We start from the raw sequence: 72,089 nt of genomic DNA, 5'->3' as shown, positions 1-72,089 counted from the left end.
GATTTAGGATCTGATTGTTGGATGACTTGAAAGACCCAGCCATATGAAGAAGTGGATGTATGTCACTGACACAAAGAACTAAAGCTTGTTTCATGTATTTTTTTTTCCCGTCGTACCAAGTTATTATTTATTGGTCAAGTGAGATTTTGTACTTGGCAATCAAAGACTTATTTGATTTAATGGAAATTGTGGTATTTTATTGTTATAATTATTTTGAGGTACCATATATATGCTTTTTGTTGGATTATTAAATGGTGCAAAAACAAAACAAATATAATAATGAATTTAAAAAATACAAAAAAAAAAACCTTTTAGTAGCGGCCAAGTCGTGGCGAGATGTATATTCAATTTTAATGTTTCATAGCTTTTGCTGTTTTGCTGTGGAGGGGCTGTGACAAAAAGAGAATTACTTTTTGAAAAAATAAGAATATCGTTCAAATGGAAAATACATTTTGCAGCGAGAAGTCCGCAGCAAGAAGTGGAACATTTAGCAGTGGGCACTTTAGCCGTAGCAAAAAGGAACTTGCCACACCATATACTGCCACGGTGGTGGCAAAAGGTTTTTCCGCTGCAAAAGGCTTCTTGCCACGAAATTGGGGCTTTTAGCCACGGGGCCTGGCCGCGGCAAAATGTCATATTTTTAGTAGTGCTTATGAACAGAGAGTGACTCTCAAGTACAAATCGGACCAAATAGTCACTCTTAACACCACATTTTTTTAGCCACTCACAAAGACCGGGTAGAGGAAAGGTCAAGTATACCCTTGACGCGAAATAAAAAACGACTCATATAGATGAAAAAGTCAAGTATACCCCTAATGCAATATAATAAACGACCCAGCCCAACCGAAGCGACCTGGTATATATAATATGAGCAATCACTGTTCATACCTCAACATAATATATGATCAATATAATAATTAAGAACACCTATTGGAGTATGAACAACCACTGTTCATATATCAATAATGTTTATACCTCAACATGAGCTATGAACAATCAATGTTCGTATAAACATACCTCAACATGAGCTATATATGAACAATCACTGTTTGTATGAATATTTATTGTTCATACCTCAACATATATACTATATGATTAGTAAGAACACCTATTGGAGTATTAACAATTATTGTTCATACATATTTGGGGTATGAACAATCCATCAACATAGTGTATGAGGTATGTTCACTTATTTGGGTATGAGCAATCACCAAATTTCTTTGCTTTATAAACATAACATAGAGGGGTAATAAAAATTTATATGTTTTATATCTTTAATATATAACACGGAGGGGTAAAACTAGTAAAAAAAAAGGTCGGGCCAACTTATTTTGTCCTTAAGTGTTACTAAAATTGAAATTATAGGTTTGTGGTAATGTTTAGAAAACCGGACTGGTGGTTGAACCGGGGTCCGACCGGAACCAATAAATTTTCGGTTTGGGTTAGGCAAAATTGGGACTTTTGGTTGCGGTCTAAGCTAAACCGAGGTTGAACAGGCCAAATTATAATTTGTTTTTGAAAAATTGGGGAGTTGTACCTAATACCTAAACAAAGTAGTCCAGACTCCAAACCAACATGCTATTATGTATTTTTTGTAGAATACTTCTATTTTTATTTATAATACTAATTAATATTGAATTGAAACATGTATTTATTCATTTCAGTTTTGTAATTATATTATTTATTAAATTTTTTGCTAAATAAGCATTAATACTCTATCCGACCACGTTGAACCATGGTTAAACCATTTCAACAAAAAATTAGTTCGGTTTTCAAAACATTGGTTCATGGGCTATTAATGCTAGAATTTGTCCTTGTGAGTACATGACTAAAAAAAACGGTGTCCTCTAGAATTGTTTTGGCCCGAAATTGGTCATTTGGAGTAATTTCTTGCTTATGAAGGTCCTTTTTGGGGAACATTAAACAAAATTTCAACCCAGAGTCCCAAACATTAATTCACCTCGATTGAAGACAAATCTCAATCACCACTAATTGTTACAATAACTATGCAAGTATGGTTGTAACTAGGGCTGTCAATGGGCCGGGACAAGCCCGAAGCCCGATTGAATCTGAACCGATAAGATAAGGACTTAGACTTTAAATTTAGCCCGATAAGATTATTGGGCCAGGTCTGGACATACCTATGTCTGATCCGATAATCGCTCGGTCCGAAATTTATAATAGTTTATGTGTTTTGTATTTAATATTATTAATATATCTATTATATTTACTGAAAGTTGACATAGAAAATTGGAAGCCATATTGGTTAGTATTGTGTCTGCCACACAAGAGTTGTGGGTTTGATTTTTGCCACTTACAAATTTGATTAAATTTTAGACAAAAATAACAGTTTCCATGTATTGCTAACGGACCTAGGCCTCGCCCGAATCCGAACTTGCCCAATAGGACTTAGGCCGGGCTTGGACTCAAAATATCAAATATGATTTGGGCTGGGCCCAGACCTAGGTGTGTCCTATTCAGGTCCGGCTCGTTGACAGCCCTAGTTGTAACTAGGCAAGTATAGTTGTGTTAGTTTCATATTCGTTGAAATTTGTATAACTTTTTCTGGTTATAATTTGAACTCAAGTAGTGTAGTAATCGATACACGTACGTTTTAGGTGTTTCAGCTACCAAAATCCTTATATCTCCAACTGCTGGTATATATGGCAAGCATGCACATTGGGTAACAGAGAGTGACTCTCAAGGACAAAACAAAAGTAAAAATCGCTCTCAATTAAAACAACATTTTTTTTAATCACTCACAAGGACCGGATAGATAAAAAGTCAAATATACCCTTGATGCGAAATAAAAAACGTCTCGGATAGATGTAAGGTCAATTATACCCCTTATGCAAAATAATAAACGACCCGATGTATACATATTTGAGGTATGAACAATCACTGTTTATATATCAATATTGTTCATATCTTAACATGAGTTATGAACAATCATTGTTCATACAGATTGTTCATACCTCAACATAATGTATGAACAGTAAGAACACCTATTGCAGTATGATACATCAACACAAGGTATGAACGTTCATACCAAAACGACATAAAAGATAAAATTGGAAAATATTTATTTCAAATATAGACTATTTGGTTTTATAGGTTATTTTCACCCGAAAATTGATCTTGTGAGTGATTTTGAAAACAGATTGTTCTATAGAGTGATTTCGGCTCAAAATTGGTCCTATGGACTATTTTCTTGTATTGGGTAATTGATTTGACTATTTCCAAATCCAATTAGAAACATCAAACAAGCACAGCCCAGGTATGTTGTTTGGTTTTAGGAAACCATTTGATATATGTTTCACACAAATTTGTTTAAAAGTTGGAATTGGTATCATAAACTGATTGTATCCCATACGTCCTTGACATGGGTGATGGGTCTATATATACCCCACTGTGAGAGCTACTTAGTGAATTTCAATTTTGTAGCGAAATTTTATGAGTTCAATTGCGTGATTTTTTCTAGGCCTATTGGTGAGTGATTGTATATTCTATTTGGTTTTTGTCTTGATTTGTAAACTTCTCCATTTTTTACTTGGTAGATTAGGCTAAGGCCGGATCATCGCGTCTCTACTAAGAGTACTAGCAATGGTGTGCATACGTCAAGCAACAATAGACGATGTACTAGGAATGCAATCTACTCTGCTTACCCGAAAACTACCCAATGAAAGACTATTTCGACATCATACTCTCATGGCCCCAACTTTCTTACGTAGCAGAAGATTACGGCAGGAAATTAAGAAAAAATTCATCGTCAAATGTATTTACAACTACTATGAACATTGGTTGTTCATAATGTTTCAATAATTTAACAATTATTGTTCATTATTGTTCATATTAACAAATAATGCATTTAACAATAATTGTTCATAAAGAAAAATCAAAACCTAAAGTTCAATTAAGAAAAGTACATAAAACAAATAAGTTTTCCAAAACAAACATGATATAAAAACTATATCATTACTATAAACAAATTATATCTCAAAATCACAGATCTGATCTAAAATATGAACAAACAAAACATGATATAAAAACTATCATTTTTAGACATTATTACAACACATAATATCATTGCTATAAACAATAGATGATTTCAAAACAAAATCAAATGAAGATTTCAAAATACTATAAACATATAGGTTTTAAATACAAAGTTTGAATAAGAACATTTTTAGATGGCAAGAAGAAGAAGCTATATGGATTGAAACCCTCAACCCACTCGATTTTCAATTGAGACAGAAGAAGTAATCAATTGAAACCAGAGCGCGTTGTTTATTTCTAATTTTGAAAACATCTTCGATTTATATATTAACACACAAAAGGGTAAAAAGGGTATTTAATAAAATTATAATAGACTGGGCCAACTCAATTTGTCCTTGAAGGTTATTAAAATAGAAAAACTGGTCCGTGAGTTGTTTGGATGAGGAAAATGGGTTTGAGAGTGATTATCACAAAACGCTCCTCTAGAGTTGTTTTGAATTGAAATTGGACCTTATACAGAGTGTACACTACTTCTTTCTTGCATTGCGAAGTCAAGTTTATTGAATCTGAAGGTTGGTTCCACTTTTACCTAAAAATTAGGTTGGTTCAACTTACGAATAGTCAAGACTGATGGCCTTGTGTAGAGATTAAATTTTTTCATCTTCTAGTTACATCAAGTTGGAAAAGCCAAGTTCATCACATCTGTATAAATTGGATAAGCCATATAGTAGATTGTTGATGACACGAAGTTTCAAACTTGATCTGGTCAACAAACGCCGACGGTGTGCTCTGGTCACGCACTCTATATATATTGCCATTCATTTAGACCAATACTTGCATCATTCGTATAGCTAAACACTGGCATTGTAAGTAAGAGAATACAACAAGAAAAGAAAAGAGATGGCATCAGAATGTGGAGGTAAGTACTAGTTTTAGACGAAAAAACAGATTCGTACATACCCTTATAGAAATTAAAGTGTTAAGTTCGATTTAGTTAACACCAAAATTCAAACGTTTTTATTTGTTTATTTGTTTGAATTGACATAAGAAACTAAGAAACAATCTTTGAGCTACTGGCTCAGCCAACCTACTTTATAGTGTTACTAAGATGTTGGCATGCTAATGTAGGTGTAGGTAAAAAAGCTTGGCCAGAGCTGCTTGGGGTTCGAGAACAAAGGGCAGTGCAAACAATTGAAACAGAGAACCGCAACGTCAGGGCTGTGATTATCCCCCAAGGATCCGTAATAACTCCAGATATTCGTTGTGACCGGGTTCGAGTGTTTGTTCATCAAGGGCGGGTTATAGAGGTGCCTGTTGTTGGTTAAGATTTATGTATGCTAGCGTACGTTACATTTATTTGGTATGTATTCGCACCTAGTGCCCCATGAAACTGTACGTTCTCTGTGTTTGTACAAATAACTAAATAAGAGTGGCTTTTAATAACAAGGAGTTTCTTACGTATTGTACATTTGTACTACACTCTAGTAGCTCATTGAAAAGGTTCAAGGCCTCAACCATCTAGTTTCCCTCTTGCTTTCTTCATTTTTAAAACTGGCCGTGGAGTTTCAACCAGTGGACGATGCACTCATGGTTTCATGTGTTGGAACTATTGTCAGTAATTTAAACTAAAGATAGATTAAATCTATTTTCAGTAACGTCTTAAGCATACTTACGTCCAAATGGTTTTGACAAAACAGAATACGAGAACTTCCACATGATGAGCAGTGGAGGCATTAAGTTAAAAAAAAGGAAAGAAAAAGAAAACAAAGTTTCGATGAATTCAATGGCATATATGCAAGCAACACTACAGTGTGGCAATCCCTTTACAGTTTATAGTTTGTATTGAGAGTATCACTAATGCAAGCAACACTAGTTCATTAATGGAAAACAAGTTAAAATGAAAAGTGGGAACAAACGTAACGTTGTCAAGACGCAATAGAGGAGAGAGAATAACACTACCAACATGAGTAATTAAATGGTCCGCTCCATCCGGAAGTTTAAAGAGTAGAATCGTTAAACAAGTATGATAATGAGAAAAACAGATGTAAGGATGAACATACATGATTGGTAGCACCGTAGGTCAATGATTCATATGGATTTAGAAAAACACGATAGAAAATATCGCCGCCTTTGCTTGTGAAGTGGTGCTACCCGGAATCAAGCAAACCCGAAGAAGGTTGTATTGTTCGTGGAGAAAACAGAGAATTAGAGTTCAGTAAACCGAATTGGCTTAAGCGGGCTTAGGGGGATAACCGTGCGGTTTGTAATATGTACCAATATGATGTCCAACGCGGTTCTGATTGATTGCGGAATGGACAATCACGTCGCGGCGCCTCTGTTGCCACCAGATTATCGCGCGCGAGGGTCAGCGAACCCGTGTTGTGCTACAGGTTACCGAGGTTTAGACGGGCCTAATTTCGAGAAAGAAGCCCAAATTGGTCTTTTGAAAGTGGGTACTTCGGCAGCGTCGTCAGGCGGCGGAAGGAAGAGAGAGTGCATCAATCTCTTTGTTGCTTCTCTTCCGTCCGGATTAAATAATAAATCTTGGATATCTGAAAAAAAAAGATCCATTAAGAGAATTTGACTGTGAATGGATTGAAAACGAGCATCTAGGCCTTCCATGAATTTCATAGAACGACTGTCTTCAACCTCTTTGGCAAAAATAGATGCATAACTACAAGTATAAGCAAGCATAATAGACAAAGAACTTAATTCATCCCATAAATATTTAAACAAAGTGAAGTAAACAGATACCAGACGATTGTCTTGTTTGAGAAGAGTGACAGAATCCTTCAGTTGAAAGACTATATACCCATACAACGGTTCCTAGTGGGTCATATCCATATCCTTCAGTTTGCAGGATTCTATACTGTCAATGTATCATTGAGTTGACAGTACAGAATCCTGCAAACTGAAGGATTCTGTATTGTCAATGTACTGTCAAGGATATGGAAAGATTGCTATCATATGGAGTGGAAAGATATGGATATGACCCACTAGGAACAGATGCAAACAGATACCTTCAGTTTCTAAACAATTTTCAAAAGATATACTTCAGTATGTAACCGGAATCGGACTCTAAGGTAACACGGTCTTCCACTCCATATCCTATGACTTTCTATGTTTCTGACACTAATTTTTTTAGTTGTCATAAAGTTTTTTTTATCTAAAGTGTCTTCTTCAGTTGTTCCTACATCTTTTTCTCAAGCTGTAAAAATCCCAGAATGGAGAGCTGCTATGGCTGCTGAAATTACAGCTTTGGAACATAATAACACATGGACTTTTGTTCCGTTATCCCCTCATCTTAAGCCTATTGGTTGTAAATGGGTTTTCAAGATTAAATATCATGCAGACGGCTTTATTGAGCGTTACAAAGCTCGTCTTGTTGCCAAGGGTTACAATCAGATTGAAGGACAAAACTATCATGACACTTTTACACTTGTTGCTAAATTAGTCACTATTCGATTACTTCTCTCCATTGCTGCTATCAGATATTGGTCCCTTCATCAGTTGGATGTCCACAATGCCTTTCTCCAAGGCGATTTGGATGAAACTGTCTACATGACCTTACCTCTTGGCTTCACCAAACAGGGGGAGCACAGGACCTGTCGGCTCAATAAGTCCTTATATAGACTCAAGCAGGCTTCTCGGCAATGGTTTGCCAAACTATCTACCACTCTTGTCAATGTCGGCTTCACTCAGTCTAAGTGTTATTATTCTTTGTTCACTCATATTTGTGGTTCTAATTCTACATTTGTTCTTGTTTACGTGGACGACATTCTAATCACAGGGAACAATCCATCTCTCATTCAGAACTTGAAGCAATTTTTAGAAGCAAAGTTTTATATCAAGGACTTGGGACGTCTTAAATATTTTTTGGGTATTGAGGTAGCTCGGTCCAAAAAAGGATTATTTCTTACACAGCTCAAATGTCTTTTGGACGTTCTGTCTGATTGTGGTACCACTGGTGGTCGTATTTCTGAGTTCCCTATGGAACAAAACATCAACCTCAATACCAACGATGGCACATTACTTCAGGATCCTACTGTCTATTGTCGCTTGATTGGGCGTCTCCTATATCTCATAGTTACACGACCAGAAATCACTTATTATGTTAATTATCTCACCGCTTTTATGCGTCTCCACGGACTTAGCTCCACATCTCGATGCCGCTTCATCGTTATACTCGCTACCTTAAAGGTTCGATCAATAAAGGGATTCTCTTATCCGCTACTAATTCTTTACACATCTCCGCTTCGTGACTCTAATTGGGTTGGTGTCCCGTCACTCGTCCGCTTCTACTAGTGGTTATTGCACTTTTCTTGGTTCTAGTCCTATCTCCTAGAGAACAAAGAAATAGAGCACTGTATCCCGTTCTTCTGCTGAAGCCGAATATCGATCCATGGCTACCCTTGCGTGTGAACTTCAATGGTTGAAGTATCTTGTGCATGACTTAGGCATCTCTCACCCCTCTCCGATGGCCATTTTCTGTGACAATCAAGTCGCACTCCACATCTCTTAGAATCCAGTTTTCCATGAACGAACGAAGCACATCGAATTGGACTGTCATTTCTTATGCGACAAGATACAGGCCAAGTTATTATCTCCTACGTTCGTTCCATCCTCAGATCAAGTAGCAAGGACACCTTTCTAAGATTAATTTGCAAGTTGGGAGTTTTTGACATTCACTCTCCAACTTGAGAGGGAGTATTAGAAGACAGGGCGCGCACACGCTCTGACATAGAACAATTGGAGCGTGCACGCGCATTCCATTCCAGTATCACAGCCTGTACCGTTTGTTTCCTATTTGTTTTAGGATTTCTATTAACGTAGATAGAAACTATGTGTATGTATTAGGACTTGTAATCTCTATATAAACAATTGTGTAAACAGTAGAAATCAATCAAGTAAATATTTCTCAAATCAATCTCTCTCTCTCTCTCTCTCTCTCTCTAATTTATCACTATATGCCCTTGAAACTTGAAAGGGTGTGTACTTATTGAAAAAAATATGAAAGGTGTCTACTTACTTTCGAAGACTGCAAGGCATGTTACAAAATCATGCAACCAACAAGGTGTGGCGCTAATCCCGGCATACTTGTTGGTCAACAACTTAGCTACCTAGTTAGCTTCTATTACATTCTTTGTTTAACCATTAGAATTTAACTATCACTGAAGGATAGTTCTCATAATATTCTTTCATAGTGATCTTGAGCCTGTTATAGACCTCTTTAGAGTCCCACGTAAGGGTACTTTCTCCTGCTGCCAGAGTCTTCATGAGCCTTTGATTATCTCCTAGTATCACCATGTTCAGAATATGTAGTTTCTGTGTCAGTATTATCGCAAGTTCGATCTACACTTCTGCATTCTGCTTGCATGGCATTTTGACATTTAAACTTGTTGTATATTGCTCCAATTTGCTTCCCATCCCCATCGCTTTTTACATATTGTCACTTTGCTCTCTTCTTCCTGTGTCTTTCTCATAAGCACCATCACCATAGATATGTGCCAATTTTCATGTTTCATTTGTTCAGCTTTTGCAAACTCAAACATAGTATTTGATATCTCAATCCTCCTGTGAGTGTCTGTATCCTTCTTATATGCTTCAGTGACTTGCTCTGTGCGAGTCTACACATGCTTGTAGATATCCTGAATCCTTGTTTCCTTTCTTTCAAACTTAACTTTGTTTCAGCAAGCCCATATTTATGATAGCAGACAAATTGCATATGTTTTTGCATATTTACCTTCAGAGTCTTGTTTCTGCATACCCCAATTCAGAAGTGAATCGAGTGCAATTTTAGCATCTTTATCTTTATTCTACATCATTCTTTGCCCAAATATAGATTCCATCCACAATCTTCTAGACCATTCACAACCAAAAAACACATGGTAATCTGTTTCTATCTCCTTCCAGCAGAAAGCACAGCTCACATTTTCTTTGAATTTTCTTCTCAACAGAACATCCCCAGGGCTAAACCTCCCATATACAATTTCCACAAGAATAATTGAGCACTAGCATCAAGTTCTAAACTCCATTTTTTTTTATAGAGTTATAATTGCATTTTGAGCTTTCTCCTCTCTCAGTTTCTCTTGTGAGCATCTTGTAAGCTTATTTTACTTGAGATTTCCTTTACTATCTCTCCACCAAATAATTTGATCCCGAGTATCCGCCTCACCGATTTGAGTTTGCTCTTAAATGGCTCACCTTTGATTTATATTTTCCCGGTCTCGTGCAAGGAGACCCTTATCACCTCATCTTTTCATATATACTAGTAACAAAAGCACTGTGCGGATTCTTGGGAAAAGCGAAGAGGAAAAAAAGTTAAGTGGATTCAAGATAAGGAAAAACTCTCCCCGCAATCAACCATTTATATGTTGACGACGATTGTATTCAACAAGGCTAGTTTTTGAAGAAGCAAGTAATATGAAGAAGTTACTAATGCAGTACTGCAATGCCACATGTCAGGAGGTTAGTTGGAATAAATCTAGTGCATTTTTTAGTCAAAATGTACATCACAGGCATCAAAAGATCTTGCTTAAGAAGTGGAAAGTAAGAAATTTCTTGGACAAGGAGAAGTACTTGGGAGTGCCCATATTGTTGAGTAAAAAGGAGAAGATTTTGAATATTTAGTTGATAATCTGTAGAAAAAAGTTACAGGTTAGAAGGCCAAGATACTCTCACAAGCAAGTAGAACTACATTGGTAAAATCAATAGGTCAGATAGTCCCAATATATACCATAGGAGTCTATCATTTAATTACTAGTAAACACATGTGAGAAGTTAGATCAAATAAATATGGATTTTTGTTGGAATGGGAGTGAAAATTCCAATGCATGGTACACTCTCAATTGGGACAAACTGTGTAGAGCAAAGATACATGGAGGATTAGGCTTCAAAAAGGCTAGAGATATGAACATGGCAATGCTTGCCAAACACAGCTGGAGATTGATACAAGATCTTTGAGTCGAGATGGGCAAGAACATTCAAAAGTTTGTACAAGTGGGACTGTTTTGCTCCAAAGACAACTTCGGAAGAAAAAGAACCTAGATCTTATTTCTGGAAGGTGTCAAGAACAGCTTGGAAGCTGTAAGGGAAGGCTTACTGTGGTCATTGGGAAATGGCAGCAACATAAAAACTTTTAGTGAACCTTGGATGGTACTAAACAACAAGCCAGTGATACTCTCAAACCATGTTAAAGCAAATTTCTCTTTCTCGTGATGGACAAGAGTGGATATGTAAGAGCATCAACGCGTTGTTATTTTGCGTTGTGACACATCAGCTCATTTGGCAGCGAAAAATTTGTAAAAGCAAATGAAGAAACATCGCTGTTTAGGCAAATTTTTGTAAAAAAATTTGAACGGGTCAAGTTGTCCCGTGTGAATCCAATTTTTTTTAAAACGGGAATAGTTGTCCCGTGCACCCTATTGACCCATGTTATTTAAAAACGTGCGGACAAGGTTCCAGTAACATTTTCCCCACAAGAACTCACCAAGATAACTCAAAACCCAAACCTTCAATCACCCATTAAAAATTCGATTTTCAACCAAATTTGTTTCTGTTTTTTGCAATGGATCAATGTCGTCGAGCTGGACGTAATAAGACTATTATGCGTGGCTCGGGGAGTTCAAATCCTCTGGAAAATGAGAGTAAACTCGTACCGAAAAATGATTTCAATTTTCCACGGAGATTAAGTATTGTTGATCATTCGACGTTGGCTCCCGATCCAGACATGCATGTTTCGTGTTTATATAACACTGACGGAGTAAGTATGAGTTTATGAATGTTGTTCAATTGATTTTGATTTAAAACCGTGTTTAGAATTTAACGTATACTAACTGTTTGATTAAATGCCTCAACGTGTAGAAAATGAGTTCGACAAGATGGAGATGCGCAATGCCGAGTATTAAAGACTTCTGGAGTCATCTAGTGGAAAGAGGGGAGGAAATGGAGCACGTAAGAACTTGAATTTTGGGAACACCTTTTGGTCCATTGATATCGTGTACGAGCATTCGGACTGATCGTCCACTGATATTTGCATTGGCGGAACGATGGTGGCACACCACGCACACTTTTCACCTTCCATGTGGTGAGATTGGTATCACACCACTGACTTTACAATGCTAACGGGTTTAAGTGTGGGCGAGAAGAAGCTAGTTTTGTTTGATTCAAGTATCGAAGATGATTTTGAAAGGTTGAAGACTCTACTGCCTTCGTTGTTTGATTTTGAAGGTAGACTTGTTCCAGGGAATATGGATGGCGATACATTTTGAACACCGCACATCAAAGAAAAATTCATGCATCGATTGGATATTGAATATTGTTTAGAACATGAAGTTGACGCCCTATATTTGGACCCAAACTCTGCAGAGGAGGATGAGTTTATCAGGATTTTTTTGTTATATTTTTTGGGCCAAGTTGGTTTTACAATAGGAAAATCTGGGGTTAAGGTCGGTTGGTTAAGCGTCTTTGGTAGACCTTGATAACTTGGAAGATTTTGATTGGGGAGGTGCTTTCATGGCACATTTATATACAGTACAAACAAATCAAATGGGGAAGCAATGCAACGGAATTACTTGGATACTATAGGTAATTCAATAGGATTTAACTTTTAAGATATAAGCTTTTATTTTGTTAGTTAAATATTATATAATTTAAATTAATTAGATACACTTTCATTTGATTATTTCAGTACTGGTGGTATGAATATTTGGCTTGCTTAAACCCTATACTGAAAGAGGATTGGGATAAGGACTTATGGCCTCGCCCACAGGGATGGGCTGCTTTTGGTCATGCTAGATTAAAGGATGAGGTCCATAATGATCTTCAAGCTGCTAGGATCCAATTAGAGACGAAAAGTATGAAATATATTGTTTGGAGTCCGTGGCAAGGTTCTCAATTTGAGAATATGCATATCTGTCGATAGTACTCTAATGTCGTTAAAAGATTCATATTGCAAGCTCCCGATATAATGTTTGGTTCCTTGGAGATAGGGTGACTATGCAAACCATTGGATATACATATATTCCTCCCCCCTACCCACGGATATATGCGTGCCATGGATGTTTGAGAATTTGATTGAACGGTATCGGCGTTGAGAGTCGCGTGGCGTTTACGATTATGTTGATGTGAACTCGGTCTTGATTATGAGACTTATTGGCGGAAAGTTTCTAGGGGAAGCCTATTTGCGGTCCATCAGTATAGAGGTGCAAACATGGATGTCGCACCTAGTCGAGTTTTAGGCGAGGCGTCCAATTCCCATAACCCGCAAGTTCCACAAGAACATCCGAGTATATCATGGTTATACACCCCCCCTTTAGTGATCCATATGACCCATGGTCATACCGTTATTAGTTCTCGGGAATGGAGACCACATTTCACTTGGAGCTGCGTTAGGTGCTTGTACCGAGCTACAAATGTTTAATGAGGTATATTTATATTTCATTATGCTAATTTAAACACACTATGTATATTTAACTTATATACAATATTGACACAATGCGTGAAAAGCTTGATTGCATGCTCGATTATCGATGAAAAGGCAAATCAACCGGGGGCTTCGAGCTAGTTTAATTGAGCACACTCAACGATATTATGGGTATTTAGACAAAGAACGAACGCAAGAAGAGCAAACACCGAGCGTTAGGATGGTTTTGAGATGACAAAACGAATTGGAAGCCTTGGTAATTTTATTATATGTTTTACATTTTTTTTTTTTTATATATATTTCAATTTTAGATTTTAATTGCATTGTGTTGATGTTTGAGAATTACTCTCGATATCATGCGAAAAAAAAGTGCTCCTAATAAGAGAGGGCGAAAACGGAGAGGGAGTGGCCAGAGCAGTCAGGGCAGTGCTCCATAGTGTTACATTGCACTATTTTATAATAATTTAGTGATGTCATATTGTCATTGTTGTTGTTATTTTTTTTTTAGGGTTTGAACAGGTTTTTGAGAATCTTAACAGGTTTAGGTATATGAATTATGTTGATTAAACAAAGGAGAGTATGTCCAATTTTTTTTATGCATTAAATTAATTATTACATTACACTAATTTAAATTCAAGACATTACGTTAATTATTACTTAGAATCTATACATGTTTTTTATTATGTAGACAAAGAAATTCTCATGTGAACAATCAAGCCCATGTGAACGTGACTAATAAGCCCATGGGCCTCAATTTATTATTCCTCCAATCAATTTATATTCGTTGGCATTATTCCCAAGGGGGATCAATTTATATCCGTTGGCATTATTCCCGAGGGATATATTTCTATCCGTTGGGCCTTTGCATATATATTTAAAGTCATTTTCATTCCTCACTTCAAATTCTCATTTTCATTCTCTAATCTTTCTCAACTTCAATTTCTATCTCTTCAACTACCAATATGGTAGGATCAAATATTGTCCACATTTCTACACCCGAGATTTGTCGGTGGTGTAAGGAAGTTGGTCATTCACCATACTTCATGTCCATACATTAACATCAAATGCCCAAAACCCTGAATCTGGCGGCATGATGATAGTGGTCATAAAAGTAGAATGATGATGGAACATTGGAAGACAAACTTAAAGTGTGATGTTGATGATTGTCCTCTCAAATATCAACATCTATCATTCAAAAAGGTTGACATATCTCATGTCATTTTTGCAAAGGAAGCAGCAGTTGATTTCTGCCCTAGGTGTGGCTTGTCGCGATCAATGCAATCCTTGATGTGTGGTGGAGAAACAAGTCGTACCTCTTAAAATTTAAGTGTAGGATATGTAATATTTGTATTTTGTTTAATTCCCAAGTATATTGTCTTTAATTGTTTTGCATGTGTTTTTTAATTCAAGAATTTTATAAGATGTTTTGTGTTTTATTTTGATTAAGTTGTAATGTTTTTCATTTTAGTTGAGTTGATTTGTTTTAATTTCAACTTATAAACAAACACATTTTTTCAAAAAAATATTTTTCATTAAAACAAAATACAATTTTATTTAAAGAAAAACATACATGTAAAACAATAAAACAAATTACAACATAAAATTTAAATAAATTAAGACGCTTAAAACATAATCTAATACCACTCAAGTACATGCTTCAGGGCCAACAATTACAAAAAGCCTAATGGTACAAAAAGCCCAATGATTACAATTTTGCAAATCTTCTAAAATCGTTCGGGCCCAATAATCAAAAGCCCAATGGTACTAAAAATGGTCAAAATCGAACCGTTTGAATTTTTATTAAAAAAACAAAAAAAAATGGGGCAATTAAAGTAGTCCCGTCCCACTTCTTGGTCAAGTTGTCCGTGCACACCCATTTCTATTTTCTTAACCAATTTGGCTCCAATTTTGACAATTCTTAAAATAAAAACGATCATTTAACAACGATTGGTAAATCGAAAATTGCTATAAAAAATTGTCAACCGTCACATTGAAAATAAAAAATAAAACGCGTTGATGGCTCTAAAGGTCAGATTGAATAAAAATGGCTGGGAAAATTGTTTCCCATGCCAATCAAGAGACTCATTGACTTAAACGGTTAGGCACTGCGTTAAATTAGACGATCCCTTTTTTCATGAACAAATTAGACGAACTTTTTGATATACAAATATCTGCTTGGATTGCTTACTTTACTATGCTTGTCAACCATAATCCAAAATTGTGCAGCCAATCCGAGGCGTTTTTTGACATTGTGGACTAGAGGACATTGCGAGCATTAAGCACCAATGTCAGTATTAATATGTGAATATCGATTTGAAGTCGTTTCTCTTTTGTGTAATGATTTGAGCTCTGCTCTATTATAGAGAGCAGATAATTATTTCAGCTAGGAAAATGACACCTTAAGCTGAATTATACAATAAATTTGTAGTTAGCCATGACATCAAACATACTCTGGTTGACGTAGAACTTGCTTGGAATGGAAATTGAGAGCATAGCCAATTAACCGTGATTTTTAGCTGTTAGTGCTCTTGATGATATACTAAAATTCTAATCGGACTACTTAGGGCATCTCCAATGGAGAGTGTAAATCTCCACCTGCACATAGGTTCCATGTAGCCATGTAGGCGCTACTAGGATTTTACACTCTTATTTTTAAAGTAATAAAGATACACCTCATGACTCTTCCAATGGTGGTGTGGAAATAAGAGTAAAACAACAGACGTTAACCGTTGCAAGTTTGCAAAAGTAAAATTTAAATAGAGAATCGCAGTCACTTCAACTATCGTCCGTATTTCAAAAATCTGAAAACAAACGTAGCGACGGTCATGGCCCGTCGCAAATGAAATATTTTAACTTCCCACGTCTGTTGAAGTGACGTCCGGACTTAAAAAACCCACCAACGACATTTAAAGCTACGTCCGTGTTTCTTATTAGCTAATAGCATGAGAGGGGAATTTCCACCAAATTTTAACAACTAATAGCTATTGTATACGGTTTACCCCCTCCATTGGAAGGAGTTTTTTCAAAATAGGAGTGTAAATTTCACACATTATACGCTTTACACTCTCCATTGGAGATGCCCTTAGAACAATATTAATTTGTATCGAGATACCCTCCCGGCCTCCCCACATGCATTGCAAATTTGCAATAAGAATTATGAATATACTCTTTGATTTACATGTTGCATGTTTTAGCATTCGGCTTAACTTAATTCATGGACAAGACCATAAAGTGAAAACATTTTGTGATGGCTATGCCATCTCATTTTTTTTTTTGGGTAAATGCCATCTCATTTCACATACCCATAAACTTCAATGGAAAATTGGAAACCGTAAGGAATTTTGTAACTGTGTATTGTCTCAATTTAACCAGCAATTGCAAGACGGCAAAATATAAATCTCAAGAACAGACGAACAGTTTAGATTGAAAATTGGAAAAATGTATATGGTGCACAACAACCATGTTCCCTTATAGGCTCATCATTTATCTGGTATATTAGGCATCAACTGACAACCTGTCATCCAATTCGTATATGTATATGTGCAATTATCTCTAAAGTTAGGGTTCGGTATCAAGACTTCTTCCTCTATAATTTGATCATCAAATTTCTTTAGTTGTTGGGCAAACTCCTCAATATTCAGTAAGCCGCATTCTTCCCCACCATCATCACTTTCCGTGTCTTCTTCCATCTTTACTACAGGCCCATTTGGGATTAAATCCAAAGCTTTTATTTCTAAAATAGCATCAAGTTTAATGTCATCTTCCACTTGTGGCTTCGAAACGCGTGGTTCTGTTTTCCGCGGCTTACCACCAGCATCGCTCATGCCATCCAATCTTGCGCAATTTTTTGGCATACCACCAGCAGTGGTCATATCATTATTTACCTCCTCTAGATTATTTGTCTCTAGTTTCTTTTTCGATTCCATTTTTGGAACTCTTTTGATCTTACACACCACAAGTTCCTTATCCTACAACATAGAAACTGGGGTTAATGGATATATCATATGTAGTTTATCATATGTATTCTTCAAGTTCTTAACATTGGTTTATAAACATAATTAAGAAAATAAAAATAAAAGACAAAGTAACAGCACCAATCAGGCAGGACATGCAAGAGTGGACAGTCAGAGTTCTTATGGCCACCCATAATATGAGGATATATAAATCTAACTGGTCCAAATCGTTGTTGCTCCATGCTTCCGTCTGAAGCATCTTATAAAAGAATGCTAGCAGGCAACACAGTTGTGAGTTGTATACATGTTATCTATTTGTAATCTATACTTCTGAATCTGTGCAACTCACGAAGTGCATTGCTCGCTTAGGATTCCTTTCTCGATCATGTTATTCTTCTGATATCCATAACCAATGTACAATAATAACATTAACAGAAATATTGGTAATGACATTATTAGTTTATAGATTAATAAATAATACTAACAGAGTACGCATGAGATAACGAACGAAACTAGCTAGCCATAGGAAAGTGAAAGTGAACTTACATCTTGCATGTCCTTGGTTAATCTGTATTCATGCATGACCCATCTTTCTTCCGTCAATGACTTTTTACCTCTGAGCGGTTTATACTTGAAACTTCTTCTGAATCCCAAAGGAGGACCTTCTTTATCCTGCTTATCCTTAATAATTATATCTGTAACATCTCCGTACCAGCATCCACAACCAGCTATCCGGTTTTTCCTTCGGCTCTTTCTATGTTTTAGAATCATGTTTGTGAAAAATAAAAGTGTGTCTTCAGATTTGTCTCCGAATATCACCCATGGTTCTTTTCCTTCCCCATAAATTTCTTGTTCGATGATGAAAGGGGCATGCTGCTCTCCATTGACTTTGTTACGAAGATGACTGATAAGCTCATGATCAGTGATCTTCGTTTTTTTCGTTTTTGTCATATTAACACCTAATTGTTTGGAGTTTGTATTTGGCGTTTGTATTTAAAGGAGAGTAAAATAGAAGGAGATAGAGCAATTAGAAGAAGATGTATCTTCATAGTGCTTGGATTCCTAATTCAAGTTTTGCTAGATTTCTAATTAGAAGTTGAGTTCTGATGAAAGTGAGAGTAGAAAAAGAGTATTTCCCGTATAAGTATAATAATAGAAGTGAGTTCGAAAGGAATTAGAAGGCGAGACGCACGATAAATGAGGAGAAAAAAACTGCGAAATTAAAACACTTCCCAAAACCTCTTTCTCCCACCACCGAAACCTTTTCTTCTCCGCTCACTCATTCACTCATGGAAATCAACAATATTTCTTTAACTTTCAAATTAGAAAAATCCCAGCAACAATAGTTCTTGAAGCTTCAAGCAATCAAACAACCTCAGGCAACGTGGTTGATATTTCAAAGCTAACACCGACATATTGTAAGTTCTTGCATCCTCTTTCTTCCTTGCTCTTACAATTTTATTTTTTTCTTTGCTCATTAGTTTTGGGATCTCTGTTTTTGACGCCAACTGGCTTTAAATAAATAATTGGGGTTTATCCCATCCATTGGATAGTTGATTTCTCTAATTAGTGGATACGGTTAGATGATGGCAATTAGGTTACATTATGTTCAACAAGATTATTGAATAACATCATGTTTCATTAAGTTATTTTCTGCTCATTCAATTAGTTTTTTCATGAAAAATGACTACACCAAGGTAGTTTCTCTATACCCAGTAAATTGGTTGAGTAGTTCATATTTTTTTTTTATCATTTTTCAGCTTATGGGTTCTTTTTTTGACCCAAATGCCTATCTGTGAGACCTTCTCTTTGTAAGTTGTAATTACATACAAAGATGACTTTGTACAAGTGAGGATAACATAATACAATATTGAGGGCCTCCTAACTTTTGGTAAGTATTGGGTGTCTTAACAGTTGCATTGATGTTTTTGCCACCATCACCATGATAAACTTGAAGATTGTTTGAAAAGCTTAGAAATGGTGGCTCAAATCGTGGGGATAAAACGACAATTGAAATATATAGTTAAGCTTAGGAAAAAGGGTTGGATGCAGAACTTGCATTGCCACAGGCCTCTTTGAATAAACAAGACGAGTGTATAACGCGTTTATTTTTTCATTTGGAGTTAATACAAATATGGCGAGGTATTTGTATGTAAAGTTATACCAGTTTTGGTGCTTTCCCGTGGGTTAATGTGTAAGTTGCGACTGTAGTTGCTCTGGCGGATGGTAAATAGGTGCTCCTTAAGGGTTCATATAGATACTTATTTGGAGAATAAACTGGGTAAGCAATATATAGTACTCGATCTTTAGACATAATAATCCGATTATTTTAGATAATAGAGAAAAAATTAGTTAAGAGAAGACAGAACCGATTGTCGAATCCGATTATTGACAATCAAAGACTTCTTGCCTTAGGTGATCCAAGAAGGATAGAAACAGTGAAGTACATTGGAGCAGTAAAAAGGTAAACTGTAATTTGGGTTGGTGTTGATTGGGACAGTGGCAAATATATGTACCATGAAACTAATATCTACTTAAACTAATATTAAGCAAAATTTTCTTATTTCGAACTTGATAGTTAGAAGTATCTGAGGCATATCACAAGTGCAACAATGGTCTTACAAAGGATATGGGGAACTTAATATTTAATTTGTACACTAGACTTGATGAGGATTGGACAAAAGATCAAATCATGGTCAACAAACTCTAGCCAGATACATTTCCTTTTTAACCTTAGTATATTCATGTGATGTGGTGTTAGGCTATTTCATTCTCATGCATTCAAAATAGAGTAGATTTAATGTTCATTCATGGTTATCTCAAGCTACATTTATACAATTATACATTTCCTGGACTTGCTTATATGTTTTTACTTTTTAATGAAGCATTTCATTGGACGAGCTGGTATTGTATAAAGCTTATGTAACTCAACAATAGTGACTGTTCAGTTGTTATTCTTATATACAGTTATGATATTTTTCTTATCTTCAATTAGATCCTCATTATTCCCCGATTAATTCCAATTACTATGACTCATCGCTATGTGCACCTAGACCGATTAGCTATTGATTAACGCTTAAACTACATAGATTAGAAACCAAGTGGTGACTGTCAATGGGAACAATTTATATGAGTAAAAGTTATCATCCAACTTTGTCTCTCATTACTGCAATGTGTTGTCCAATAAATTGTTACTAATACGTTATTTATTTAACAGCAAGTATGACTTTTATAGAAAGAGCCAAGTAAATTGATCTGGAAGATGTGAAGTCATGCTATCTCTTTCTTATTGAAAAGGTGAGTTGCACTCACTATCAATTGTGCTTATGTTATTCTTTATTCTTTCTAATTGTATAATCTATTGATTAATCTTACGTAATTTTTTTTATTGTGTGTGAACTATTTGTGTAATGAACATTTTGTTCCTGCATGCATATATGTTGGTTAGGAGAACCTGTTGGTACAAAATGTATGTAATTTTGGAAGATTCAATGGGATTTAGGAATGAAGTCTGAACGAAAAAAATAATGAGGGGGTTTTGATGTATTTGCTTCCATTCCTTATATATATATACTCCCTTTTCTAGCTCATTGGGGCTGTCCACGTCAGCAGGGGTATTACAAAAAATCAGGATAACTAAAAATAAGAAGTTTTTGTACATTGGTTTCTTTCGCAGTTACATTTCTTCTTTTTGGAAACAAAATATTTGCAGATATATTGAATCCTTCTTTTGACAATCGCACCAAGGATTTCATTCTCAACATCCAATCCTTCAAACTTTAAACTTCAGGCCAAAGGATACATATTCTTCTATTCTTTTTCTGTCTATCAAAAATCTGTTGAAAGGTCGTTTTTGTTCTTTAACTATCAAAAATTTAAAAATGTACGTGGATTAATTGATTCTCTATCTCAATTAATCCAGTTCGCTGGTTCATGCGGGAACCAGCGGGAAAATAATGGTTCGATTGCTTAAAAACGTACGTGAATAAACCAGTTCGCTGGTTCATGCGGGAAAATAATGGTTCGATTGCTTGGAACCTTGGGATATATGGGGCTCTCTGTGACAGGGACATTGCTAGTGTGGCTGCTCTTATAGGGAAGTTGGAACTCATTCCTAATGTGAGACCGGATAGAGATAAAAGACTGTGGCTCATCGACAAGAAGGGAATTTTTTCTTGTAGATCATTTTATTCCATCCTTCATTCAACGCTTCAATGTCCAGGTATGAGAGTGCTGCATGATTTCCCGAGTCATACTATATAGTGTTCTAAAGTCCCTTTGAAAGTTGCTTTCTTTGTATGGTGTGCATCTCTAAACAAGATTCTGACTGTGGATAATCTTAGGAAAAGGCGTATTAAAGAGATGCTTATTAATTTCTGCCCTCTGTGTTTGAGGGATGGTGAGTCGGTCGATCCATATCCTTCTTAGCCGTCCTTTTTCTTGGAGTATTTGGTGTTTCTTTGTCTCGGAATCAGGAGTTTCGTGGGTATGCCCTAAGTCAGTGAAGGCTTTACTAGTATCATGGCACTTGGATGTCTATTCTCGTAAAAAGGGGCGCCAGTATGGAATATGCTACCTTTGCTATCTTATGGGGGCTATGGCTAGAGAGGAATAACCGCATTTTTGGGGGGTGTCTTTGCCTAGGGAGAAGGTGGTGTTGACAATCAAGGCGCTTACGTTGCTTCCTTGCACATTTATGAGGAGTTCCGGATGGTACCTTTTGAGAGTTATGTCTGTAGATGGGAGTCCATTATGCTATGAGGACTCCCATAGAGGTTTTTTGTTTTTCGTTTTGTTTTTTTCTTTGGCTTCTTTCCTCTTTGGTTCTTTTCACCGTTCATGTTGTACGCATAAGGATATCTCATCCTTTTCTATTTTATTTTTAATATATACACCTTTACCGAGCAAAAAAAAAATTTTTTGATTCTCTATCTCAGTTCATCATCATCATCTTGATCAAAGAAAGTACTCCTTTAAGATCCATCAATTTTTCTTGATTTTTGAATAAATTCTCTATGTTTTTGTCTTAGGTCTTCAATTAGTTTCAATTCAATCAGTTCAATTAGTATTACTTTTCGTTGTATCATAGTAGAAAAATACAATATGAGATCAATCCTCCCCAAAAAAAAAAAAAAAAAAAAAAAAGTGAAAATTGCGTAGGTTTGTACCTTTCCAATTTAATTGGTAGACGTTCAAGCCATGTATCTTTGAACTTCAACTAAGTGCTTCCCATCCATGCCTTGCAATTCACTGTTACAAAAGAGAAGGTTAACTGTTGTTTTCTTTTATTGCTATTAATTTATTCCTTTTAGATGTTATTTTGTTTTGTTGTAAGTGCATTATTTAAATGAATTAAATTGAGTATTTTGCATTGCCTAATTAACGCCATCTGAAATTTTGGTTGAAGAAGGTGACCTTTTCATATCTCCACAAATCAAGTATGTAAAAATAAAATAAAATAAAGTTCTTCCCATTTTGAGTTACATACTTACATGTACTTTATCCTTTATTGGTTACAAAAAATTAATCTAATTAGCTATTTCATAATTGCCAATCATGAATCGGTGATCTTGATGGGTGGTATTTCTCAGAATATTAAAAGTTAAGAATGATCTTCTCATCTCATGGCTCACACAATCTCTACGAATCAGGTATCTATATTTTTTTTTTCATTTCCGTTGGTAGATTTATATGAATTAGATATTTACAATTGCGCAAGGATGCCTTGGGTATAATTATAAATGACATTAGTATTTTAAAGTTGATTGCAATATCTTTTTGACATTCAACAGTTGATACGACCTAAAATACGTAGGGAAATAGCTTGATCCAAATATCACTACTACGTTAGCAAATTAGCTGAAAAAGCCTGGCCTTCAAGAAAATGAATTGCTACTTTGATCGAAGTTTTGCAACCAACATGAGCTAATTAAGCCTTGAACCTAAACCCCAAAGTGTGTGGCCTACTGAGCTTAGGAGAAAGGGTTGGGTGCAGAACTTGCATTGCCACAGGCCTCTTTGAATAAACAAGACGAGTGTATAATGCGAATATTTTTTCATTTGGAGTTAATATAGATATGGCGAGGTATATGTATGTAAAGTTATACCAGTTTTGGTGCTTTCTCGTGGGTTAATGTGTAAGTTGCAACTGTAGTTGCTCTAGCGGATGGTATATAGGTACTCCTTAAGGGTTTATATTTCCTAATCTATACACTTCAATATAATTAGAAGTTTTAAACTCTACAAACTATGAACGTTTCAGGCGAGGGACTCCCTTCTCTGAACGTTTTATAATTGAGATTACAGAAAAGAAATCAGACTACAAATAGGAGAGAAAAATGGAAGTTTACGTAGTAACCAAAAATTGGAAACCCTCGGTCTCTCAAATATATTCCCTTCATGAGATAAAACCCCAAAACTTCTCCAAACAATTAACTCTACATCACCCATCACGTCCACAACAACAACCATAACAACGACAGAGAAAACAGAATCATTCTTTTTATCTTCTCCAAAGAATCTTCCAAGGATAATTTTGGTAGAGAAAAAAAGGGTAAAAATCCATTCTTTTTTGGCGTTTCCAATCCCAATTCTTATGTTTCAATTATTATAATTGGGAATTTTTGTTTCTTTCAGACAAACTGGTAGACAAACTGGTCTGCAAAATTGAATCAATGTATGCTTGATGCAAGGCGTGAACAGTGGCTTTCTCAGGGTACTTTTAACATTTTTATATCTTAAGGCAGATTGATTGTCCATTCAAGGCAGGTATCCCTTAAAAGAAATTCCCCAAGTGTTTCTATATCTGATTTTTGAAAAACACTAAAAGTAGAATAAGTTTTTATTTTGAAAAAGAGTATGGAGAAGAACATTTTAGTTTGTAACATATAAGTGTTAATGGCAAGCAATGCAATTAGTCTGATAATATGCAATTATGTTTGTTGAGTTTCTAGCTACCCAGAAAGACATCCATTTAGAATATTTTATCCAGTAAAGGTTTAAGTTTGTTTTAAACTAGGGTATGCCCGTGCCTACGACCCGTGAGACCTCAACATGCCTGCCGCGTTATCCCGACAACTCGTTGTGCCTTCGTGCAAGGCGTACGCGTGCCGAAACGCGTGTCTTCGGCACGAAACAACACGTCGTGCCTTCGGCGCAAGGCCAGCCGCGCTTTCGGCACGAAACAACTTGTCACGCCTTCGGCGCAAGGTGTATGTGCGTCTTCGGCGCGAAACTACTCGTCGCGGCGCAAGGCCAGCCCAGTTGCCCATTATCCATAAGCTCAATAACATCAATTGGGTCAGCCAATTGTGCAGTACCATGTCAAATTTGGAGGCCCAACAGTTTATAAGCCCAGCCTTTTGGCTGATTTTTGGATGCCTACCCCCACTATTACAAATTTTTTTTTAATTGAGCCCATGCTCATGGTTCCAAGCCCTTAAAATATTCAACCCATAAAAATTTTGTCCAATGTTGACTTTTTTGTGTGGGGGTGGGTGAGGTGAGAAAAACTCTTTAACTCACCCCATAAAAGCTTTTTAATTCGCCCTCCATGAGTTTTGAGTGGCTATGGTTAGGGGGTGTGTCGACCACGTCTCACCTTATGACGTGGAATCTGTCCTCCCACTCCTCTCTGTTTTGTTAGATAGATTTCTTTCTGTTTCGATTGTTAGAAGAGAAGTGTTTGACTGCTGGAGGAATTTGTATCTGATAATAGATGATACTCATGTTCTTCTCGCTGCCCATATCACTTGCAATGATGGTCGAAGTGACCAATGTATAGTATGAGATGAATTGCAAGTGAGTTACTCTTAACATGTTGTTTTACTTTCATTTTAACTCTTTCTTTTTCAATTTGATTAGAGTGCTATACTTTTGATAGATCGAGTTTCCTTGATACTTGCTATGGAGTGAAGATGTGTTAATAACAAAAGCTATATACAATTTCCTAATGGCAGACTTGCTAATGCATTTTACTTCTTAATGTAATTGTTCAAAAAGAAGCTTTATAGAGAGTTATGTATATAGGCAGTGGAGTAAACAATGCATTAGCCTGCCATAGGATGAAGAAAAGTCGTTAGTACATTCACTAGCTACGGTGAAAACTCAACTCTTGGGATCTCTTTTGGGTTCAAATTGTTCTACAAGGAAACTCCTAGGCATTTCTAGTATTGGGGTAGGACAACTACAAGGGAAGTGTTCATTTAGGATCAGTGAGTCACCAGATATGAATGATACGGTAGTTATTTTTGAAAAGTAATAAGAAGAACTTTGTCTGATTTCACCTCTTTCCTTATCCAAAGCTTGATTATGCAAGTTTGGGTTGGAGGAGTGGTTGAAGGCCATTGGTCATGGACTAGCCATGTCAAGGGAAACACCTTAAAACACCCTAAACCCCTCATGGCCTCATTTTTTACCAACTACGTTAGAATTGAAGCCAAGACTATTCAAAGCCCAACATACAAGTAGTCAACCTGAATAGTTGAGCTGAGATCTCTATATAGTCATAGATGTAAATGTATAACACCTCCCTAATTCTTATTGAACAAATTGAAGATAGAAATTATATTGTTCGTTTTTCACACAAAGAAAGTATATGCTTCCTTCATTGAAGAATCTATCGTAAAATAACCTCTCAAGCAACTTGGTTTACATACAAGCTATTATAGGCAACAAATACGTTTTTTAGTTAGGGATCTACTTTAGTGTGTGGCACACTACCTGATTGTTTACAATTCTATAGATGCTTAGGACTCTTAGAAGCTTCTTTCTCAAAAGATAACATCTATATAATTTGTTATCAAATTTTCGTAATGAAAAAATAAGTGTTTTTTCTATGCTTACTCTTTTGTTCTTGATATGACACTGGTATATATATTTGGTTTGTCTAACTATATAGTCATTGTTGCATTGTGTATAATAGGATTGACTCTTGCTCATTTATGGATTTGGATTTTAGCACTAGTGCACCAGCAACTTTGCAGGTTAGTGCTTGGCCTCTCTTCCTCTAACACAAAGGGAATGAATCCATAACAACTCTCCACTCAAAGGTTTTTCTTCACGTAAGATTTGGAATAAATTTGCACATTTTCCTAAGTTGTACATATACTCTAGGATCACCCAAGAAAAACAAATTGGGGCCCGCTATGGTTCCTGTCTAAGATTCACAATTTCAGAGAACTATCATTAGATACCTATGTATAACTTAGCACATTGCTATATTATGGAACTGGGATAACTTACTCCAGAGGTTGCACCTTATATATAATTTATGTACTATATTACCACAAAATTTATTAGATGTGATGAAGTTGTTGTAGTGTAGTGGTCATCATGCTTGCTTTACTCGCAAGATGTCCCCAGTTCAAACCATGTATTTAACTTTTTTTTTATATAGGTGTACAGAAGGAAAGAATGCTTCCTTATGATATGTATTTAGCAGTGAATCATAGTGTTATGGAGATTGCATGTTTGAGACTTTGAATCTAATGTGATCCAGGAGAATCAAAGCTCATTCAAAATTTTGTTGAAGATCACACATTCACTAGCTAATAGGTCATTCAATATGCCTATATTAAATGTATAACCGGCATGTTTTTTTTTTCGGGTCTAATATGATATGCCTAATTGGGTCTGTTTTGATCGCCTTAATAATTATAATCAATGTGCATAATCAATCTTATTTTGTTCATTGCAGTTTACACGGTATGAGAAGCTGTGATGTACACAATGTTCCAATATTTACAAGCTAAAGATAACTGAAATCATGTCCATCAGTTGCATTCAAAGTACTAATTTTATATGGTTTTAAATTAGACGTCCACCTAAAAATTTAATTCGGACAAGCAGGTATTGCATAAAGCGCTTAAGAGCCACATTTTTTTGTATTTGAGAAAGTTGAATAATGATGTAGTCAACTCTGCGTTTTTGTGAGTAATGATATAGTTAACTACGCACCATTAGATGTTATTATTAGATTTCTTTCTTAGGGTTGTTTAGAGAAAATGTTTTACTATGCAAATGCCTATAGGAACTAGGTCTTTCAACCGCGTTCGACCATTAAAGTGGTATATCCTTTGAACTCACCTAATTTCGTTATGCACATTTTATTTTATTTTTGTACACCCAGGGAATCAAGCTGCATATCAAAGACTTCTGAAGATGTTAATCTCTTGCCAACATCACTACTAAGTCAGCAATCTTGCAAGGTTTTTCTTTTCATTCTACTTCAATTTTCATTTTGTTTTGGACTCTAACCTATACATCTATGTATATATGTAGTATTTTTTTCACAAAGATGTAGATGGTTACGTTCCCATTGCACATTTCTTAATTCCTAGGTATGATCCTCTCTAACGACTGTATCATGAGGAAATTATTGTCAAATTTTTGGCATTGAATATCAAGTTCCATTGACTTTAAAATTAGATTTTGGGGTTGTCTTGTAATGGATATGAGTTGCCTATGCAAAAAGTATCACTACACCAAATTGGCCAAAAAACGACAGGTGCATTCAGGCATAAACGACGGTTAATAACCCTTGTAATAAAACTTGAGCCCATAGCCGTCATTGTCTACCTCAATAGCCGTCGTCCTTTTATATTAGAATTTGGAGCTTTCACAGGCTCATTCCCGCTCTACTATTTCGCGAAAAATTAGACTTCCGCGCTAAATTTCGGTTGGGTAAATAAGAAAAACATTATTTTGAGAATCCTAAAATGTAGCAAAGAGAGAGAATACGCCTTCATCAAAACAAAACAGATAGTGACTACTTCTCTTCCGGCTCATTCTTAAACAAAGTGTGAGAAAAATAGATAGTGAGGCTCGTTCTGAAATCTCGATTGTTGTTTTCATCTCATTCTGTCGCCATCAACAGCTTAGTTTCAAGTAATCATGTACTCTCATTTGCGACAGTTAACACTTTTTTTTTTTTTTTTTGTATAAATTCTTCATATTTCAATTATTCTATTTGTTTTCCCATCAGTTTTTCGGTTTCGATTTTGGGGGTTTTGGTGGAATGTGTTTAGCTTGATCATCCAATTAGCAAGTACTACATATTTTGATCTCAATTCCTTGATTAATATCTGTTATTAGTCGAAAAATTGAATTTGTTGCTGTTATATTAGGCCAATTGCAATTTGTTTTTTAAAAGGTTGAATTTTTCCTCAAAGATTACAAATTTAATGTTTAATTCACTGTAAAAATTCAGTTGGGTTGCTCAAACAAAATTTTCAACGGTAGTAACGCATACAACTAGGATACCTTTCAACGCCCTCTTAAGTTAATCCTCTTAAGTTAATTTTTAAGGAGTTAGATACTTGGATGTAGAGACTTGAGCTGTTCATACACGTTTGTGATGCCAAAATCTATTATCTTTCTTCGACTTGGATGTCATCAACTGTTGCCACATTTTGGGATGTAATCTTATGCTTTAGACTTTGATATATTTGAGAGTTCATTGACTCGTGCACCTTTGTTAGTCTCGAACTTTTGGGGACTATGTTTTTTGATCATGTACGTGGTAGTCGAATTGTTAAGCTTTTTGATGATGATCTATTTATCTTGCACTGTATTGTAGTTTACTTGCAGTAAATTTCTTTAGACATTCCGATGTTAAGCTATTTATTTTGCATTGCATCTTTTGACATTCATGAATACACGTGTAATCTTATTTTCTGTTGGGTTAACTAGATTTTTCTTCCACTATTGATAATCACTTTTCACTTGTACATAAATGTGACTGCCTACAAAATGCATTGGCCATGAAAAACGCATTGGCAACTAGTAATAGTGTGACCTATCGGATAACAACTTAGAAAGATGTTATTCTAGTGAGTCTTGTAGCATATATGGTTTGTGAGAGTACTGTATGAATCATTGTTGATAAACATATTGTTAAGGATAGAATGTTGATTACTGAAAGCTATTAATGATTAAGGGCTTTGGTTATACGTGGTTTAGCCAATTTGGGTTTAATTGCGTGCTTGATTTGTATGGTTTTAGTGTTTGTTTTCATATTTGTAGGAATGGGTTTTGTCGAAACTAGTTTTTCGGGTTTTATGCATGTTTAGTAGCTTGGTGGGGTTGATATGATATGATAATATTATTAGTAAACATATTCTCTTGAAAGAGATGATTGGTATAAAACTTGGTTTTTTTAGAGAAATAAAATTCCAGCAATTAAACACCCCTTTTAGTTTTGGGCCATTTCTTGTGATTGTTTCTTTTACTCTCGTTAAGATGGAATGCTATGCTTATGAAACTTTGTGTTTACCAACTATGTTATTGATGGGAAGAATGAATCACAGTCCTTTTAGCAAGCTCGCTTTTGCTTGCTGGAAATATTTGTTTCCACAGTAGGTCTTTTTTGTTAGGGTATTTTATCTGAAAAACAAACTGTTTGCTTTTAAGAAATAGTAGCTTTGAAGATGGTTTTTCCAAAAAGAGAAGGCAACAAGCATTTATTTGTAAGCACAACTTTTAATGGTCAGACATATTGACAATGTAACCTACCCACAATTTTTATGTGTACCCCAATTCTTTCAAGTTTGACGCACACCGGATGCTAGTATTGTTGAGCACTAAGTTAAGCATTCACAAATGTAGTAATAATTGTGATCTCAAGTAGTTTTTTTTTCCCCTTAGATAACATTCCTATATAGAGGAACTACTTAGGACTTCAGTCATGTGATTGGTCCTGTTTTACATGAGAAGGAAATTGATGGGGGTGCTTTATATGAAATTTATAAAGGATGAGTTGAACTCACTTTTAATTATTTTTGGTATTTAGTATCAAATCTTTGGTTTTCAATTTTTCTATTTGTTTTCCTATTAGTTATGCAGTTTCGATTTTGGGGGTTTTGGTGCATTTATACGTTTTACTCGGTCATCTAATTAACAGGTATTTTCGATTTATTTTGGTCTTAATTCTTTGATTAATGGCTGTTATTAGGGAAAAAAAAAGTTAAATCTATTACTGTTATTTCACTTTCATCTTTATCTTATCCAGTATGTAAATGAACTTGAATATTAGAGTTATTGGTGATGAATGTTCTATAGTTGCTTCAATCTTGTTTAAATTGTTTTTGGTGGATCTTTATCGGTAAAGTAATGCATTAATTATCTGATCCACTACTATTGTTGGTGCGGTAGTGATTTGGGGTAATTAAGCGAGTGAGATTGACAAACTGTTGATCCTTGCTCTGTATACATAAGTCTAGTTGATGTCTTGGTGTCTATTTACTGATTTGAGCAGTTGTTTACAACTGGAAAATCTTGTTATCCTCATATATTGAGGTCTTTCGATCATATAACGTTCTAGTGATTGATAGTATTTTGAATTATGATTGATATACCATTAAATTTTGGGGTTAATTAGACTAAACCCCCCAAAGTATGTATCCGTTTAAATTAAACCCCCTATTGTTTAAATCATTAGACTTTAATATCCATTATGGTTGTTATTTCACTTAATTCCCAAACTACCCTTATTATATTTGACATTTCCATCTTCCCTAGTCACTCGTCCTCCCCAATGGCCCAACCTCAACTTGATTCCACAATACAATCCATCACAACCCAAATCCCATAACCCCAACAACAATAATGTCGTACCAAACCTTAAGTAAACCCAATGATACTCAATTTCAACCTCTAAATACTCAATTCCTCTGATTATTAGTCCAAAACAAATTGGATTGAGCGAGTTTTGATTAAAAATTAAAATCTTATGTTCCAAGAGAGCTTAAAGGGGACAATATAGTTTGAACAATTTACCAAATAGGTATTGTTTCAAATTCTTGGTACTCGAGTTATAAGAGTTATAATTTTGTATAAATATGGTGGTAATGTTAGCAAAAATGTAGGAGAGTGATCCAGGAAAAAGAATAATAGGGGTAGTTCTGGAATTAAGTGAAACATCAAACAATAGGGGGTTTATTCTAAACTGGTACATATTTTGGGGGGTTTAATTTAAACTGGTACATATTTTGGGGGGTTTAGTCTAATTAACCCTAAATTTTGTCTTGGTATTTAGCAATTGCTAGCTTGAACTTGTGCTTATTGCTAATATTATATTTAGTTCTCATTCTTTTGTATAGTTGGAATGTCTTCAGTACCCCCAAGCAGGGCATGGATGAAAGCACCTCAAACTTCTACGGAATATCTTGAGGGTGTCATATCGTTCCTCATATTTGCTCAAAACAAACTGGGAAACGATGGATGGTACTGCTGTCCATGTGTAGCATGTCGTAATGTTAATGGGAAAAAGACTATATGAAGTCAGTGACCATCTAATCCGTCTTGGTATTGATGAGACATACACAACGTTGACTTTTCATGGTGAACCATTGCCCTTCTTCAAGTGCAGCCCCTAGGATGGTCGATTTGGTTAACGATGCCCATATAGATCCCGAGTCATTAGATGATTGTATGAATGAACTTCGAGGTGGATGTGACGCACAAAATGAAGAAGATATACATGGTGATGATTACTACAAAAAATTGAAGGAAGATGCAGTATATACCCTTCGTGTGAAGATGGATTGACGAAACTTTCCGTGACAGTTGAGTTGATGAGTATGAAAGCTAGAAATAGATGGTCGGACAATAGTTTCACGGAGTTGCTCCAAATGTTAAAAGCTATTTTGCCAAAGGAGAGCACTATACCTATTGACACCTATAATGTGAAAACACTGATCAAATCTTTGGGAATGGACTATGAGGTGATCCACGCATGTCGTAATGATTGCATTCTATACTGGAAATAGCATGCAACTAGGGAGTTTTGTCCAGTGTGTAAGGCAAGCAAATGGAAGTTAATTGTTCTTAGGAATAAAGGGAACAAAATTCCGTGGAAGGTGCTAAGGTACTTCCCATTAACACCAAGGCTGAAGAGATTATACACAATACCGTGGATTGCAGAGAAAATGAGGTGGCATGCTAATTCAGTTGGAGATGAGGATTACATGTGCCATCCTGCTGATTCTTCTGCTTGGAAATCAGTTAATCGTAAGTGACCTGAATTTTCAAGTGAGCCATGCAATGTCCGGCTAGGACTAGCTATAGACGGATTTAATCCTTTTGGAATGAATAGCAATTCTTATAGTTGCTGGTCTGTCATGATGGTTCCCTATAATCTTCCTCCCTCCCTTTTATTCTGATTAGTTTTTAAATAGCTTAACTTGCTTGTAGTTCGATAGTTCCTTCTTTGTAAATAAACACTCTTTATTTATGGTCGGATTCAGTGTTAAGTGCAGAATTCATATGGCTTAGTAGAGGTTTGAAATCCCGAGCACGATTCTCATGATTTTATCAGTTCCTTATGGTCTATGTGGTGTTTTTCAGTTTTACTTATATTACCTCTGACGTGATTGATTCTTTTGATGTTAACTGCCGATTAGGTTGGATTTAGTTTATAATATTTCCATGGTTTTCAAAAGTTTGCTTTCTTCGTAACTGAGTGGTTCTTAGTTCTGATTTTTTTTCCCTATCTAATTGCAGGCAAGCAAAAAGATTGCCGATGCTAAGCTTGCAAAAGATTTCCAAACAGTTGTTTCAGAAGGCTCAACGTCTTGCAACTGAGTGGGAAACAACATATTCTGTGTCCCAAGTACTTCCCCCTTGCAGGTATTTTTTCTCAAAGCGAAGGTTGACTGTATAGTTTGAACTTTATAGCACCTTGCTGTCGGGTGATAGCCCTGTTATATCTTTCTTAGGTTGTGGCTTCTACTGACCCTAATCATAGCTCTTGGGTCTTGCTCATGACTGCTACATGTATTGGCTTGTGCAAGTATAGGCTAGGCGCATAAGGAAATGATTGGGATTACACTAGTATAGGCTGGGGAGTACTTGTGTCCCGCGGCAGAGCTTTGATGATTACTAATTGAGCTCTCTTGTTGATAAGAGAAAAAGAGCACTTGAACTAAAACCAACAAAAAGAAAATGATAAACTCAATTTTGGTAAGCACCTAGTAAATGAGCTTTCTGTACTGATTTTTCCTGTTTCAGTAAAGCTACTTTTTTGTCTAATGAGGAGATAGATGTCATTGAATTTTATCACCCTGTGCTTTCCCCTTGTTTTCCATCAATGAGCCTTACACTTTCTTAAATGGATGCATTTTGCAGTAATGCTTACCCACTTACTCCTAAAGACAGAACACCCCTACTAATTTTTCCTACCTTCCATGTGTACTTGCAGTCTCTATTTTGACTCATTGTCTTTTGTAAAATTCATCCAACATTTTGCTTTACTATATTCGATCATTGTGATGTCTGGATTGAGCAAATATGCATATTAGTTGTGGCGTAAGGAAATGGAAGTCTCCAATGAGAACTATCTCCTCTTTGATCTATCTCTCAAGAGTGGCTTTTATCTCCTTTTACCACCATAAAGTTTGTACCTTCTTTGCATACAGTAAAGATATAGACCCTTCCCCACCTTGGAGCTACAGAGGTGACTTGGTATTTACTGTTAAAACTGAGATATTTATTGCCTTACTGGTATTTGAATAAATCTACATTATAAATTATTTGTTTCCTCAACCTTCTGATGATGAGTGATGGTATTTGCATTAAGATGGGAGGCAGGTGGGGTGAGAAAGGGGGAGACTACTTTGGTGAGGTGAAAGAACATTGGTTCGTCGCAATGTGGCACTTCCTGGGGCTCTGCACTTTTGCCTAGTCTTACTCAGGTTTTTGTATTTGGGTTTAGTAGCCTTTGCCCTTTAGGTAGGGTAGGGTGGGTCTTTTGGACCTGGAAACTTTGCCATGGATAGAGTTTGGGTGTTGATGTAATCGTCTTAAAACTCTTAATGATATCGATATAGTATATTTTAATGGTATTTTGAGTAATAATAATTAGAAGAAAAAAACTCTTCAGTTCTTCAGTAACTTGTTTTATATTACTTCCTTCCTGGCATTATTGCTCTCAAATCTCAATGCATACTTTTCTTGTTTTAGCTGATACATGCACTCTACATTTAGTTGGAAAGACACTAGATGAATGGAGATCTAATTTAAATCTGGTGTTCCCCTCTATTTGGATACATGCTAGATGTACCATGAACTCCAACATACCATGGATAAGCCGAGTCATCTATTTGTAATGTATATGTACAACTATTTTTTTTTTCTTTTCTGTTCTCTAATATACAATTTCCCTTTGTTTTCTATGTAAAGATGGATGATGAAGTTGGAATGTCGCCGGTGCTTGCTCCAAAACAGAAGGACACACCAAAAGAGGAACCGATTGACAATAGTCCATCCAAAACCTTAGCAGGATCTGTTAAGGGAACCCCATCAGCACCCAAGTCAGCAAAGGCAAAGAGAAAGTCAGGCGGTGATGACACAAAAAGTGTTAATGGCACATCTGCCAAAAAAGCTAAGACTGAGAATGTAAGTTCTAGTTTTCTGGAAGTGTATATTTTTCTATGTTACATTGACACGAATATGTGTTTGTAGACAACACGGATACAAAGTGTTTGACATGGCGAAGTATCAAAATTTGAGGTATATCACATACAATGTTTCCGTGTCGTGTCCGACTCGGACACGAGAATACGTATCCGACATGGATTATTTTTAAAATAAGGCGTGTCCACATAACATTCATATTTTTCCATGTGCGTAGTTTATATACCTAACCACGATTACAATTGCACTCGTGGAGGTCTACAGTTCCTTACAGGATATGTTTTGGTTCTAATAGCAAAACAAAGAATTTTTAAACAACTGATAACTAAAGATTGGTGTGGCCTTGGGACATGTGGTTAATAGTTTAGCGGTGTGGCCTTGGGACATGAAGGTTTACAGTCTGGCGCTAAGGATTTTGCCTCATTTTAACTTTGAACGGCTTAAGTTGCACTGGCATTCAAAACTTACGTCCTAAAACTCCTAATGGCCCATTAACCGTGCTTGTATCTATGCATTATGTGTATAGTCTGGAGATATTGTAATTAAGTACTTTCTTATTATTATAGGTGAACTATGTAAAATGGCAAATTAGGGGGTTGAAATACAATGGATCCATAAGCTCGAAATGGAAGAGCACTCAAATAATTGAGAGGTTGATGGTTCAAATCTATCTGGATCCAATTCCTTTTTCATTCACTAATTTAATAATTTTAGTATGCATTTGAATTTTCTGATTTTATATTAACAAAAACAATAGCATTTTCTTGATGCTATAGAAGTTTAATAGCATGAAAGAAACACTATGGAATCTATTGCATTATTAATAAACGCTATACAAAACGCTATCATTTTGATAGCGTAATGATAGTGTTTTCAGACAAAACGCTATTAATTTGATAGCGTGACACAAACGTTATCTTAAAAAGCATAGCGTTTTGATGGTCATAGATAGCGTTTTGTAAATGTTATCAAGTAAAATTCATAGCGTTTTTCCTGTGCTATCTATGCACTTTTCTACAGTAGTGATGGCCTAAAGCCTTTACTAATGTAATCTAAACTACTTTCTTAAGTTATATGAAAGACTTGGTTGTGTACAAAGTTGTAGGATAGGATTTGTTCAAGTTGTTGGATGGGATTTTTTTGTTAAAGTTTCAAGTATCCAATGAAAATATTTTGCTTTGATTCAGGTCTTGTTCTTGTTTTATATTTTGTTATTGTTCTTAAGTTATAGCTAGCTTTACAGGAATATATTTTGTTTCTATCAGGTACAACAAAAAAGAAAACAAAAGATGCTAAATAAATAAATGATAGCAAGAACCATTGAAATATTTCTCCCATAAACAACGGCTTGAGTTTGTTGTTCCATTCTAAATATACATGGGACAAATTTAAAAGGAAACATGGGCTGACGACCCGTTGTTATTTCACAAGTGTTAAAAGCCATCGTTGTTTTTAAAACTTTACAAGTTCCCCGGGCCATCATATTTCAAAAACTACAGCGGTTTTTATGACGGTCCTAACAACGGAATATAGCACATGTTTTCTTCTTAAATAACAGCTATGGGCCGTTGTTTCTTGATTGTTTTTTTGGTAGTATGCAACAAAATTTGTTATTTTGATTGGTGTTTACCATCAGGTTTGGAGTGTTAAGGGAGAAGGTAATGCAGGTATAACATTAGTACGTTTGACTGTGACTTCCGAAACAATTGAGGGAGGTTTGGCACATACATTTTACGTATATATACCAACCCTAATTGTTTATTATATTCTTATTTGTGTACATGTTTTTCTTGGGGTTAATATCATCTTTTGTTAATGTTCAAATCTTATTTTGCTGATGAATTAACAATTGTATATTAAACTTTTCCCTTCATTTGAATCTTTATCCTATTATTTACTAATGCAACATAGAGTTTGGTAATTCACAATTTTGTGTACATGCTTAACTTTGTTTGGTTTTGCAATTTGGAATTTAAGAATTAATTTCCGTCAACTGAAGCTTAATTTTGTTCACACGGCTTGGTTAAGAAGGATGTCACAATTATTAAGACAGGTAACCGAGTAATCTCAATTGCAAAGTTGCTTGAGAAGATGGGACGCAAATCAATTGTTGTTGCGTAGCGAGTGCTAGTATTTAGACCTGTAACATTATTATATTTTGTTATGCAGAGTAGTAACCACTTTTCTACGTTGATAAATTTCATATTCTTATATTGTTGTTTCACTAATTTATGAATATTTGAAGAGTTCACAAAGTTGCTTTCTTCCAGTCAGGTGTAGATGATTGTTCTGCGCCTGCTGACACGACTTCTCTGCCTTGAATGGAGAAGATGAGTTGGACAAAACCATATTGCACAAGATCATGCAGGTCAACCACTTTGGACATGACAGAAGGATGACTGAGGATTCAAGTATGTAAATTACTGTAAAATCTATAACTTTTACCTATGTATCTTATGGTTATTGAATCTATTATCAGCTTTCTCATCTATATTTATTTGTCTCATACTTTCATAGTTTGCATTTCAAAAAGTTACTTCACATCATTAGTGCAAGTGTATTAATGCATATTAGAATGTGTTCGTACAATTATTGAGGTGAAGTTAATGATGATGTTTGTGGTGGGTTTTGTTGTTCAAGTATCATCAAAATAGAGAACTTTTAGGACTTAGACTCATATAGGCTGGATCTATACATATATAAGTTCACAATGTTTAGGTTTCTTTGTGTAGGACAAAAAATCCTTTAAGAAAAGGGAAAAGAAGGATGGGGAGGGACTTGACATTTGATAATCAAAAGAATGGAAACCAAAGTATGTAACACTAAGGACTAGGACAAGCTACACATGAAAAAGAAGAAAGAGTAACTATCCTGTATTTCTGTGAATTATTGTATATTTGAGTATTTAAACCCTCTACCTAAAAACTTGAGATGCAAACATGCTTACCACATCATGAAGAGCTAATTGGATAATCAGCTAAGACCATAGAAAAAAAAGATTTTTCTCTCATCAATTTTAAACTAATAATATGCAGGTCATTGGAAAAAAAAGGTTCTAGCTAGCCACGGTGGGCCCTGGACTAATGAATAATACTTCCTTAATCCAAATATTAAAAGTTAAATAGATTATTAGTTTATGTGCTAATAAACCATTGGAACAAATAGTCAAGATCCCACCTCTTCCAATTGTGTAATGTCAACTGATCGATATTTGAAGATCATACCAATTATTTTATGGGAACTAATCATGTTTAAAATTATATGCCAATAGATACTTTGTTCTTGGGATTGGCAAATTTCTTCCCATTGAAGAGGGCCATGATTGTACCTCTTTTAGCTTCGTTGCTATGTAAAACTTCCGCAGTGGTCTTTGCATCTCTCGCAATCTCTGAAAGTCGGTATGTCAAACATATTTTCGGGAGTCACAATCTTTTGTCGATTGGGTGTGTATGATCAAGGAACACTGGCCGAAAGTGTCCATTCTATATTCATACCTTGTCGTTTCTTCCCCTTGGTTTTACTACTATTGTGGTCTAGCTTGGGTTGATTGTTTGCGTTATTTTCTGCAGGCTACAACTTCTTTGGAGATTGAGAGTTTGCTTGAGTTAGCATGGCGGGGGGTGAAAAACACCACAACAAACTATTTCACACTTTCACCCCCGGAGGAAAAAAAGCGGACCTTGAGACCCAGGGCAATTGGGCTTTTTGGGGTTTAAGCAAACCCCGTTGGATGTGGATAGAGCTTTGGGTGTTCAATAAAGTTTTAAAGGGCGTTCAATGGCGTCTTATGGTTAGGAAAAGAATTATCTTTGTCATTAATGTCTAATGGTAATATCAGCAGTTTAGTTAATGGATGTGGTTGGTTGTTGGTAGAAAATTTTACTCCTGTAGACAATTCTTATAGTTTTTTGTTCAGGGTTTTCAGACATGTTTATGTGAGTAAAGATATTAGTTGTTGTTCCATTTGGATAGATATTTTTTATTGTGGTTGCAGCTTTTTCAAATGTTAGTTTTGCAAGATTGCATTGCACATGCGCTTAAAGCTCTTTTAATCTTATTTTGTCAGGAGTTTTGTTACAACTCAAATCTCGTTCCTCTCACTATTCACCCAACCTTGAAGCACTATTCCTCTCTCTCTTCTGATGGCTGCCCTCTCCTCCTCTTTTTCTCTCTTCTCTTTCTCTTTATATCGGTTCCCTTTTCCATCCGGGCCCTCCACCTGTCCCTCCATCTCGCGGTCTTCTTCTCTCCGCGTGTAGGGTTTTCGTACTGCGACCATGTGACTTAGCGATCCGATCCAAGACGCGGCTTTATGATTCCTTTCGTCGACTCGGGCGCATCCTCCCATTGATACTTCGGGCCCCCATACTACCACTACAGATGCCCCCTCTCGAGTCCGCGACCATTTGGTAATCGGGGAGTCGAGAGTCCACAACGTCACGTTTCCATCCGCGGTCCCTAGAGTTTCTTTTTCATCGCTGGACTCAAGAGTCCCATCGCAATTATAACTTGTGCCCCCTCGTTTCTTGCGCATCCACGCGTCAATCCCTGATTGATCCCTTTTAGTGTCGCCTCGATTTCAGCCCCCTCCAATTACTCTTTTGCCCCTTCCTCTTATAAAAAGCCCGCTCGATTCTTTCTCTCTTCCATCCAGTCTTTCATTGTCCTCCTAGTTGCTCTCCCTCTCTCTTTACTCCTCCCCCTGGTCAACTACTCCGGTCACGCACGCGGCTGTCCTTCCTGTTTTCTTTTGTGGAGGGTTTTGTTCCTGCAGCTTCCCCCTTCCCTTAGGTTGGTCCCTTTTCCTCTTTAATCCATTTATTGCTATATTGCGTGTTTCTCTCTTGAGTTTGAGGCTGTTCGGTTTCTTCTCTCTCCAACTCGTCTTGACTGTGTAACTTCTTCCCTGACCTCGATGTCAGCTTCCAGATCCGACACCTCATCCTCCTCCGAGTCCCGTGGTGTCGCCTCCCCCCCCCCCCACCCCGACCAGATCGGGGCTCCTTTCACCTCTGGACGACCCTTTGCCCTTCCTCAGCCCCCACCCCGCAGCCGCAGACCTAATCTCGAAGTTGTTAAGGCGGCCTACGGCATACCCGCTAACGTCATATTGGAGCATGTCCCTGCCTTAACCTACTACCCCCACTTGGTTCCCTATTAGCCGGGCTGTCTAGTTGCCATGGTAGGGCAGATTGTAGCCGGCCTCCGTTTGCCCCTCACCCGCCTTGATATCGAGGTATGCAACACTTCAACATCCCTCCTTGCCAAGGCATCGGCAATTTCTGGAGGGTTATGTATGCTGCGAACCACTACAACCGGTCCGAAGTCCCCAAAATAACAGTCCGCGACATGGTTGCTCATTTTTACATAAAAAAGAGCACCAAGGATGTCAGCGTGGGATACCATTCTTTCTGTGTTCGACCTAGAAAGCAACACTTTATACTCTGTGTCACCTCCTCAGACAAGTTGTGGCACCATTACCCCCTTTACGTTTCTGGAAACTTCCTCTCCGCGGATCTTCCTCCCGACTTGAACCTTAATCACCTGGCTTTTCTCCCCAGCGGTGAGTCTGCCTCTCTACTAATCCCCTTGGTGTAGGTCTTTTTTGTTCCCCCTTCTGACTTGACCGTTTTCTTTTCCAGGTTGGCGTCCGGACTCGAAGTCACAGCCCTACGACAACTTCTTTTCCACCACTTTCCGGAAGATTCGAGACCTGGGACAGGCACAGTCCGTGGTACTAGGAATTGATCCTGTCACTGCCACTCCCCTCCTTTTCCGACCCTCAACTGAAACTTATTGGAAAATATTGTTTCCCCTTTTATCGCCCCCCACCGCCAAAGGAGAGAAAGCCTCGGGATACACCACCTCCCAAGAAGAAGAGCCACCCCAAGAAAGCTTCCCCCCCGCCACCGACCAATCTGCCGTCTCCCTCCTTCATCCTCCGCTTCTCCACCCCATTCCGTGGACCCTCACCCTTACCAGTCCCTGACGACCTGGGAAGACCAATACTCTTCTCCTCATTCACTCTCCACTACTTCTCCTCATCCCGATATGGGTGCCCACAAGCGTAAGCTTTTCGACAGCGACTCAGACGATGAGGAGGTCTCCGTTGTTGTCCCTTCAGCCGCGGCTCAATCCTCTCCTCCTCCGACTTCTAAACGTACCGCGGACTTCTGCGTCTGAGGAAGACCCCGCCCATCAGTCCGCCCACCACCTTTGCTCCAGCTTCGTGCGGCGGCGGCGTGGGAAGGAGGTGGCCCCCACTCGAAGAGAGGTACGAAACCATTCCTACTTTCGCCCCTCCTTCCAAGGTTGAAACCGCGACTCAACATCTGCGATTCGGCCTTGGACAACGCCGCCGTGGCCTCTTCTCTGTTCTACGGGTCTCATCTCCCTAGGGACATGGCCTATGCTGATGGGGGAACGTTTGACTCTCACCGGACCTCCTTTTACACTGGTTGGGAGAAGGTACTCTCTCCTTCGTACTGGGTGTCTTTCCCTTTCTCCCTTTGAATACTCTAACTACAGTTACTTCTTTTCAGATGAGCTTGGACATCTCTTATATGATCCGAGGCTTTTTTGGTGCAAGGGCCAGGATCGACCAGTTGGACGGCGACGTTGCCCGCCTGGAGCAAAAGAATGCAGCCGCGGACATGGAGAAGCTCGGGCCCGGGACGGTGAAGGCTGGCGAGGTCGGCCCACCTTTTTACATGGATAAGGTTAATGACCGCCTGAGTAACCAGCGGGAAACCCTCCTAGCTCAGCATACAGCCGCCCTGGCCTCCCTCTCTGAGAAACACCAGGCTGAAATGGCGGCCCTCCATAAGCAGCATGACACCGACATGGATGAACTCCAGGATCACTTCCGTGCCCAGGCCGACAAGAGGGTGGCCAAGAAGATCAAGGAGGAGCATGAGCGGCTTGTCAAAGAAGGGCGGCTTCTCCCTGAGGCCCCGACCGCTGCCCCCCCTTCTGAATTGGCTGTACCACCTTCGGAATCGGCTCCCGTGGTCAACGAGGCCGCTGTCATTGTGGCCGGGGTGATAGACGCTGCTGCGGATGCCGTCCTCGAGGAAGCCGCCGAGTCAGTGATCTATGAAAATGTTTAAGTGTGTTTTGCTTGAAATGGCCTGTTTTGTGCCCTGGCCAGGCTTCTTTTGTTGTAATTTGCAGTACCTCTGATACATTTCGTTTTATTTTTACTCTCTCTGGTTGAGGATATCTGATTGTGGATATACCATATATTTTGTCTTTGTGAATTCCAAGTGCCCTTGTCGGTACCCGGTATCTGCATGACTTTAGCGATAGTGATCCTCTATCATCGTCTTCACCCATTTGGTCGGGAGCCCTCACTCCCTCTGCCCCATGTTCAGGTCGGGGCCCCACCCTTGCTCTCTACACCTGTCGGACCCCCTGTCCGCGGACAGAGGAAGCCTCTTCGCTTCCTCTAACTGGCATCTCATATCTTGTCCGGGACGACTCTTCTCGCCCCGGCTCGTGTGAGATCTCGCCCCCGTCGTGGACACTCTTTTTGCCCCGACTGAGTTTCAGACCTCTCGTCCTCGGAGGGCTCCCCCCTTCCATTCCCTTTACTCTGAAGGCAATAACAATTCATGCGACATTAATCATCTCAAAAGTGCTAAGGTTTTATATATGTACAACTAGCTCATGCGGTTTACATACACTCCCATTACATTTACTCATGAAATTTTTTTAGCAGCCTTACATTCCACGGTTTTTCAACCGCTTTCCCTTCCAAGGTTCGCAACCTGTAGGTGCCCGATCCTCCCACCTCAATCACCACATAAGGCCCCTCCCATGTTGGACCCAGCTTTCCCTCGCTCACTTTCTTGGTGTTGGGGGTCACCCGCCGGAGTACCTTGTCTCCCACCTTAAAACTCCTTAGCTTCACCTTCTTGTTGTACTGCCGTTGGAGGCGGCGATGGTACTCTTCTAGTCGGATGCGCGCGGTGTCTCTTCTTTCCTCAGCTAGGTTCATGTCTCTGGCCAAGATGCCCCAGTTTGACCTATCCTCGACGGCTGAGGTTCTAGTAGTCGCTGCCACCAGTTCTGTTGGTATCACGGCCTCCACACCATATGCTAACGAAAAGGGGGTCTCCATTGTGGTGGTCCGCGGCGTTGTCCGATATGCCCATAGTACATGATTGAGCTCGTCGGCCCAATACCCCTTCTTGCTTTCCAGCTTTCTCTTGAGATTGTTCAGTATGGTCTTGTTGGAGGATTCCGCCCATTGTTGCCACCGGGGGTTATGCGGGGCCAAGAACCCTCGCTTCACATGATAGGCTGCGAAAGCTCTTAACTCTTGATCCCGTGAATCTGCGTTCCATTATCTGCCAACGATAGCATCTGGCGGCAACCCGAACGGCAAATAATATTCTCCCATAAGAACTTGATTACTTGGGCTTCCTTTACCACTTGCGGGGGCGCGGCTTCAATCCACTTTGTAAAGTAGTGCGTCAGCGCCAACGAAACCTCCTCTTACCTCGGGCGTTGGCGTGGCCCCATGTCGAGGGCCCACATTGCAAACGGCCATGGGCTAGATACCTGATCTGGTTCTACTGGGCCCATATCGGTTGAGAGAATCTTTGACATTTCTCACACTTTACGGCGAATTCTGGCGTCTCTTTTTCATGTCGCGGCCAAAAGTAACCTTGTGTTAACAACCTTTTATTACCGTTGTCCGCCCACCGAATAGCTCCCCGCTCCTCTCTTTTCGTCGCGACACCGAAAGCACCTCTTGAGCCACTTTCGCCCCAAACATTTCAACAAAGGCCCGTTGAAGTTCGCCCGATACAATTCTCCTCGAACCCAGTGTACCTCCTCGGGCGCTGTTCCAATCTCCGCCTTTCTCTAGGGTCGGTCACATCGACCCCCTCCAAGAACTGCTTGAAAGGTCCCATCCATCCATCATCTCCCTCCGTCGTGATCATTACCTCTAACCTTTCCTCGGTACTCGGCCTGCTCAATTTCCTTATCTCGATTGTCCTTTCCTCAGATCCTGGAATGGCGGCGGCCACGTAAGCCAGAGCATCGGCGTGGTGGTTCTCCCCACGGTTCAGATGGATGAATCGGATTTGGTCGAACTTCGAGACCCAAGCCCGCAGGACTCCCAAATACCTTGCCATTCTAGGACATCGAGCCGCGAATCCTCCATTCGCCTGGCATACCACCAAATTTGAGTCGGAGTATACGGTGAGTTCCTTCACGCCCAGTTTCACTGCCATTCTCATGCCCGCGATTACAGCTTCATACTCCGCCTCGTTATTTGATGCTGCGAAGCCCAATTTCATCGTCTGCTCTAACCTATTGTTCTCCGGAGTGACCAGCACCACGCCTATTCCGCTGCCGGCAGATCTCGTTGCCGATCCATGGCAAACACCTCCAACCATTCCAGCGCATCCTAGGGGTTCAGGCAATCCAATTCCTCCTCTCTCTCGGGCTCCAAAACCATCTCCTCCCCCCATGTAGGATCCTCTGCAGGGAACTCCGCCAAGAATTCCGCCACTGCCTGAGCCTTCTCCGCTGTCCTAACTTGATACTGAATCTCATATGAACTAAGCATCACGGCCCATTTCAGCATTCTCCCTGATTTTTCTGCCCTCAGAGCCTGCTTGAGGGGCAAGTTGGTCACCACAATTCTTCGTGTGGAAGCCGAAATAGGGCCGGCCGGGGCGGAGAACACCAAGGCCAAAGGCGTGCTTCTCTTTTCACCTTACCTAGTCTCTGCGTCTAATAAGGTCTTGCTCTGGAAGTACACTGGTCTTTCTACTTTATCCACTACTCGTACGAGGACTGAACTGATCGCATAATCCGTGACACCCAAGTACAAATATAATCTTTCTCCCACTTCGGGCCGCGACAACAACGGTGTTTCCTCTAGATACCTCTTAAGCCCCTGGAATGCATCTTCGCACTCCGCTGTCCATTTGAAATCCGTGGTGTTCCTCAACAGTCGATACAGTGGCCTACATTTGTCGGATGACTTTGAGATAAATCTGTTGAGAGCCGCGACTCTACCTGCCAACCGCTGCACCTCCTTCACTGTCTGCGGCGGCGGCATCTCCACCAGCGATCTTATCTGCTCGGGGTTTGCCTCTATTCCCCGCTGTGTCACATGTACCCTAGAAATTTCCCTGTGGTGACTCCAAATGTGCATTTCTCTAGATTGAGTTTCAGGTTGTGGACCCGCAGTATCTGGAACGTCTCCTTCAACCCCTCCAGGTGCTCTAGTTCTGACATGCTTTTCTCCACCATATCATCGATGTATATCTCCATTCCCCGTCGAATCTTGCCCTCAAACATTTTCTCTCCCAACTGTTGGAATGTAGCCCCTGCATTCTTCAACCCAAATGGCATCCTCGTATAGCAGTATGTGCCTCCTTCCACCACGAATGATGTCTTTTCCTGATCAGGTCCATACATCGCAACCTGGTTGTACCCCATGGACGCATCCATAAATGAGAATATCTTTGAATCCATGCCGTCCCCGTCTACCAATTCGCCCACTCAGCGGCATAGGATAACTGTCCCCGGACACTCGTGTTTACGTCCGGTGAAGTCGACACACATTCGCACCTTCCCATTTTTCTTTGGGACCGCGACTATATTGGACAGCCACTCCGTGAACTCCACCTCTCTTATGATCCCTGCACTCTTTAGCCTAGCCACCTCTTTACGGATTCCTTCCGCGTATTTAGTTCTCATTCCCCTCATCTTCTGTCGTACAGGCTTCGCGTCCTCCCTCATATGCAGGCGATGACATGTGAATCCCAGATCCAAGCCTGTAACATCCTCTATCCCCAAGGCGAATACGTCCTTGTTCTCCACCAAACATTGCACCAACTTAGCCTTCCACTCGCTCGTCAGCCTCGATCCAATAATCGACGTCCACTTCTCCTCTCCGCCCTCTCCCAGATCCACTATTTCTGTTTCATCTAAAGTCTTTGGAACCATCGCCCCTTCCACGGCCCCGCACTGTAATTGCTATGCTGACCTCTTCCTGGGGTTCGCCGATCCACACCCCTTTCGGGGACATCCTTTTTTTATTGTGTTCGGTGGATCGTTCTTGGAGGCCACCTGATCTCCGCAGACCTCGTATGTTCCCGTAGGGGTGGGGAAGCGTATGACTTGATAATAAGTCGAGGGCACCGCTCTCATCTCATGTATCCATCTCCTCCCCAGGATCGCGTTGTATTGGGATTGGGAGTCGACCACCATAAATCTCGAGAACACCGTCACCGGACCCGTGGTTACCGGCAGCAACAGTTCACCCATAGGCTCCGTGACGCTCCCATTGAACCCGTACAAGCTGGTCCGCGGGGTCTTAGTTGCCCCGGGTCTATCCCCATCTCCTCAAGAGCTCCTTGAACAAGAAAATCCGCGGCTGGCGCCCGCATACAATCAGGACTCTTTTGACCACATAATTACCCATTGCTACCGTGATGACTAGCGCATCTTCATGTGGAGTATCCATGGTTCAGAGATCTGCATTGGAGAATGCAATCCCCTCTTCCCCGTTCGCTAGATCCGTGCCGTATCTCTGCCCTCGGTGGGACTTATTGACTTGTTGAATGCTCGCTGTCCTCCTGACCTTATCCCGGTGGGCATTGTGACTCAGTGCTTCCCCACTGAAGATAACGTTTATGGTTCCCAATATTCTTCCCGCGTTGGGCACCGGCTCCCTATCCTGTGGTTCCGCTACGAACTCCCTCATCACTCCCTTCTCAACTAATCTCTGAACCAACCATTTTAAGGCATAGCAGTCGTTTGTTCCATGATTGTGCACCTGGTGATATTCGCAGTATGGCTTATTAGGCATCTCGGCAGGAAATGTTCGCGGCCCTTCATATCCCGGCACATTTTTTATCAATGGCAGTATCTCGCTCAACGGTCTCGCCGAGGCACTTGTTCCACCTCGATATGGCCTTTTCTCCTCTCGCTCCCCTCGCGCCATTTCTCTCCCCGCCCGGCCGTCTTTGTCGACCATGTACCTTTCTCCTTTCTCCTCTTCTCCTCTTTCTCTTCTGCGCTCCCTTCCTTTTTCTACCGCTGTAACTGCCTTGGCTCCCCTCTTTGAGTCTTTCTGCATAGTGTCCTCGTACCTGATATACTTCTCCACCCGCGGATATAGCTCGTGCAATGTTGCAATCTCATTCTTCACCACAGACTGATGTACCGCCGTCCCTGGTCGCAGCCCCCTCTCGAATGCTATTACCGCCGTCCTCTCATCCAAATTTTCCACTTTAAGTGTTTCCGCCTTGAAGCGACATAGGTATTCCCTGACTGATTCGGCGGACCTTTGTCTGACATTAAATAAGGCCGCGATATCTACCACCCTCCGCTTCTGATGTATAAAGTGATCAACAAATGCTTGCTCCAACTCTTGGAAATTGGTTATGCTCCTTGACGGCAATCGATAGTACCAGTCGGAAGCCCCTTTAAAGGTCATTTGGAACATCATACACCGCGGACCATCGTACCTCGCCTCTTGCCAGAGAGACATCAGTTGCCGAAAGTGATGGATGTGATCTGCCGGGTCTCCCGTTCCATCGTATCTCTCAAACCTGGGCTGATTGAAGTGTTTTGGCACCTCGAAAGTCCATATCGCTATCTGCCGGTTGTTTCGCGATTCGCCACCACCACGGATCGCCAGGCTCGTCGAACTTTCGTTTGCGTAAGATTCGCCTCCGGTCGTTGTTTATCATTTGTTGGACTTGCTCCATCGTTAGTCCCATCACCGGGTTGTCCCGCTGTAGTCGGTCCCGTTCCTCCTCCTCTTCCGCCTTTTCGTTCTCGATTCCTCCCTCCTGTCTTCCCCTGACTCCTCCTCATCCTCTCCCTTTCTCTCCTCGGCTCCTCATTTTCTTCCCTCACCTTTCAATCTCCTCCCCGATAAGCCGAGCTTCTTCTTCCCCCCTTTCCTCCCTCGCTCTTTCCCTTCCTCCACCGCCGCTTCTGGCATTTGTTCTAGGACTCTTACCTTCCGAGGTCTACCCACCGCCTTCTTTGGTGCCATTTCTACTTCCCCACAGACGGCGCCAAATGTTACAACTCAAATCTCGTTCCTCTCACTATTCACCCAACCTTGAAGCACTATTCCTCTCTCTCTTCTGATGGCTGCCCTCTCCTCCTCTTTTTTCCTCCTCTTTTTCTCTCTTCTCTTTCTCTTTATATCGGTTCCCTTTTCCATCCGGGCCCTCCACGTGTCCCTCCATCTCGCGGTCTTCTTCTCTCCGCGTGTAGGGTTTCCGTACTGCGACCATGTGACTTAGCACTGATCCAGTACGCCGCGGCATGATTCCTTTCGTCGACTCGGGCGCATCCTCCCATTGATACTTCGGGCCCCCATACTACCACTACAAGTTTATCATGTCTTTGCGCATGATTTTAAAGCATGTTATTAGAGTCGAATTGTTGGAGCCTCATTCCCGTATGATTTGAAAAATGGAAAAAGCACTCAGCGTACACCATAATAAATACTGTTTTTTTCATGAGAATAGGGTTTGATCACTATTTTGAAGTATTTCTGGCTTTCTGCATATATGATAAGGTAAGAAGGATTAGATCCTTCAACTTTAATAAATCTAGAATTTCTTAGACAGATCAAACACTAAAATTTTAACTTTAGTAATAAAGTAATTTGGAATTATGATGCTGAGAGCACTGTATTAACGTCAACAATGGACAAACCATATGCTTGAATGAGCTCGACGGAAGCCTATCACATTTGGTGATGCAGCAGTAACGTGGATATGGATTAGTTAGTGGAGAAGACATTTGGAGCAGTAGCTGATCAGTTTTTGTTTTAAGGATAGAATGACTCAATAACTCTTACGGTAGCTTCATTTAGGGAATAAAAATGTTTCATTTAGATAATCTAAAGTGTGTTGTTTGTAATTGAAAGGTGGCGCATGTATTTTCCTTTTTCGTTTTATTGAAGAAGAAAAGTACTAAAATGACACTAGCTGGATTTAAGCAATCTTTCACATAACCGTATTGCTTACAACTAACCTATCAGGTTACACTACAAGAATTAATTTTGAATTTATAGTGCTACAATGAGTCGGGTGTTAATTCTGCCTCTTTCTTATGCTTATTTTTGCTTTAATAATTTTATTATGGGGCGGTCTTTCTAATTGTTTAATTTCTTTCTTAGACCCAAATTTGAAATTTTGACCATAGGTTTTACTTTGAAAATTTTAAATATTTAATTTTTTTAAAGAGTGAAAACAAAGATGTAATTGCACGCTATTAAACCTTTTAGCCTTGGCACTTCAACTAAAACATAGACTGGGGCACTGGGCTACCTAACAAAGCATCACTAATCTCTCCTCCGAACTGAGTAGGATTCAAATTATTTATATACACGGCACCCGTTTGTTTGTAAGACGGGTTCGAAAGCTTGTGTGAAATTGATAGTTCGAGAGCTGAATTTGTGGCTCAAGCAAACTACAAAGAAAGTCCACAAGATCGGATAATTCCTCACCCATGTTTTAAGGTTGGTAAAGATAGGCCCACGGGCCAACCATATATGCAGCAAAAACTGGACCTGTGGATGATGGACAAGTTCAACTATGTGATCATACCATCCTGGCAACGCTTCTTATCAGTAGCTTGCATTCTGCGGGTTTGCCACAATTGATCAGAAATTTTAAGGGTGCCATAGATGAATCAGAAACTTTACAATGTACTATTACCATCTCCCTTGGGCAATTAAATCTTCCTCACTTAACACTTGACCGGGGCAGATCATTGGCTGTCATATTTGATTACAAACATGTGATGAATGGCTTATTGACTCTATGAATTATAAAGGCCTTCTGTACAATGTCAATCCACTATGCATCCACAAGAACCAGAATAGTTTGGAACTCATGTGTTAAGAACTTACCAACCTGGTTAAGTAATTATTTTCCGGTCCTTGACAGCTCGGGTTTGTTATGAGTATCGGCTGGTTGCGTAGCTATGAAGCTGATCCATGGAATGAACTGTTACTTGGACGTTGAAGATGGTCAATTCAAGGTCTTACTCTAATTACCAGCATAATCTTAAAAGTCAGTAAAGCTTGTGAAAACACAAAACAGTAATGAATTGGCACAGAATCTGCTGCGGGCGTGTTAATTTCATATCTGGCGCCCAGTACTAATGCTTATACATTTCAAAACTTCATTTCCTAGCATCTGACAAGCAAACAGCACAAAATATAAAAAAAAAAATTTGGTACGTTATGAGAAACAACCAAAATGCAGATTGTGAACAATCTTTTATTAGTAAAAGTTAACAACAACTATTCGGAGTTCTTAGGAAGAAACATTTCATTAGATTGAAGTTCTGCGACTTCTGGGGAAATGGCAGGAGATGGTAACAGGAACTCCAAAGAAGAAACATTTGGCTCTGTGCCTAACTGACTCTGCAACCATCCCCCCTCCCAGAGAACCCACCAGACCACGATCCAACAGTTCTTAAAGCCAAGGCTTGTAAGCTCACTTGCAACAATTTTAGAATTATCACAGTGCCTGAGTATTTCAACGATGTATACACGTATAAATTAAACACATAAACACAGTGCCCAATCATCAAGCTAGAGTAATAAGCTTTGAAAAGGCTGCAAAGTAAACATAATGAGAAAGTCAAGAAAGACTCACGAGTCCATGATCACGATGTTTGAGTGCCTATGGAATGTCCTCAGGTATGAAATTTTCAGGGCAACTATCCCAGCTTCTGCTTTCTTTACATTTCTGACAAGGTCTTTAATCTTGCTTGATAGTTCTTCTATACTAAAATCACAAATTAAGGTATACTTGTTTTTAGGATCTTATCAAGAAATGGAGAAGTTCAATTTGATTGAAGAAATGAATGCAATATGAACAGCGTACATGACTTATAGATGCATCTAAACACATTCAGTTGATAGGCAGATCAAGCTAAGTCATTATCTTGCCAGCCTAAGGATAGACTCAAAGAGGCAACCATGAAAAATAAGAAATTTTGAATGTTCGCCACATCATATTACCCAAGCAACAAGAGTAATTTATCATCACCTCCCTTTTTCCTCACAGTATACACCTCTCAAAATCGTTCCCAGAGGAAATTAAGATATATGATTGAATAGACGCAAGTACAAAATGTAGGAACACTTACGGAACTGAGATCATCTTGTTTTTAGCACTAGAAGGAAGAAGAGGAATACCAGCATTGTTCTTGTCATTCTCTAACCGGATATCGATCATATGGTAATTCCGTCTAGATAACAGATCAAGGGTCTGTGCAGGAGTTAACTTACCTAGTGAGAAAGAAAACCAGAAACAGCAGCCTAAGTTTCATAAGTGTACAATACATATATATGAAGCAAATAGGGGATTCTTACACCTATAGTGATTCAAATATGGTTATGCAATAAAAAAAGGATTAACAATCGAAATCTGGTTGCAAGAAACAAACCTTTGTAACCACGAAAATTGAAAGAGATCAGTGACCAAATTGGCGGAAAGAGGAGATAACTGAGAAGTAACCCTCCAGATGCCTCCAAAATCTCAATTGGCTCTGCTCTTATGATGATCTCCAATGCTGACGAAGCAATAGGTTTAACCTCATAAATCACTTTGATGGTCAGGTGCGCAATATCCCCCACAATCTGACAAAAACTTATTTAAACTCCTAGAAATGGTTTTGAGTATAACACTGAATATTCTGATTTTGGCAATACCCCCAATATAGCATCAAATCACTATATTACAACTAAACATAAGAATGTAGCTGTGCTACTATATTACAACTACAGCTGCATTTGTCCACGGCAACCTTATGAAGTTTTATCCTTCAACTAATGCTCTAAATCCGAAGACCAGAAGATATATGAAACCTTTGAAGTATAACCTTGCACCTAGGAGATTAAGATCCTCGTTATATCATTGTGAGAATCACACCTCCAATATCTCTCTCACTGCTTCAACTTCTACTCAGGTTATCTTTCATGTGCAGCTCCTTAAATTGTTAGTTTACATCAGATTGCATAAAATTATATGTAATCATATCTTCACTAACTCCGTTTCTAGACTAAAATTGTATCCAATCAAATCAAATCAATTTTAAGACTATAAGTACATGAATCTACATTTTAGTATAACTAAAACAGGGCCACTTCCAACTTTTTCAACAATTCTTCATCAGTAATCACATTCTAATTTGTGGAGTACTTATTTAATTTGTGTTGGATATTTGAATGGAAAAAACTGAAACTAGAATGTATATGCGTCACTCTTGCAGCCAACTTGGCAGTTCTAGGTAGTTATGTAACTACTTGTGCAGAAGTGGATGAAATAAACAAGTGGCGGTTCAAAGAGGTTTGATGTCTGTTTGAAATGTCTCTAACCGACACAACCTTTTGAAACATTGCAGTGTCCATTCAAGTTAGTGTCTTAACAGACACAATGCCTGATTGAAAGGTCTCCAAACCTTTTCAAAGAGACATCACAACTCTTGGATAGTCAGGCCAACACCTATATAAAGGCAACGTCCAAATGCCTTTGGGAAAACTAACAAAATCCATACATCCATAGAATACACCAATTGACACTCACGATTCATTTGTGTTTATATACCTACTTTCTTCCAAGTTTTCGCTGTGGGAGTACAAGCATAACTTTGGTTCGACAGACGTGTCAATTGAAGTGTTTCTTCTACATGGTAGATCATTGTATCCTGGGAGACAAATTGTCACAAGAACCGTAAGCACATTAGCAGGGTAATATTGTCTTAAGGACATAGTGTCTAACACTAGACTCGATTATCTTTCCTTTGCATTATTGAATCTGTAAGTAATTTATTTTTGCTTCTTTTGTTTGATTGTCATTCTCCTTCTCTCCCTATTACTGTTTTCCAAGAAACAGTAGTGTCGTTATCTATTCTTTCCTATTCATCTTGTGCGTATACACTATCGTGGTAAGGCGGTAGTTTGTGTAGTAGAATCACAAATATATATAAAGGATTATAGATGAATAACAATCTTAAGACAATATAGTGTTTTATATTTGTTATATACGGTTTAGAATATTAATTGGTCTGTTTTTGTGTATTAGTCGAAAATGTTGAATAATGAAAAGAATCCCGTCGATGCTCCTACTAATGGCGCTGTGGCATCAACTGGGAATGGTTCAAAAGATGCTAATGCATCTAGAGTGAGCATGCCTACTCCACTGAATGTTCCTATGAACCATCAAGAAAAGCCTGAAAATTTTGATGGGAATGATTTTAAGAGGTAGCAGCAGAAAATGTTGTTCTACCTGACTACTCTAAACTTGGGAATTTTTTTGCAAGAAGATTCACCAATTATCAATGAGTATGAAACAGATGTGTATGCTGTTGGTGCATTAGATGCTTGGAAACAGGGTGATTTTCTTTGCAAGAATTATATCCTTAATGGACTGGACAATACTCTATATAATGTCTATAGTCCGATGAAAACAGCTAGAGAGTTATGGGAGTCATTGGATAAGAAATACAAAGACTGAGGATGCCGGCACAAAGAAATTTGTGGTTGGCAGGTTCCTTGATTTCCATATGGTCGACTCTAAAAGCGTGATTCATCAAATGCAAGAGCTTCAAATAATCAGGCATGAAATTCATGCAGAAGGTATGGTTCTCAGTGAATCTGTCCAAGTTGTTGCTGCGATTGAAAAATTGCCTCCAGCATGGAAAGATTTCAAGAACTATTTGAAGCATAAGCATAATGAAATGAAGCTTGAGGATTTGATTATCAAGTTGAGGATAGAGGAAAGTCACTGCTCATCTGAGAAAAAGAGTGGAAGTTCTGTGGAGCACAAGGCAAATGTGGTGGAGGGTAAGCCAAAACCCAACTCCAAAAAGAGGAAGGCGTCTGATGATGGTCCCAAAAGCAAGGAGTCCAAGAAGTTCAGAGGGAATTGCTGCGTGTGTGGCAAATATGGACACCGTGCTAAGGAATGTCGACATCGTAAGAAACAGGACAAGACAAAGGACAATGCGGCTCAAGCACACGTGACTGAAGTGGAAACAATCACTGCAAATGTTTCCGACATGTACCTTTCTGCTGTGGTTTCTGAAGTTAATCTCATTAACAACTCCAATGAATGGTGAATAGACTCTGGTGCTACTCGTCACATATGTTCCAACAAGAATCTCTTTTCTTCATATCAAAAGGTGGAACATGGTGAACTTCTCTATATGGGGAACTCTTCTACTACTAAAGTTGAAGGACATGGGAAAGTTGTTAATGATGTACTTCATGTACCGGATATTTGCAAGAATCTAGTGTCAGGATCTTTGTTGACCAAGAAGGGCTTCAAGTTGGTGTTTGAGTCTGACAAGTTTGTTTTTACTAAGGGGGGTTTATTTGTGGGCAAGGGATATAGGAGCAATGGGCCCTTCAAATTGAATGTATCTGTTGACTCTATTATTAATAATAATTCTATTGTTTATGTGCTTGAGTCTTATGATATTTGGCATGAGAGATTAGGCCATGTTAGTAACACTACAATGCATAGACTAGTGAATCTAAATCTATTGCCTACATTCAATTGTAATAATCAGATTAAATGTAAAGTATGTGTAGAGTCAAAATTTACTAGACTACCTTTCAAATCTGTTGAAAGGTACTCAGAACCCCTAGAGTTAATTTACAGTGATATTTGTGACTTCAAATTTGTTCAAACAAGAGGGGGGAAAAATACTGTCACTTTTATAGATGATGCTACACGATACTGCCATGTTTACTTGCTTAGTAGTAAGGATGAAGCCTTAGAGAAGTTCAAACTTTACAAAAATGAAGTGGAGAACCAACTAAGCAAGAAAATCAAGGTTTTAAGAACCGATAGAGGTGGCGAATATGATTCGCAAATCTTTGATGAATTTTGTTCCGAACACGGAATAATTCATCAAACAATGGCACCTTATTCCCCACAGCAAAACGGAGTTGCTGAGAGGAAAAATAGGACGTTGAAAGAGATGCTAAATGCATTGTTGAACAGTTCGGGTTTACCCCAGAACTTGTGGGGGGAGGCATTACTTTCTGCAAATTATATACTAAATAAAGTGCCTCTCAAGAAAACTAACAAGACACCTTACGAAATGTGGAAAGGAAGACAACCTTCCTACAAGTACTTAAAAGTGTGGGGGTGCCTTGCAAAGGTGGCTGTTCCAGTTCCTAAAAGGACTAAGTTAGGACCTAAAACAGTTGATTGCATTTTTATAGGCTATGCAAACAATAGCAGTGCGTATCGCTTCCTTGTGCATAAATCTGAAATTAATGATGTACATGCGAACACCATTTTGGAAGCAAGAGATGCATAATTTTTTGAGAAATTTTTTCCCTGTAAACAAACTCTTGATATGAGTTCTCGTAGGAGAAATCATGATATGGCATCTAGTAGTAATCAAAATAATGATTCATTGGATCACGATGATGAGCCTAAATGCAGCAAGAGAGTGAAGACTCTAAGTCTTTTGGTCCTGATTTTCTGACTTATTTGTTAGAAAATGAACTTCAAACCTATAAGGAAGCCCCATTTCTACCCCGGAAGCTCCTTACTAGAAAGAGGCAATAAATAGTGAGATTGAGTCCATTATATGAAACCATACTTGGGAATTGGTGGACCTTCCACCAGGAAACAAAACCATAGATTACAAATGGATATTCACGCGTAAAATGAAGCCTGGCGGTTCCACTGACAAGTACAAGGCCAGACTTGTTGCCAAGGGATTTCAGCAAACAGAAGGCTTGGACTATTTTGATACTTATTCACTTGTAACGAGAATAGCATCCATTAGAATGTTAATTGCTATTGCGGCATTATATAATCTTGAGATTCATCAGATGGATGTTAAAACCACCTTTTTGAATGGTGAACTAAATGTCTAAATGAAGAGATTTATATGAAACAACCAGAAGGTTTCATAGTCAAAGGTCAAGAAAAGAAAGTGTGTCGACTTGTGAAATCCCTCTATGGATTAAAACAAGCGCCAAAACAATGGCATGAGAAATTTGATAATATAATGTTGTCAAATGTATTTAGAATTAATGAATGTGACAAGTGTGTCTACATCAAATGCATTAATAATGCATATGTCATTGTTTGTCTCTATGTAGACGATATGCTTATCATGGGTAGCAATAAGGATATCATAAAGTCTACAAAGAGAATGTTAAGTAGTAAGTTTGAAATGAAGGACTTAGGCCTTGCAGATGTTATACTAGGGATTAAAATCACTGGAACATCTGAATGACTTATTTTATCTCAATCACATTATATTGAAAAAGTGCTTAAGAGATTTAATAAGTTCGATTGTAGTCCGGCAAGAACACCTGTGGATCTTAACCTTCATTTGTGTAAGAATGACGGTAAGACAATATCTCAGCTAGAGTATTCCCAAATAATAGGCAGTCTCATGTACGTGATGAATTGTACTAGACCGGACATTGCATACTCGGTAAGTAAACTGAGTAGATATTACTAGTAATCCAAGTGTACACTGGAAAGCATTAGTGAGGGTTTTACAATATCTGAGATATACATTGAACTATGGTTTACACTATACTCGATATCCAGCTGTAATTGAGGGTTATAGTGATGCCAACTGGATATCTGACACCGAGGAGTCGAAATCCACTAGTGATTACGTGTTTATGCTTGGAGGTGCGGCCATCTCATGGAAACCCTCAAAACAAACTTGTATATACCGATCCACGATGGAGTTAGAATTTATTGCATTAGATAAAGCAGAAGAAGAAGAAGAATGGTTACGCCATTTTATAGAGGATATTCTAATGTGGCGAAAGCCAACGCCTGCAATATGTATCCATTGCGATAGTCAATCAGCAATTGCTAGGGCATACAATCATATTTACAATGGTAAGTCACGACATATACGTCGTAGACACAACACCATAAAACAGTTGCTCTCAAATGGAGTTATCTCCATTGATTATGTGAAGTCTAAGGACAATCTTGCGGATCCGCTAACAAAAGGTTTAACAAACTGCTTGTCGAGGGAAATGGGTATAAAGCCTATGTATTAAGAGTTAACATGATAGCAACCCAACCTAGCTGACTGGAGATCCCAAGATCTAGGTTCAATGGGACAACCGAATTGTGAATGACTCAATTGTAGCACTATGGAGATTATCTCCCCTACCTATTCCTATGACATGGTAGTGTTGCCAATAGCATTTTAGGATAAGCTATGCTTTTAATGATTACCTATATCTTGTTCTAAAAGTGGAGTATAGCAGGGTACTCTTAATAGGAATCACCTATACAAGTGAAGAAGGGGCCGCTTCTATGAGAATTTCTACGGCTAAAATTCTCTAAAGCACTCGTGAATCCAGGAATGTTCAAGGCCAAAATGAACACAACCGAAAACCAAATATGTAAGAATTGGAGATGTGTGAATTTTGTTGTCTTGGTTTACATAAACGGTTAACAGTTCAATGCTTCAAGTACACTGAAAATAGCCAGTAAATCAGATAGTTTTCACTAGGGAAGGTTCAAATCCACAAGGTACCTATCTCGATGCAGCTCCAATTCTATTTGTACTCTCAATGATTTATTGCATTTTTCATTCATGTGGGGGATGTTGGATATTTGAATGGAAAAAACTGAAACTACAATGTATGTGTCACTCTTGCAGCCAACTTGGCAGTTCTAGGTAGTTATGTAACTACTTGTGCAGAAGTGGATGAAATAAACAAGTGGCGGTTCAAAGAGGTTTGATGTCTGTTTGAAATGTCTCTAACAGACACAACCTTTTGAAACATTGCAGTGTCCATTCAAGTTAGTGTCTTAGCATACACAATGCCTGATCAAAAGGTCTCCAAACCTTTTCAAAGAGACATCACAACTCTTGGATAGTCAGGCTAACACCTATATAAAGGCAACGTCCAAATGCCTTCGGGAAAACTAGCAAAATCCATGCATCCATAGCATACACCAATTGACACTCACCATTCATTTATGTTTATCTACTTTCTTCTAAGTTTTCGCTGTGGGAGTACAAGCATAACTTTGGTTCGACAGACGTGTAGATTGAAGTGCTTCTTCTACATGGTAGATCATTGTATCCTGGGAGACAAATTGTCACAAGAACCGTAAGCACATTAGCAGGGCAATATTGTCTTAAGGACATAGTGTCTAACACTAGACTTGATTATCTTTCCTTTGCATTATTGAATCTGTAAGTAATTTATTTGTGCTTCTTTTGTTTTATTGTCATTCTCCTTCTCTCCCTATTACTGTTTTCCAAGAAACAGTAGTGTCGTTATCTATTCTTTCCTATTCATCTTGTGCGTATACACTATCGTGGTGAGGCGGTAGTCTGTGTAGTAGAATCACAAATATATATAAAGGATTATAGATGAATAACAATTTGGGTATCCATATTTTATCCAAGAGTTATACGCAATCAAGAAATAATTAACTTGAAGTAAATAGCTAAAATAGGATCATTATGAAGAAAAATCATGGATGGATAATAAAAAGAAAAAAAGTAAAACCTCAACAAATTTGTGGATTGGCTCTGTATCAATGCCAGAGATCTCAATTGCTTCTTGGGTCTTCTTAGAAGCCACTTCAATAACTGGTTCAGCAATCTTCACTACTTGATCACCAGATTTTTGCAAGATAGGCAATACTAATCTGTTAAATCCTTGAATAACATTCTTAGAAAAATCCAAAACGCCAGTGCTCACTTCTTGAACTTGATTGATCGCACTCTCCACCTATAAAAAACAAAAAAATGACAAAATTGTAAGATGGACATGTGAGTAAACTGAAATAATGAGAATAAGTAAACTATATTTACCTTAGTGAGAGTTGTGATGATTTCATCTTTGGACAATGCATTGGCATCTTTTGGAGTTGTGAGAAGTGTAACAGTAGAGATAGTTGTCGATGTGCTTATGGTTTTATATTGCAGTTTTGATATATGGTTTGGAACAGAAGAAGCTCTTGGTGTGAGAAATGTTGAAGGCCTAGATGTTGGTATTGCTCTAATAGCCATTTTTCTTTACCACCAACCAAGTGACACTGAGGTGGAGCTGTTAGCTTTGGCATTGTAACAAGTTTTGAATCAATGAAAAATAGAATAAGACAATTAATAATGTTACATGAATTTCTGGGATAGTGATGGATTCCTGTCAGCATGATTCATATTTTGCATTTAGTTGTCGTGGCCTCTTTTGGGTTGGCATTGGCGCACATGTACACGTGCAATATTGGATATCATGTTTGACTTTTTTTATTTGATCCAGATTCCAATCAATTGGTAATTGGTGTTGATTATAGTTAACACACAAAAAACGTAGTCTTGACTCTTGAGGAACAATTTCGGGCCAAAGCAACTCTACGTATAGAGGACACTTCAAAATTGAGAGACTCTCCAGGACAAATCTCCCGAAAAAGTAACTCAAACACTACTTTTTTTTTTTTTTTTAATCACTCTTAACGACCGGATAGATGAAAGTTCAAGTATACTATTGACCGCGAAATAAAAAAACGGCTCTAATATATGAAAGAACAAGTATACCCCTAACCCCGTGTATATAGTATGAACAATATATCAGGCCCGGCCTGAGCAGGTGTCATGTGGGCGACCGCACAAGCCCCGAATATGTAAGGCCTTAAAAAATATGTTTAGGTGAAAATGCCTATTTGGCAAATCAAAATCCCAAAGCAACCAAAAGCCCAAAAAACCGGAAATTTCACAATAAACAACCGAAATGTCCATTCATATTCTCTTTCCTCATTAATTATTTTCGTAAAAAAGAAAAGAAATAAGAGATATAATAAATGAGGAGATCTTCTCAACGGCCAGATATCTCTCTCTCTAATTAATAACGTTTTCTTTTGGAAAATCACTCCAATTAATTGTTGCTTGAGTTGCCTCTTAATTACTCAAATACAAAAGAAAGAGTAAAAAAAAAAAAAACTCATTTACCTTCTGATCATCTAGTATCCTCTCGTTCTCAAAATTTATTTATTTACAATTGTAGATTTGTATTAGTTTTCACTTTGATTAATCTCAATTACTTATTCACCTAACTTTTGATTTTTCTTCAAATAATAGCTTATAGAATTTTGTTGACTGTTCCCGTTACTGTCGCGTCTGTAGAAATAAGTTTTTCAAAATTAAAATGATTGAAGTCATATCTTAGATCGACTATGTCACAAAAAAGACTAAATGAGCTAGTGGTAATATCTATTGAAAATGAATTTTTTTAAAAAATTAACTTTGAAAGTATCATTGATGATTTTGCAACTAAAAATGCGAGAAGAGCAATATTTCGATGATCCATTTTGTATTGATGGAAGACTGGAAGAGGGCCACATTTTGTTATTTGCACAGGGCCATTGAAAACTTAGGGACGGCCTTGCAATATACCTTGGTGTATGAACACTCATTGTTCATACCTATTGTAAAATACGAGCAATGATTGTTCATACCTACTAGAGTATGAACAAAGTGTGTTCATTCCTATTGGAGCTATGAACACTCATTGTTCATACCTTTAAGCAGGGATGAATCATAAATGTTCATACCCCCAATTATGAACATGAGTCTCCCTTTATTTTTCTTTTTCCTTTTCTTTTATTGTATTTTACACCTTTTCTTAATAGAAATTCAACTTACCAAGCAAAAAAAAATGTTCATAGCTCATGACTATGATTGTTCATAGCTACCGAACTATGAACAATCAATGTTCATAGTCCAATTGTGGTATGAATAAAGAATATTCATAGCTCATGACTATGAACAATCATTATTCATAATCCAATTGTGAAATGAACTAAATTTATTTGATGATCAATTTCTCTATCAAATAGAAGATCTTCAACTAGAACACCCTGTATTTATAAAATTTCATCTAACCAAGCGATTGCTCTTCAAAAAACATAAGAAATAACCATTAGTCAAAAAAGATATTTACTCAAAACAGATATGAACAATCAATGTTCATACCCAAAACAGATATGAACATTGATTGTTCATAACTACTTTAGGTATGAACAATACGTGTTCATACCCAAAAAAAATATGAACCCAAAACAGATATGAACAATATGTGTTCATATTAAAGTAGGTATGAACAATACATGCTCTACAGTAAAAAAAAATGAACAATATTAATCATTGTTCATACTTATTGGACTATGAAGAATCATTGTTCACACTGAACAATCATTGTTCGTACCCTTATTGGACTATGAACAATCATTGTTTATACCTATTAGACTATGAAGAATCATTACCCCTATTGGACTATATGAAGAATCATTGTTCATACCCTTATTGGATTATAAACAATCATTGTTTATATCTATTGGACTATGAACAATCACTAATCATACCCCTATTGGACTATGAACAATGATTGTTCATACCTCAACAACTATGAACTTTTTTTGGGCTATGAACTTCTTTTGGAATTGAATTTCAGGAACTTCTTTTGGAAGTGTCGTTCAAGTTGAAAATTAATCACATTACACACTTGATTTCTTGTTTGATTAATGTTAAAATTTTAGACGATCTTGGTGGAATCGAACCACCATCACCTTTGGATATCTCCAAAGTGCTCGGCCATTTGAGCTAAAGATCCAAATCACACATAGCCAATCATTAAAACAATAAAATAAATAACCCCAAACAATAGAATAAAAATATAGACACTTACAAAGAGAGGTGAATCAGGGAAAGCACAAATTGAGTTTTAGCCCTTCCTAAGGTGAGTTAGAACTAGATCTTCTTATTTTATTGCACATACCCTTAAATCACCTGAGATTGCCATCACAATTTTCTCTATTTTCAGTGAGACTATTCTTGGGAAGGAGAAAAACAGACCGTGAGAATAAGAGAATTTTAGTGGGGGTTTTCTTATAAAATAGCAAAGGATAATTTGAAGGGTAAAAGTGGGAATAAAATAAAATAAAACGGACCGGGCCAATTTATTTTGTCCTTGAGGGTTATTTTAATTAAAAGACTAGGTCCGTGAATGATTAAAATGGGGAATTTGGTTTTGTGAGTGATTTCTAAAATAGGCTGTCCTCTAGAGTGATTTTGGCTCAAAATTGGTCGTGTGGACCAATTTCTTGTTTTTTTTAGTAACACACAACAACAAATTCCACCATTAAATAACCCACAAAATTGGTGTTTCAATTTTAGTAACTCTCAAAGACAAAATAATAAGTTGGCCCGGCTTATTTATTTATTTTTTAAATATTTGTTTTACCTTATTATAGATATAAAACATATTTTTTTTAAATACCAATTTCGCCCTTCTATGTTATATTTATAAAACAGATAAATTTGGTGATTGTTTATACCCAAATAGGTGAATATATCTCATACACTATATTGATGTATGAACAATGACCCAAAATATGTATGATCAATGATTGTTCATACTTCAGTATGTGTTTTTATTAATCATATATTATGTTGAGATATGAACAGTGATTGTTCATAGCTTATGATGAGGTATGAATAGTGATTATTTATATCCCAAATATATATGAATAATAATTGTTTATACGAACAATGATTGTTTATAGTTTATATTGAGATATGAATAGTGATTGTTAACACCTCAAATAGGTATGAACAATAAATATTCATAACTCATGTTGAAATATGAACAGTGTTAATATATGAACAATAATTGTTTATACTCCAATAGGTGCTCTTACTGATAATACATTATGTTGACGTGTGAACAATGATTGTTCATAGGTATGAACAACTATATACACCGGGTTATTTCGGTTGGGCCAGAACGTTTATTATTTTTCATCAGGGGTATACTTGATCTTTCATATACCCGAGCCGTTTTTTATTTCGTGTCAAAGGTATATTTGAACTTTTGTTTACCCGATCCTTGTAAGTGATTAAAAAAATAGAGGTGGTGTTGAGAGTTACTTTTTCCGCCGATTTGTCCCTGAGACTCTAAGAGCATTCCCAATGTAAGTCACAAATATTCACCTCCACGTAGGTAGTATTTCCCTTTTTTTCCACCGTTTTGGTGAAAAGCAAGATGAGGCTGCGCCCAATGTAAATGTGAAAAATAATCTTGGACGGGATGTTAGATTCCGTCTGAATGTAAAAATCGAAAAAACGCGCCGGACGGAATGAAACATCCCGTCTGAAGTTTTATAAAAAAAAACTGAAAAAAAAGTCGAAAACACGCAAGATGGAATCCAACATCCCGTCTGAAAAAAAAAAAACCGATTTTTTTTAAAAAAAATACACGAGATGGAATCCAACATCCCGTCCGAAGTTCACAACTCAGCCACTATCTCAGTTGAAGGTCTCACCCTCGTTTTAACTTGGGAAAATAGTCACCGAGATATTCACCTTTGCATTGGGTAAAGATTTTAAACCATAAAGAGGTGAATAAAATCACATTCTCACCATATCCAACTGCATTGGAAATGCTCCAAGAGTCACTCCCTGTTATACACACTTGTCACTTGTCTATTAGGCTTTTCAAGAGGGCAGTCTGGTGTAGAAAACTAGCCCATTCCAATATTATATACAAATTGGCCTAGCCCGTAATAACACCAAATTTAAGATTGGGCTTAATAGTTAGTTTCAGCCCGGATTCAATCCACATTACAGACTTTGCCAGGGTATTATTGGTCCAAATTAAGCACCGGTGGACATGGCAAATATCTTGACATTTCAACGAAACTAGCTAGGAAAACCAACAGTTGCTTAAGGCTAAAGCACAGTCAAAACCGCTTAAGGCTAAAGCACAGTCAAAACCGTTGAGAAGCACAAATGGATGAACGACTCTTGGCCTGATCTTTGTCCCTTACATCCCAATGCGCATTCACATATAAACGAAAATTTCAGTGCCAGTGTAAAAAATCTGTGTTCCAATGCAAAAAATAAAATAAAATTAGATTATCGAAAATAAAAATAAAAATAAAAATACCAACAAAATCTGTCCACCACATCTCGATTTCTACACACTCGATACCACTTACCCAATACCCATCCCAAATAAAAATTCCAGTTGGGTCCCAAGAAGGTAGCTCTTTAGCTTCCCAATTTACTGTTACATTTTTTTTTTTTTCTCAGTAAGCATAATTTTGTATTGATGAGAAAGTACACAAAATCTGTAATAGACATGTTCTGGAACCTCCCATTTAGTTATCCATAAGGGTTTTACAATAAAAATAACTTGATTATTGTCTTGAAGCTAGATCGATTGTCACCTCTATATAAACCCCTTTCCCTTAGCTCGTTTTATGATTAGGGTAATTTTAAGCAATGGATTTTTTTCAACTTACGTTGGTGCTCACCGTGTTATTCATTTTAACCATTGTTTTGTCCTCGAACGCAGTATATATGCTCAAGACCTGAGTGAGATTGCTCCATCAAGAGCAATGGAAAAGGGTGCAGCAGCATTCAATTCAGGGTCTACTTGCATTCTTTGGTGCTTCTTTGCTTTGGCATTCTATGTAATGCAGTAAAGTTATTTATCAGAATAGTTTGTGCGTATAGTATTATACTTATCCATTGACTAGAAGTACGTTTATTGCATGTGGTTTTAATTTAAGGATAATGTTTCTACTAGCTTCCTAGTCTATGAAAAAGGCTTAACAGGCGATGTTGTTTATTTGAATTATCAGAATATGTTTCAATCTTTATGATATCTTCACTCTTTTATTAATCGAAAATGAGTCCGGTTCCTCTATAACCGGGTACAGAGATTGATCTCTGTACCACACACACATCTCCTATCTCGGCACACACACACATCTCGGAGTACACACACAGGTATCGAGGCTCACACACATCTCGGATTCGGATCAACGGAGAGATAACACGGTTACAGAGATGATCTCTGTACCGGTTGTAGAGATCTCGAGTCCATCGAAAATTATCATTCATTTGTACGATCGATCATTGGACATTGTATTTCAAATTTTCACTGAAACCAAAAGAAAATTTTGGTCCTTACGTAACAGGAAAGGCCCTTCCCTTGAGGCTTTAACATCATCAGACATCACAATGTTCTACTCAATCAGTAGTCAAGATTTGAATGCACTCAATACAGTGCATATAGGCATTTGTATTCAGTCAATATGAATTCCATTTTATAGCGACTCCAAATGAAAAATCTACCTCTAAGAGCATTCCCAATGCAGGTGAAAATGGGGGGTTTGTGAAAATAGTCACCTCTATTTTGTGGAAAAGCAGTGCCTAATGCAAAGGTGAATAACTGGTGACTATTTTCCCAAGTTAAAACCAAGGTGAAACCTTCAACCGAAATAGTGCCTGACTTGATATCTTCGGACGGGATGTTGGATTCTGTATGGATTACAAAACTCAGCAGACGGAATCTAACATCCCGTCTCGCTATATATTTTTTTTCCAGACGGAATCTAACATCCCGTCCGGAGTCCTAACGGCTAGTTCACTAACGGCCAGAAAGTCAGAACGGTCAAAAATAAAAACTTTGGTATATATACAACATTTGTTCCATTACAACTCACACTCACTTCCAACAATCATATTTCTTCTTCTTCAAAATCAGTTCAAAAAAAAAAAAAAAAAAAAAAAAAAAAAAAAAAAAAAAAAAATCAAATGACATCTCAAACATCTCAAGCAAGTGGTAGCACTCAAGCAAAAACAAAGAGTCACTTTAGCATGTCCGAAGATCAAGCTCTATGTCTTGCTTGGACAAAAATTAGTGAAGACTCAATTGTTAGTGCTTTCCAAAATGCAAAAGGATTTTGGAATCGTATAACAAACGAGTTCAATCAAACATGTGGGTCAGATAGGTCTTCCGATTCAATTAGCGGTAGATGAAAATATATTTTGAAGATGATGAACAAGTTTGTTGCAATTGTGAATGCGGTAGAGGCTCGACATGCAAGTGGTACAACAATACAAAGTCGGGTAATTACAACTTCGTCGATTTGTCAATTATTGATTATCTTAGTCTTAGTATAATTATTTCCGTCTTAGTCTAATTATCTTAGTCTAATTATTATTTCCATTTTAGTCTTAGTCTAATTATCTTAGTCTTAGTCTAATTATTATCTTAGTTTAATTATTATTTTAGTTTAATTATCTTAGTCTTAGTGATTATTTTAGTCTAATTACCACCATTTTATTTTTTAGTTGTCCGAGGCAAGGATGACATACCAACAACAAGAAAAATCGTCTTTTTCATTTGATCATTGTTATGTTATACTTAAGGATAATCCAAAGTGGAGTAGCGTTTTTGAGATAAGGTCAAGCCGCCCCACAAAGGGAAAAGGTCGCAAAAGTGACGGTGAAGATTCAACATCTAATTCACCAAGTGTTAGTGGAGTTGAATTGGAGGGTTCTCAAGAAATTGAGCGTCCTCTTGGATCGAAGAAAGCCAAGTCCAAGAGGAACCAAGAAAAATCAGTTGGTATGTTGGAGGGTTACTTTACACGTTTGGAGGATACATTTGTAAATGATGCAAATGAAACACAAAAGTGCTTAGAACTTAGGGAAAGGGAGCTTGCATATGGTCAAAAAACTGTAATGGTAAGAGAAGAAAAAAATCGGATTCAAATGGAAAAAAATCAAGTTCAATTGGAAAAAAATCGGCTTCAAAAGATGCAATATGAAGTTAAGATTTTAGCGACTGATACAAGTGTCCTCCATTTCGATACCGCTTTTATAATTGAGCAACAACAAACTGAAATACGTGCTGAATGGGCAAGGGCTAGAGGTGGTTCTAGCTCTAACTAAGATTATGTAATATCTAGTATTTTATTTTAATTAATGCACTATGTATTTTAATTTCACTGTCTTTTTAATTAATGCACTATGTATTTTAATTTCACTATATTTTTAATTAATGAACTATGTATTTTAATTTCAATGTTTTTTTTAATTAATGCATTATGTATGTTCTTTCCAATATAATTATTTTCATAGAAATACAATTACCAATAAAATTAAAATACATTGTAATATAGTTCATTAAAACACAACTCATAAAACGCATAAGAACTTCTTGGAATTACATAGGAGATACATTAGGAAATACATAGGAAATACTTTGGAACTTCATAGTTAACATTAGGAAATACATAGGAAATACACTTTCATTTCCATTTTAATTTTCCTCTCCTTCTCCCTCCTCTGGATCTGACCAATTTGGATCATAAATTGGTACTGCTATTTCTTCAATACCAGTCCAATTAAAAACATGCTCAACTGTAAAGTCCTGAATTCTTATTAAGGGTAAATTAGTAAAAGACACTCGAACCTTAGGGACGATTGCATACGTGGCCAGTCAGATAGACGTTTACCATGACGTAACGTAAATTAATTTAACACCGACCGAGGAACCAAGTTAGTTCAGGTAAACCACTTGAAAAATTCTAAGGTTTCATATCACTGGTTACTTAGAATATACGAAGATCGAAAAAAGAAGATAAATAATAAGTGATAAAATAATTCGATACATAGCAAATTCGTGTGCGCATAACTAATTAATTGAATAGTCAATAAGAGTCTGTCGCCTATAAACCCGGAAACTGTAGAACTGGACAAGTCATTCGACGACGAAATTCTTTATCATCAGATCGCAAAACTTGAAGCCTACCTTGCGAGGCGGGTGATCAAAACCTTGTTGGATAGCAAATTACCAGGTAAGGGTAGGATGGTCCTTTTTACCAAACTTTAGAAAAATCGCACAAAACAAAATCGCACCAACCAAATTTATCGCACCAATTTCTTCTCCAATTTCGCTACTTTGAAAACCTAAGAAAGAGAAAACCCAAATTCGCCCAATTTCATTGATCCAAACCCAAATTTCTCACACCCAATCCTTAGAAACACTAAATGCGAATGTGGGGATTCGAAATTACTTGGAATTTCGGCGTATCACAGTAAGAGGTGAGTTTAATTTCGTCTCAAGTTAATATATAGATTCAATTTCGATAGCTTGAGAGTATATTGATGAAATTGATTGAATTGGGGGTGTTGAATTTCGGCAGTAGCAGTTTGGAGAAGCTAGAGTTGAGCGAAATTGGTGGAGTAGAAAGCTAAGGAGCTATTCTTACTGACTTGGTAAGGATTTCGATATATTTAATCTATTTTAGAGAATTTATGTTAGTTATATACTTGTTTAGGATTAGGTCGATTAATGAACGATTGGGAAGGAGCACACTTGTAATTATTGCTAGATTTAATATGAATCGAAGGGTGTGGAATTTGTTATAGTTGGAATTTGGAATGGATAGGATTGGTGTTGGCATAAGGTCCTACAATGGCTGTAAATGGACTATAGAGGTCTGTCAGAGGAACAGTGCTAGAAATGGCCTGTAGCTCTGCTAACTGTAGTTAGAGGAAAAAAATCACCTGAAACCAAATTCTTAGCGTCGAGATTTTTTCTCGGCTTACGTTAGATAAGAGTTCTCGTTATTTTTATAAGTTCTAATAACCTACGTATATATATGGTGTTATAGGAGTAAATACGAGTGGATTCGGTTAAGTGGGATTCAAGGAGAAACAGAGCTTGCTAAGGTAGGAACTTATATACCAAAATATAGCATGCTTATTTTCATGCATGATTTGAGTGTTTTAAATTGGAAAAGATAGTTTACTTATCAACCATGCATGTATATGTGATATTCATGTTTTTCATTTGTATTTTTCCTTGATAAAAACTAGAGATATAAATAGCTTTTGGATGAAAAATGAGTTTTGCGAAATTTGGGTAGCAGGGGGATTTTTTTTTTTCTTTTGTTAAAAGAGCAAAACTGGTTTTGGGAAGGGTTGATCGTCTCTTGTCTCAGGAAGGAGAAATAGAGATGGATTTTTCTATGTGGGTATGGATTACCCGATTGTTTGTAACTATGTGTGAGGTTCTGGATTGCTCCATGGATATGGTTGTTGTTATTTTCGATGATTCGCCGTTTGGGAATCATCAGTTGTCATTTACTATGACTGGCCCGTTTGGGAGTCATAGGTTAATTGTATAGAATCGACGGTTGGAAATCCAGGAACTCACACATACAAGACAGTAGTTTAAAATGGAAAACTAAATATGTAATTATAGTATTTTGAGATAAACGGTAATACGAGTATATAGTACTATTCTTATCATGAGGGAATTTGGAAAAGAATTGGTGAATTCCTATAAAGAAGGAACTGTTGTCGCATTTCTGGAGATGGCAGTTCGCTCTAGGATTCCAACTGTGGTGTACACTTTTCGAGATGGTGGGCCATCTTTAAAGGGATGCATCACAGGATGTAGTCCGGGAATTCCTTTTCTACTTTTTCTAGATAACCATGCTTGTACGCGTCACGCTGTATGGTGCTTAGCTTGTGTGAGGTTACATGTTACCTCGATGAGGTTTAGACGCGAGGAGTGAGAGTTTAGTTTACTCCTGAATGTGTGTCAGGATCCTGAGCAGTCTGCAGTCGTCGAACGGTTGACCACCGTAAGTTAGGTGACAGCCCGTATGGGGGTCGTGGTCACAGGGCCCACCTGAGCCCTAAAAGCTTTGGGGATTTTGTGTGTACGAACATAACAACGGCATTTCAGCTCCTTGCCGGTAAAATAAGGAAAACAATGGTGCATGGTTCACACCGAAAGTATCTTGAACCCAGATATGCTGTGGATCGGGTGAGTACCACCGTGCCCTCACCATTCTAATAGGATCAAATGACAATAGTTGTTGTATGATGATTGTGAAAAATCTATTTTTAGTATTAAAGAAGCATGCCGATATGATTTATACTAGTTAGTGATTTATTATATAGTCACGATATTTGGATTATTATTATGGAAAACCTGCATGTTTTAAATGTTTTGCTATAAGTAGACTATTTATTGGTTATGTGCGTTTCTACTGGGCATAGTTGTTTGCTCATCCTACATTAACATTTTAGCCGAACCAGCTGCAGAGGAGGCTTTCCCTACCACTAGTGAGGATGGTTATGGGGATTTGGATGGTTTCCCCCATGCTTGACGAGGGGCAGAGTCAAGTTCATTTTGGGTTGTATAGAGTCTAGTTCATTCTTTTGTTGTATATATAGAGAGCTAGTTCATTTTGATATACTAAACAATGTATTGGAGTAATAGTTACACTTAAGCCTTTTGTGGATATAGTTGTACATCACTGTTGCGTATGAAGTTAGTTTGTGTATATATGGTTGTTGGAAGGATGAATTATGAAATGTCCAGGTTTTATGACAGGTTTTTCGTATACGAAACATCGATAAAACAAAGGAAACTCCGCCGAAATTTCAATAGAATTGGGATAGTGACTGCCTCGAGATTCATCTCCACGTCCTCGGGATGTGTGATGGGTCTCGGGGTGTTACATCAACTAAGTCCTTTTGAAGATTAGTATGTGTAACTTCATTTCTGATTTTATTTCTTTCTTGAATCATCTGATATACAAAATGATAACCATCATCTTCTTGAAAGAGCACAGGTATTGTTTCTTTCCTCTAACCTGCTTTCCAATTCCACACTCCACTTGCACTTTCATTCTTAACAATCATATTATGCATTATAATGCATGCTTTCATTATGTCTCCAAGAATAACAACACTATGACAACGCGCAGAAGCCTTAATAATATGTCATTGTGCCTGCAAAACTCCAAACGTCCTTTCAATATCTTTTCTTGCAGCTCCTTGACGTTGAGTAAAGATCTTTCCATGCTTATTTCTTGGATAACGAATGGCTTGAACAAATGTGCCCCATTTTGGGTAAATACCATCAGCAAGATAATATCCCATATCGTATCCATTACCATTCACATTAAATGCAATAGCAGGAGCCTCACCTTGCTCTAATGATTCAAAAATATGAGAATGATGAAGCATGTTAATGTCATTATGCGAACCTGGTAAGCCGAAGAAGCAATGCCAGATCCAACAATATTTGTCTGTAACAACTTCAAGTACCAAAGTTGGTTCCTTCTTGTACCCTACATGTGTTCCAGCCCATCCAGTTGGACAATTCTTCCACACCCAGTGCATACAGTCGATTGTACCAAGCATTCCTGGAAAATCCTTTGCCGCATTTTCAGCTAATATCCGAGCAGTGTCTGCCTCAGTTGGTCGTCTCAAGTACTTTTCCTCAAACTCCGTGATTATTGCCTTGCACCAACGCTTAATAGATATAGCTGCTGTGGAATCTCCAATTTGAAAATGCTGATCCGTTGAATCAGATGAACAACCAGTTGCTAATTGTTCAACTGCAGCTAATCCCTTCTGCAACCCAGAAGTTGCTTGCTGACCTTTTCCATCCACCTTGTCTTTGAAATAGTCGTCGAATCCAGCAACAATTTTCAACATATACGTAAAAAGCTCTTGACTCATCCTGTACCTTCGCCTAAACTTATGAGGAGGTCACCTACAAGGTGTTGTGAAGTAATCCCTCAGTATCTTTTGTTTACTGAAATCACCACCATCTCTAAACGTATATTCTCTGCCCATCACAGATCCACCGCGTTTGTCTGTATCCACATCTTCAATGGTTGCTTGAGTCATTAATGCCCCAGCAGTGGATAATAACGGCAACCTCCTCCTCCTCCTTCACCTCATCATATCATTATGCTCATCTCTTACTTTTTTCATGTAGTCATCTTTAACGGAAGTACCAGAAGACGACCCAGTAAAACTAGAAGACGGTGGTTGAATGCAATTCTATCTTCTCTAGACATTTTTTCAATTTTTAGCTTGGTTATGGGGAAGAAGATGGCTGTTTGTATGTTTGATCTAAAAGAAAGAAGAGTAAAACGAAATATTAAAGGTAAGGTCACATGTGATAGTTAGAGTTTGGTCCTCTCCAATTGACAACACATTTGATCAGATTTTTGTTCACTCTCCAAGTGACAACACATTTTATCCAAATGTATCCTCAATAATTCCAATTTATGGGCCACCATCAATAATTCCAATGTATTGAATGAGAGAAAGGCGCAAAGGCATGGATTTTGGATGTTACATTCCGTCTCAGTTTACACTACAGTACCTGTCATAACCAAACCTGAAAAAATGAGTGATATTCCTGAAAAATTTCTTGTCAAAACCAAGATATAGGAAATGAGTGAAATGCAACTTATATTTCCTGAAATGCAAATTATACAGTATACTTTGGAAATAATAAATAAGACAAACAACAATCTTGAAAAACACCCAAGTCTAACACAGAAACTTGGTAAAAAAAATTAACTTATAATTCTTGAATTTTTTTTGCCATAACCTCCTTTCTTTTATTAACATATTCATATCCAAAACTC

General features: G+C 37.9%; 5 protein-coding genes across 24 annotated transcripts; 1 reads left to right on the top strand and 4 right to left on the bottom strand.

Moving 5' to 3' along the window:
* Positions 1-16,776: 16,776 nt before the first annotated feature.
* Positions 16,777-18,324, bottom strand: LOC147479863 (NAC domain-containing protein 6-like). The gene is made up of 2 exons (XM_086576667.1): positions 17,920-18,324; positions 16,777-17,388 (listed from the first exon to the last, which is right to left on the bottom strand). The coding sequence occupies exons 1-2, from the start codon at positions 18,322-18,324 to the stop codon at positions 16,900-16,902; spliced, it is 894 nt and encodes a 297-aa protein (XP_086432793.1). The 3' UTR covers positions 16,777-16,899.
* Positions 17,445-38,183, top strand: LOC147479862 (uncharacterized). 19 transcript variants are annotated; one of them, XR_015204115.1, is made up of 15 exons: positions 17,448-18,791; positions 20,591-20,670; positions 22,965-23,024; positions 24,010-24,088; positions 25,047-25,173; positions 26,297-26,357; positions 27,071-27,222; positions 27,503-27,581; positions 30,209-30,274; positions 32,875-33,000; positions 33,090-33,333; positions 34,552-34,767; positions 35,352-35,444; positions 37,056-37,196; positions 38,057-38,183. XR_015204115.1 is itself a non-coding variant. In XM_086576668.1 (12 exons), exons 9-12 carry the CDS (start codon positions 33,316-33,318, stop codon positions 37,104-37,106), a joined length of 378 nt encoding a protein of 125 aa, XP_086432794.1. In that variant the 5' UTR covers positions 17,448-18,791; positions 20,591-20,670; positions 22,965-23,024; positions 24,010-24,088; positions 25,047-25,173; positions 26,297-26,357; positions 27,503-27,581; positions 32,875-33,000; positions 33,090-33,315; the 3' UTR covers positions 37,107-37,424. The 19 variants fall into 19 exon arrangements, 1 of the variants encoding a protein (XP_086432794.1); XR_015204111.1 differs by lacking the exon at positions 27,071-27,222; XR_015204117.1 differs by lacking the exon at positions 30,209-30,274.
* A 4,298-nt stretch (positions 38,184-42,481) lies between these two features.
* On the bottom strand, positions 42,482-42,907 carry LOC147479861 (uncharacterized). The gene has a single exon (XM_086578507.1). It carries the CDS (start codon positions 42,905-42,907, stop codon positions 42,482-42,484), a length of 426 nt encoding a protein of 141 aa, XP_086434633.1.
* A 661-nt stretch (positions 42,908-43,568) lies between these two features.
* Positions 43,569-44,270, bottom strand: LOC147479860 (uncharacterized). The gene has a single exon (XM_086578506.1). It carries the CDS (start codon positions 44,268-44,270, stop codon positions 43,569-43,571), a length of 702 nt encoding a protein of 233 aa, XP_086434632.1.
* A 5,626-nt stretch (positions 44,271-49,896) lies between these two features.
* Positions 49,897-58,966, bottom strand: LOC147479859 (calcium sensing receptor, chloroplastic-like). 2 transcript variants are annotated; one of them, XM_086580412.1, is made up of 6 exons: positions 58,639-58,963; positions 58,331-58,555; positions 51,247-51,439; positions 50,947-51,088; positions 50,451-50,582; positions 49,897-49,985 (listed from the first exon to the last, which is right to left on the bottom strand). In XM_086580412.1, the coding sequence occupies exons 1-6, from the start codon at positions 58,834-58,836 to the stop codon at positions 49,979-49,981; spliced, it is 897 nt and encodes a 298-aa protein (XP_086436538.1). In that variant the 5' UTR covers positions 58,837-58,963; the 3' UTR covers positions 49,897-49,978. The 2 variants fall into 2 exon arrangements, with proteins under 2 accessions (XP_086436538.1, XP_086436537.1); XM_086580411.1 differs by lacking the exon at positions 49,897-49,985 and adding an exon at positions 50,050-50,321 and having other exon boundaries at positions 58,639-58,966.
* Between the last annotated feature and the right edge of the window lie 13,123 nt (positions 58,967-72,089).

Source organism: Coptis chinensis, chromosome 8 (genome assembly GCF_015680905.1).
Source record: "Coptis chinensis isolate HL-2020 chromosome 8, ASM1568090v1, whole genome shotgun sequence".
Classification (NCBI taxonomy): Eukaryota; Viridiplantae; Streptophyta; class Magnoliopsida; order Ranunculales; family Ranunculaceae; genus Coptis; species Coptis chinensis.
The sequence above is the reverse complement of the archived record's forward strand: the minus strand, read 5'-3'. Positions and strand labels throughout refer to the sequence as shown.

Excerpts from the sequence above, each read along its gene's own strand:
- LOC147479861 (XM_086578507.1), bottom strand. The coding sequence starts at position 42,907 with ATGGAGACCCCCTTTTCGTTAGCATATGGTGTGGAGGCCGTGATACCA.
- LOC147479859 (XM_086580411.1), bottom strand. The coding sequence starts at position 58,836 with ATGGCTATTAGAGCAATACCAACATCTAGGCCTTCAACATTTCTCACA. Across the intron at positions 51,089-51,246 it reads CAATTTTCGTGGTTACAAAG|GTAAGTTAACTCCTGCACAG; the intron begins GTTTGTTTCTTG and ends CTTTCTCACTAG. Across the intron at positions 50,322-50,450 it reads AACATCGTGATCATGGACTC|GCACTGTGATAATTCTAAAA; the intron begins GTGAGTCTTTCT and ends TGAAATACTCAG.
- LOC147479862 (XM_086576668.1), top strand. Across the intron at positions 34,768-35,351 it reads AAAAAGCTAAGACTGAGAAT|GTGAACTATGTAAAATGGCA; the intron begins GTAAGTTCTAGT and ends TTATTATTATAG. Across the intron at positions 35,445-37,055 it reads AAATAATTGAGAGGTTGATG|TCAGGTGTAGATGATTGTTC; the intron begins GTTCAAATCTAT and ends GCTTTCTTCCAG.
- LOC147479860 (XM_086578506.1), bottom strand. The coding sequence starts at position 44,270 with ATGGGGGGAGGAGATGGTTTTGGAGCCCGAGAGAGAGGAGGAATTGGA.
- LOC147479863 (XM_086576667.1), bottom strand. The coding sequence starts at position 18,324 with ATGACAAAAACGAAAAAAACGAAGATCACTGATCATGAGCTTATCAGT. Across the intron at positions 17,389-17,919 it reads TAACCAAGGACATGCAAGAT|GATAAGGAACTTGTGGTGTG; the intron begins GTAAGTTCACTT and ends TCTATGTTGTAG.